The sequence below is a fragment of the Phaenicophaeus curvirostris genome, chromosome 6 (assembly GCF_032191515.1).
Source record: "Phaenicophaeus curvirostris isolate KB17595 chromosome 6, BPBGC_Pcur_1.0, whole genome shotgun sequence".
Taxonomy (NCBI): domain Eukaryota; kingdom Metazoa; phylum Chordata; class Aves; order Cuculiformes; family Cuculidae; genus Phaenicophaeus; species Phaenicophaeus curvirostris.
Window position 1 is genome coordinate 13,036,786 of NC_091397.1, and position 72,089 is coordinate 13,108,874.

The following is a 72,089-nucleotide window of genomic DNA, read 5'->3' on the forward strand; positions in this document are numbered from 1 at the left end:
TTAAAGCCACATACGCTTAGAAACTGTTTATGCTAGTCCTGAGAAAAAAACAGAAACAATTTCTAAGCTATCTTAACAGCCACGCATCATACTGAGAAATAATATCAACACACTGCCACTGCAAGAAACTCAGATATGTCTGATTATTCTGGAAGCATATCATATACGTACCAGACTTTGGATCCAAGCAGGTGCAAGTCTCATTATTTCTAAGCCACCAGCGTTATCCTCAGGTAAGTCTATCACAAAGGGTTTTGTGTCAGGATGTAAGTTCCTGAATTTTGTATTTTATGCATATATATCTTCAGTTATCGCAAATGTTGCTTTGTTAACTTTAGCACCACAACCCTTCTTCTTGTGAGAATTTAAAAGGTGGTTTTAAGAGCAGCTGACCTTCAAGAAGTTAGCTACTCATAGCAGTATCAAGAGAACCTTAACTGAACGCACTTTATTAATGTTTCTACACTCTCTTATACAAACATGGCAAATCAGGTTCTGACATTCATTCACTATGTCAAGATTGGAACTAACATTCTCACCCCGCCTACACTTCTATTTTAAGAGACGTACTAAACTTACTTGAAATACATTTATTAGAAATTATATGATGGGGGGTGAAAAAAAGCCCAGTGAAGGTTGCCAATAAATAGATTTGAAAGACACAGAAAAAAATAACTATCGGATTGGAATAGTACTTTTTGCAGTACTCAGAAATCTTTAGCTCCATATTGAATCACATCCTGTTACCACAAGCAAACAAAATGAAAGTTTTATTGAATTTGTTTACACATAAGGAGACACATTTCTTTTTTACTACGGGATATAGTAACATTTTTTGCACACAGTGCACAAACTAAGCTTTCTTCCTCCTAACACCTTACCCACATCCCTCTGAATATACTAAGAAGGTTGTCCTGACTTAATCAGGCGCCAGAATCTCACCATTTGACTGTACTGAGCTGAGTTGATCACAGGATGAATCCTAAAAGTCATGCCGTGTTTCCAGGTACTTTAATGTCATAAATCCATATTTAATTAGAAGCACATGAAATGCTCCAGAAGATAAGATCTCTGTTCTAGAAACAAAATAAAAACCTGGGCCTTTGGCTTTGTTCTCTGACTCAGGGCCATAATTTAATTAAAACTGCATATCATATGCTAAAAATCTCATTACAAGTCTTAATTGAGGAATTCAGATTCCTTGCATTACCTCAATCTGTGCCTTCTATTTTACTGTCATATTGCTCCATATTCTTATGCTCTCCCTCATCCCTATGCATCGTGCACTAATTCCTCTCTTGTTTCTCATTAACAAAGTGAATTCCTTTGAGATTTGGTGTTGTAACATTGAAGTTCGAACACTGGCACCTTATTATCTTAATGGATATCTTACTTGACAGCTCTGTGAATTTTTGGTCTCTTCTTCAACAGTATATATTTGTGGGAAAAAGCTGGCATTGAGGTTAAGTTCAGGGAACTCGGATAAACTCGAAATGGAAACCTAACTAAAATAACTGTGATTTCTTCCTGTTGCCCTAGAAATTGAACTAAGTTGAGGTATTAAAAAGAAAAATGGAATATCAGTGATGAAGCTGGAAAGATCATAACTTGTATCAAAACCAAGAGTATGATATCCTTATTTTATTATACAAGTTTGTTATTTCCTTTTATAGCAAAGTTATGGAAAATGATGACACTGAGGTAGATATTGCTTTTATCTCTGAGGACTTCTATGTTCATGCAGGGAGAAATCTCTTCCTGAATACATGAAATAGCTTTCATAATTTGACAGAGAATCTGTGCAGTGGAGACAATCACAAAAATGGGGTTTAAGTATTGCCATTAAAAATCTTGCCATTTAAAAAGAATTGTAAGATATACTAGCATTTCCAGTCCTTAGGATAGACAGTAATGGCGGCATTTCAGTCCTTTCTCATTTCAGATGGATCATCTGTAGAAAGCATGAAACAGCAGGTACTGGAGTCTGTAAGATATTTAAAGCAAGTACTGTGTGTTTTTAATGAGTATATGCATTTATATGCCTGCCACTGAGTGGGACATGGATATGACAGAAGATGGTTCATTGACAGAAGGCAAGAGGGAATCCTGTACAAATCTGCCTATACTATATAAACTGATATTAATTTATTTGGAAGAGTAAAATGAAATACTACTTTCCACGTTAAGGAAGACTACTCCTATATAAAGATGATGTTATCACATTCTTAATTTATTTGACATGTGCTGATCATTTGGCACTAATCTATAAGAAGTCAATTCACATGGATTTTCCACATAATTAGACATACTGTGACTCTCAGACACTGGACCCACATGTATCATTTGCATGAGACATCTTAATGTAAGTGTTTCACTGTATATTTTCTTATAATGGCTCTACTTCTGAAGTAGTATCCACAGCTTCTGTTCTCGAAAAGTTGCACTTTCTTTCCAACAGCTAAATTCTGCAAGAAAGAATTCATCTCTGCCCACTCCCTCTTCCCCCTCTGTTTTCAGGCAGACTCAAAAGTCCACTGACACGAATGAAAAACCATTCATTGACTCACAGGTCTTTATTTGTACAGCATCTTGTACAATCCCTAGTCTGTATGCTGCTGTGCTCCTCATACAGGGGACACCAGGTTAGGTGTTGAGGATACACAGCCATCAAAAGCAATCTGACAGATAAATCAGGAAACAGATGATCCCAGTTTGCTTTTGATACATTTACTCAGTTACATACACAGATCTTCACACGGAAATTATGCTGTAGTGAAATCTATGACAAGAATCAAAAAACCCACTCTTCTCTTTCTTACAGGAATTATCATACTAGGAGAGCTGATTTAAAGATTGGAGCAAGCAAGGTCAGAATCCCTCCCTGTTTGCTAAAATCAGGGCAGCATTTGAGCTGGAGAGAAAAGTGGGGAATTAAGGATATTTTTATCGGAATAACCTCTGTGAACGCAGCAACAAAGTTTGGAATTTTTTAGGCTTTTATGTGTTTAAAACTGAAAATAATCATCAATTATGATGGGATTTTTTTTTGTGAATGCTATTGTATTCAGGGACAAGAAAGAGGCAAGGGAGTATGAGAGGCATACTAGAAGCCTTGCATGCAGCTAAGCCAATTTACATTGTCATGGGGATAGGGCCTTGCTTCTATATGACAGTTTTCATCTGCTTGACATTTCACTTTCTGCTGATAATTATAACATTATTTGGAAATATAGAGTTGGGGTTTTTTTTCAGTAAAATCCATCATGTGGCAAATAAAAAGCATTTTTGTTCAGCACTAATTATAACACAAGAAGGCTCTCACCATGCTTCTGTTGCAATGGTTTCAATAATTCTGTTTTCAAAACAAATAGAAAAAAAAAATTCCCACCTTTTTATTTTTACACAGTATGTGTTTCTCATGGTTTGCCACTGCTGTCTGTGCATTTTAGGTTCGTATTGTTTCTGTGTTTTATTTTCAGTTTCATGGTATTTTCAATAAGTAACTTATCATGACTCTTTTTTTCTATGTTTTGGTCATGATGCTACTTTTTTGCTTGATATTCCCTCTCCACCTGTGCAAGAGGCATATTTGTCTACTCTGTAAGAGGGATTGAGATGGCTGGTATTGATCTGACATCTATTTCTTTCTGTGTGAGAAATCATCTCCTACTCTTAGAATTTGATTAAAAATCGTTGCTAGGGCACATGCCACACCTAACAGACAGACCACGGGTTTCTAGTAGGTATGAAATATGGGATACAATACTTTAAGAATGCTATTATTTTTTTGCACATAGTCACTGGAAATATCTAGCCTCTAGGATGGAGTTTAGCACATTGTAACTCTAAGGTTGTAGGTCTAGTGGAAAAATATTGCAGTGCACATACTCTGTTTCCAGCAAATGACTTGCAAGGATAGAAGTTTGAAGGGTTAAAGACGAAGTTTCATTTCTCTGTTTAGCTTTTCTGTGTGATCCTGGACATGCTGCCTAGACACTCCTAATGGTCAGCAGGAGCCTGTTTCCAACCAGGCATTAGCTTTGCTACATTGTAAAAGAAGGTCTCCTCTTGCTACAGGATGTGAACCTAAATATCTCTGAAATTCTGAGATACTGAGACAAAAACATCACTGAAAATGGAGAGAGGAAAAGGATGGGAAGGGAAGATGCAACACTCGTATTCCTTTCTATAGTAGTGATATTTGCCCTAACACTAAGTTTCCTGATTTTCTATTTTTTTTGCTATCATCAAATGGATGAATACAATCTAAGCAAAATAAGTCAAGATTACTTTCTTTTTTTTCTAAACGAAAAATATATTCTTAATTTGCACCTTGTGTTAGAAAAGCTTTTTCTGATGTTCTTATCTTGTTGCAATATAATCAAAGTGAAGGAATGAAAATGGACCAAATCATGCCAATGTTGACAACTGCAAGATCTGGCCTCCTACCTGCATTTTATAGAAAAATTGTTACATCTCAAACCAACATAGCTTTTATAGAAGGAAAGAGAAAACTGGATTTCAATTCCTGTTCCTCTCTCAGGAGATGCTTTTACTGATAACATCAGTGTTCTGCACTCACCGTGATTGATGTGACTTTATATTTTGTAGTGATTTTCTTACTTGCAATCCAGCATTCGCCCAATTGGTATTTCTGTATCATCTGAAGCTGTACTTAAGCTCCAGTGAACAGGTGGGAAGCAGAGCAGACACACAAACTCTCTGTAGAATTATTCATCAGTAAAAATCTCCAAGTAAAAATCTCCAAGTTTAAAGCAGACACTTGTGTTATTTATCATAGTAAATAAAGTAAGAAAGAATTAGGAAAAATGGGGCAATGCCTCAAATTTTCCTGCATATATCTATCTAAAATACTTCTTTCTGTGAACTCACTTTCACCACTTAATGTTTGTGTCTCTGTTATTTGTCTTTTCAGTGCCTGTTTCAGAATAAGAGCTTTTCTGTTGCCTTCACAGCTCATAACTTTTATTACCAGGATCAACCCTCTTTCCTCCTCACCACATCTTTAAGAAACTATATTTTTATGATGTGGTAAGTATTACTGAGCAAGTGTAAGTGAAGTCTTGCCAGAGATTTCATTACTGCTTCCTTATATTTACATCCTACATTTATAGCACTATGTTGGCTTTTAAATATATTCTTAAAGTTGCCTAGACATTTATGGACAGAAGATTAATATTACATCAAAATCCTTCAGAACATGCTCTCCTCTGTTTTGTTTTTGTACTTTCCTTGCTTGTATTTGTAAAATATGTGTACTTTAGATTTTCTATTTTGATTGAGAGAAATTTTTTCCTTTGTTTACAAATCTTTATGCAAGGAACTGAGCGAAGTCACAAGGTGTTTTTCTTTCCTTACTCTTTTGTCTAGTGTTACATACAGAAACTGTGATAAGGAACTACCATCTGATCTGATGCGAGTCATGTTCTACACTGAGCAGCTGATAAAATGAGCCAAGCACGTCATCAGAAGATGGGTGGTTTTGTGGTTAAGACAGCAGACTGAAACTCACCCCCTGAATTTAAATTTATAGCTCTTTTGCAGGCTTCCTTGGTTTCGTCTATATTGCAGAAAATGTTGTGTCATGAAGAAATCCTTGAGTTAAAGCCAAACCAAGGCTGAATGTCCACAATGAATAGTGCAGTGCTGTAGAGATATATTAGGTTGAGATTCCAAAGCAATACAGTTATATTGGCCTGAAGAGCTACTCAGCAATGTGTATTAACTGTGATACAGCACTGATGGAAATATCAGCTCCCAGTTCTGAAGCTAGCCTTGCTGTGGGTCTACCCAGCTCTGGTAGCTTTGAATATTCCTGGTTTTGGAAGACAGAGATGCTTTTAGTGACTATCAGGAACTGATTTATTCTCACTCTGCATCTATTGTGCTTTCTATTGCTATTCTAAGATATTATTATTTTGGATAATTTATGTAAATTTATTTCTCTGTGCCTGTTGAAGTTGCAGTAGATCTACCTAGAAATACCTGTTTTTTCATATATTAGAATAAGGCCTTGTGTTATAGTATCTAAATGTCATTATGAAAGAAATAATGTAATCAAAATGCTCAGAGGGTGTGGATGAGTAAAGTCTTCATGACACTGTGAAACATTCTGTGGTCCAAACAGCACTCATAGTCAGTAAAATGTCAGAAAACAGACAATAAAAAAGAAGAAAATATATGTATTTTTAAATAGATCCTTTCCCACTCATGCAATCCTTTCCCATTTGAGCCAGAAAAGGAAACAATATGATGAAAAATATAAACAATAAATTAACATTATAATTTAACTCATTTTTTTTACTTTGTTACTAGTAAATAGCCCCATGTTATGATAATACTGAAGTTAGTACAAGGATTTTTCATTTTCTTTTTCAGAGATTAAATAATCCTTTAATTATAACAGGCTGAGAAACACTGCTTGAGCTATGCTCTAGCTAAAAAAGGCACCACAGAATATCTTTCCAGAAAAAAATGAGCATAACTAAGGTATTTCCTTTGCAACCTATACTAATTTCCAGACAAGCCTTTTTACAACTTTTTAGCCATTTACAAGCTTAAGAGAAGTTGTGTAAAAGCTCATCTAAGCAACTTTCATAATCACCATAACAGTAATCATCATCATCGTCATCACTTAAAATACATATTGCATGATTTTATAAGAATATCATTATAAAAATTAAAAGTAAAATAATTTATAAAATGTAACAAGGAATCAATGAGATCTATATAGTTTATCTAGTTCACATTAGAGAAGCAACGCCTGTTCTTTACTAGCCTTTTTTTTCTTTCTAGCAATTTCACATTTGTGCATTACGGTGTAGGTTTAGATGCACCTTGAAGAACTTTTCAAACCTGCTTAGTAGCCAGCAATGCTAAAAGCCTCAGTGGAGCAGAAAGAGCTCTGCTAAATGCTTCTCATATACACCCAAGGACAGCCAGATTGGAAGGAGACATAACAGACTTACACAACTGAAACCCCAAGAGACCACTTTGCCACTTTAGAGTGTGAGAGTTTGTCATCATTCAACAAAGCCAGATGCTTCCATACAAACTAAAACTACCTCCTGCCCCTGTCCCTGTCCTTGCCCCATCCACTTCTCCCAGTGTGGCCAGAAGAGCCAAACTACGAGAACTTTACTGAAATCAGAGTAAGCCACTAGAAGCTCATACCCGATGTATCATTCAAGGCTTGTCTCCCCATCAGTGTAATACCTCATGAGAAGTTTTTCTGGGGCTCTGGTCTAGTATTAGCTCAGAAGGTACGGAAAATCCTGAGTCGCTCACATCATTACTTTCAGTACATGAGTATTTAGGTATTGCTTTCTCCCCTGCATGTGTCCCCTCTAAGCACATACTGAATCGAACCATTTCAACTTAGAAGTTCGGAGACCAGCCTTGATTCTACTCTCCCCTCCAAATGTGAACTTTATTCTCTAGGTTCTAGCTGGACTAGAGCTTTATCATGCAATGAAAGCAAGTCTCATCTTCTTTTCTAAAACAGACTGAAATAAACCCTGAAATGTATAAAACAACTCTATGTAGTTAAGGGAAAGCATATTTTTACCTACTAAGATTATAATTTTTAAAAAGGAAAATTGATTTCAGTGCATTAGGACAGTTGCTCAGAGATTTATGTTGTGATCTGATGGACATCTACACATAGACAATGTCATTATCATCCCAGATAAGCAAGGAATTTGGACTTTTCACAGCAGAAGAGCAAAGGTAATTGATTGCAGGTGTTTCAGGCAAGGAGTAGCACTGGGGCAGTTCAGCCTGCCTCAAACAACATTGCATCAGCAGGAGGATGCATGAGTCTGATCTGTTTGACAGGTACTGAATGCATAAAATTTTTGGAAAATAACTAGCTCGTAACTTTCTGGAAAATCTTCTATTAATATTCCTTCTATGACTTTGTACAGTTTATGACTTTTCCTTTCTCAATAAGAGTCTCCTGTATTTAGGAAGATGCAAATAAAGTTTTTTATTAAAACATTAAACAGATAAAGAAGTCCTGGTCATCTGTGACTTTGCTTAGGTAAAAATGTCTCACTTTTAAAAACAATCTGAAATATAATGAAATACCTCATTCAGTAAAAAGAAATATTTGTTTAAATTTATGAAGTTTTATTTCACCTTAAAAATCTTGAATAAATATTGCCCATTGCAACTAAAACTGAAAATTTTGCACTAGGAAATTACAGAAACAAATTAAAGAATTAACTTTGGACAGCAGTAGATGAAGAGCAAGGTTTGTTGCTGACTTATTTGGGATGGTTGACAGATGGAACTTGTTGAAGCAAATGGTTGGCAATGAATTAGTTCTAGGGCTGGGACAACTGCTCTTCTCACACAAAACTATTTCCTGAATTTGATTAAATTTCACAATTGTTTTTTTGGCAAGTGAATTAGCATAGAAAAAAAAAAAATAGTCATGAATCTATTCAGTCTTCCAGCCAGGTCTGAGAGGCTTATGCAATCCACTCCTCTGGGGGTTCTTTTGAATCCGACTGATTCAGAGCCCTGGATGAATTTATTCTTTTGTAGTCTCTGGCAATGTATGCAATTCAGCACCATTTCACTTTTATGGCAGAGTGTGACACAAAAGGTGGCTTGTCTGTCTAAACATAGCTTTGTATTTAGCATTATTGAGACTAGCTGAGTACTATGGATTGTGTGAAAGTGAAATATGAATGAACCTGGAAACAATGATTTTTGAATTAAGGAAAATGCTGCAAGGAAGCATGTAAACAAAAGTGAGATAGAAACCAAAAGCAACAGTGATAGGATGATGGCTACACTAGGTCCTGATGAATTCCTTCTAAAATCAAAAAAGAATATCTCTCACTTGAAGAGGACTCTAAGGACTGAAGGATAATGAAAGCAGAAGTGAATACAAGGAGTAGAGTCATGCTAATTCTTCATAAAGAACTTAAAAACTGGTAAAGATGCAACAACATGGCAGAAGCATTTGGAAAGGAGAGTGACACAATCTGACTTTGTGAGAGAACTATGCTTAGAGAGAATCTATTTAATTCATCACAATCTAAGGTGCCTGAAGTCACTCCATCACCTAGGGAATCTGCAGTCAGTTAGTAAGTTTTCACCATGTGACAAATGCAGACAATAAACACAGATAAAGGAAGAGGAGTCTACAGACTGGTAAAACTTCATTGTTGCATATTTCTATGTCATAGTGTATTCTGCTTGGATTTCAGCAAATTTGCACCTGTTATAGAGTGGTTATTAATTATTTGCAGCTATTTAACCATGGGAGGAGTAAACTATGGAAATGTCATTCAGAACCCTTTTAGCAGTGAGTACTACAATCTTCCTAAAGCCAGTTAAATACACTAATAAACTTTGATTATCTGTTATACAGGACACTAGTTATGTAAGTTTTATAGTGTTATAGATTGTGGGTATGCTTAGCACTTTCCATTGAAACCACAAAATAAATAACCCAGTATGAGATGGTCAGAGATGAGTTGACATACACAGTTGTATTAGCTCTGACTTTAGCAAGCTGACAGAAAGAAGCCTGGTTTTTACTATGATTCCCCACTGGCTAACCACTTAATGTTCTGATGCTGATGTAGGAAATCGTGGCAGAACTCAGAGACTTCCAGTCCTCAATACCCTGAGAGCTTTTACACTACCCCTGCTGAGGTCTGATGATGTGGCTACCAGATTCTCACCTGAAAAATTCGCTTTCAACAAACATCAAATCTGTTGGTCTTTAATTTTCAAGTTGCAATATAAGTTGAACTTTACTGAGAGACTTAGACAATGCATTTTATAATTACCTCAGTTGTTCTTGTGCAAGCCAATACAAAAAGAAAAAATTTTGTCCAAAGACCTCAAAATCTGATTATAGAAAGCTAATACCCAAGTTATTTAATTGATAAAGTGTCAAATCCTTGTTTATAATGGTTTTAGGGAATTTTCCCAATTTACTGAAATCAAACGAAGATGGAATATCCGTTTGAGTCTTTGATAGTACTGCCAGCATGAAAGTTTCTTAACTATAGCTGCCAAAAAAAAAATAACCACCATAGAAATGTGGATATTGAGTAAAGGAACTGAAAAAAAAAAATCCATGACTTACTGCCTGCATTAGATTAACAGCTCACTATTTGAGGAGGAAAGGGACAAGATGTTAAAAATGAATCATTGATGTAACTTCTATAATAACAATATATATACTTATGTAAACCATAACTTATGGTGGTTCTACTTTGCTGCATTCCCATATCCTGTGTATCTGTCATTCTCTCCTTTACTGATCATACAATGAAATAAGTTGTGTTACTGGCAATTTTCTTTATCTTTGATAGAAGCTTGCAATTAGAAACCCAATTTACAATAAGGTGTTTTAATTAATGTTTTAATAAAACTGAAGATCATTTCACAGTGAAAATAGTATATAAATTTATTGTTCTCCTCAAATAAGAAATACCAGAAATTCTGGATAGTTCAGCTTTGTAAAATATTTGAAAACAGAAAAAAGCACACTTTGTTGACTAAGAACTCATTGACCATTCCTAATGAAACAAAAATGTGCTCTCAACACTGCCAAATCAGTTGGGGCCAATGAAGTTGACCTTAGATGAATTTACTTGATCTATGCTTTCCTTCATCTTTCATCGATTCAACCTGGGCTGGTAGGAATAAGTATTGTTTCCAGCACTGCTGTAGAGGTTTTTCTAGGGCCTATACAGACTAACATATGCCTGTGTCACCACAGATGTTACTAGACAGAGAAAAAAGTAAATATTTTCTCATTTCACAGATAGTAAACTAAGGAATAAAAGGCTTTTTTCCTTTTAGCTTTTTTTTTCCCTTTTGCTGTTCTTATTCAGAAGAATACATTGGAACGAATTTAATACTAAGTCAAATGTAGGAACCAAACAAACCCTGGTCTCAACAAAACTAGGAATGTACTTCCAGAGATTTGATTACCTTAGCATTCCTTTTGACTTTTTAACTGACTACTGGTGACAGCAGACGAACTAAGTTGATAACAGATCTGGGCACTGAATCCCGTTTCCATCCATCATCCTAAAACCTGGTCTAGTGGGAAATGTCTGTGCCCATGGGGCAGGGGAGTTGGAACTAGATGGTCTTTAAGTTCACTCCCAACACAAGCCATTCTATGATTCTATGATTCTGTGATTCTATGATTCTGTGATTCTATGATTCTATGATTCTTTACCCAGAGATTATTGCCAAAACCCTCTCATCTCGGCTGTATAGCTGAGCTTTGGTCATACTGAAAAAGGGATGACTAATGAGGTCAAGAGCTTATTCTCACCCCTAGCACTTCTACAGAGCCTACAAGGTCAGGTAAGACAGAAGAGAGAGATGATGAGACTTACTATAAGGTGTCTGTAGACTTGATTTTACCTATGATCAGACTTTTTTCTGGACTGTCCTTGTGTGAAAATTGTAGCAAACCAAGCCAAACAGTGTTAGATGAATAGTGTCTGTAGCAGATACTAGAGAATGCACACAGTTTTCTGGATGATAAGACATTAATTCTGTGTACCTTAACTAAGTGGCTTGTGCTATAACCTTTGTCATTAAAACTGTATCAAAATCAGGGACAGAGCACATGATGTGTAACTAATTGCAGAACAAGGCCCTAACTCTTTCTTTTTATGTTCACTAAAGAAGACTATTATTGCTCTTTGTGTTTGAATTAAATGTTAAGCATTGTAAATTACTAATAGCAATATTTATAATATTTAACTCTGTTGTTTGACAGATAAATCTGTATTTCTTCTTTTTTCTTATTTTTTTCCTATTTTTTTTTCCCAGGGCAGCATGAGGGCTTGACGTCCTTACTGGGATTGGCTACATCATCCTTACTTCAGAATTAAGACCAAAACATCATTAAAACTAAAATTTTCTCAAAGTGAGACATATTACAAGTTCAGGTTGCAAAGCTGTGACAAATTTAATGTAAAGTCCATTTAAAATACCTGGGTTTGGTAAATTGGGTAATAAAAATTAGATCAATTAATACAGGATAAAAGTTTCCTTTGATGGCACAGATCTACTAGGAGAGAGAGGGCATTAACATTCTTGTCAAAATGGATTGTTGCAATGCACTTTGCTATACTATGTGGTAGGGAAGTGTTCCTCTGCTGGCATAACTTCCTTTTCGATGAGATGGTGATATGCAAATCTTTTGGGTTTAGTGGAACCAGCTTCCTTTGGATTGTGTTTCTTCTGCAGGGTGTGGAAGCAAGAAAGCCTGAGGCAGCAGTATTGGCTCTGGATCCAGCAGTGTAGTCTTAGGCCAGCAACTCAGAACAAAACACTCATTGATTTGAACTTGTTGCCATTAAAGCTTGCTGATTTGTTTAAGATGTTGCATAAACATTAGATCTCTTTTAAAGGACAGATTTGATCTATTTTTGCCCATAATTTGCTGAGTTCTGACTTAATCTACTCTAAGTTTTCTCTTTTCGCAGAGAAAAGACAGCAATCACAAGGACTGTCAAGTATTATTCATTTTGAATCTTACACTCAGCCTTATTTAAATGCCACTGGAAACAAAGGGAGGTTTTTCAGATGATTTCAGTATTATGGACTCATACTAGACTGGGAGATAATGAGTGGCATTCATTGCCAGTGAAGTTAAAAACACATGCGGGTTTTCATAAGCTGCTAGACTGAACTGATTTAAAGTTTGAGTTAGAGATTTTGGTATTAATTTAAAATCGAATCTAACCTCTCAGATTATTATTCTTCATATTTATGGAATTGATTTAGGATCTGTATTTAGAATCAAATATCTTCTTACTCTATCAAGTAGTCATTTTTACATTCTATAGTAACATTCCTCCTATCCCAGGAAACATTTGAACTAATGGCAAGACATCTGTGAGAAAAGTAATAGAAAGGAAAAATAATAATTAAACAAAGCTTATTTTAGAACTTCCAGTTAACACTTATCAGAAAATTTTTGGAGCTATGGATAGACACACACACATATATAAAAATATAGATGTTTGGAGGCATTTTTTTAAAAAATATAGGTAACTTTCTTTGTTAAACATGCAGATACTTCTTCCTAGCATTGCCACATATCTGGAAGATTAATTAATTTTGTCTTATGATCCATATTTTCCAAGTGACAAATGTTTTGTGTTTTTTCATCAGAACCTCATTGAAGGTTCTTGATTTTAAGTGAATGAAAGGCATATACTGTTTTAAAATAAAGTAGCATCCTAATCCTAATTCCGTTTGCACTTCAGACATTAACTGAGCTTCCTCTTAATTCTTCTACAACTCAAGTAGTTGGTAGGATAGAAAAATTAGTGAAACGAAGCATTTGCAGCAATATCAGTATTTGAGTTTTCTCCTTATGTGAGTAAATCTGAGCCACCTGGAAAGAACTGTGGAGATAACAGTTATCAATAGCAAAGGTGAACTAAGAGAGATGAGTGCAAAGACTTCATTGTCTTCAAAGTGAGCAGGAACAAATAAGTAAAAATATTTTTAAAGTAAAAGGACTATATTTCTCTTGCTTGTATTTAGAATTTGCACATTCAAACACTAATACTATATACATTGTAAGGGTTGCCACTCATAAAAAATGCTATGCTTTGCATTTACCATACATTTTTTTGAAATGTCCATTCCTTTGCCTACAGGTGTATTGTGTTTTGAGCTGATCCTGGCTGAAGGAAAAAAAAAGCAGAAAATAGAGTCACTTACCAGAGTCTGAGGCTGTATTCCCTAGCTCCATTGACCAGTATAAGGGTGTCTCCAGGCTATGGAACAAGTTTCTGGCTTTCTCCAGCCTCTGGGGATTACAACCATGATATTTATAATCCCTTGATTTGGTGATAAACCTGCTATCCATTACAATCCAACCCAACACAGTGAAATCCAATATAATGGATTTTCCTGGATCATGGAATCATAGAATCATAGAATGGTTTGAGTTGGAAGGGACCGTAAAGATCATCTTGTTCCAACCCCCCTGCCATGGCCAGGGACACCTCTCACTAGATTGGGCTTCCCAAGGCCGCATCCAACCTGGCCTTGAACACCTGCAGGGACGGAGAATCCACAACTTCCCCAGGCAGCCTATTCCAGTGCCTCACCACACTCATCGTGAAGAAACTCCTCCTTACTCTTAGTCTAAATCTGCCCCTTTCCAATTTATAGCCATTTCCCCTAGTCCTATCACTACCTGCCTTTATAAAAAGTCCCTCCCCAGCTCTTTTGTATGCTCCCTTCAGGTACCGGACAAATGCGAACATTCAGGATAAACTTCATGATAACAGGTTCCAGGGTTTTGCACATAAGCATTTTCCAACAAATCTAATTCATATATTTTTATGTTCATGATTCCATTTATACTAACCCCCATAAGAAACTGAATAGCATACTGACTAAACAAAATAAAAATTTTCCATGTGTTTACGTGGAATCTAATGAAGACTTGAAATTTTTGCCTTTCTTGAGAGACTTTTTAGAAAACTAAATATTCAGATCACTCTTCACAAACAATTGAGTTGCTAAGAGAAATGTTGACTTTCTAAAAGCTTTCAATTAGGTCTGCTTCTTGATCCATTTTAGCAGTTATATTGAACTAATAGCCTTGTTCTCCCTGGATTATGATTCTTATGGAGACTGTGATTCAAAGTATTTAGCAGAAGTTGAATGAAATCATTCACATCATCAAAGTGCGTATGTTTTTTCAAGCCTCATCCTCAAAACCAGATGCTATTACTTTGCCAGTAATACATAATAGCTAACTAGGTCCTAGCACAATGGAAAACAACTCTATGAAAAATCTATTAGCTTTTATACTCATAGACAAACAGTAGGAAATAAATTTTTAAAAGATAAAATAAGGTAAAAAACAAAAAAATGTTGTCCTTTAAATATTCTGGTATCTAAGAGGCTGCTTACTACAGCAAAGCCAATAAAATGAACCAGGTGGATTAGCTCAGTTCATTGCTTTTAATTAAATGTATCCTGAGCTATGCTCTAAATGAATTAGTAAGGAACATTTGCTGCTTCACATTTACACCCTTGCTAAGTAGCAGTTGGAGCAACTCTATTCTGACTAAATACTGAGAAAGAATAGTGTATAAGAAGCCAGGTGTGGGATTTGCAAAGCTGAAGAATTAATCTGAAGAGGGGAGATGATCCAGGTGAATTTTAACTTAGAAGTACAATATTTCAAAAGCATGTAATCCACAATGTAATCCAGAATCCTTCTTAAGAGCTGGCTTTCCTGCAGAAATATTATCCTGACCTTTCTCTAACTGTTGCTATGGAAAGAGATGCTTTCTGGCTTTTGGCAAAGGCCCAGTAATTGTATTTAAATGAGGTGGTGAACAACCATAACATGTGCAGTGTGCTATTATTTCTTTGTGGGAGGTTTATTACAGGCTTCTAGTATATAATCTGAATTAGATATCTGAGGAAAAATAATACTTAAATTTGGAAATTGTACTCTGTGTTTAAAATTCCCTGATTTTCCTGATAGTCTTTTGAAGTTCTTCTGAGGTTATAAACGTTATCTAAATTCCTTAATCAAACCATCCTTTCAACCAGCTGCAGCAGAATATCTCTTTTTTATGATTATGGGAACTCAGATGCAATTATTTTACAGAGATGAACTTGCTATAAACAACCCTATCACTTCTAGACTTTCAAATTTCATTATCTTAAACACAAACCAACATTGAAGCCGCTCTAGTCTGGCTCTGATGTGTTGTTTAGAATTAACATGGATGGGTGACGTTTTATTCAATTTCATTATATTAGTGAGTAAATTTAGCAAGTAAGTTAACACAGGTTGGGAAAAAAAATTCAAGATATTTGTGGTACTTAAATGCTAACAGACTGGTAGACACAGAAAAATGGATTCTACCACATCAACCTTGTCTGCAACAGGTTCTTGGAAATGCATAAATTTTAAACTAAGACAGTAGTAACTGAGTGGTTATAAGTACTTGTGATTTTCTCTCTCCTGCGTGGTTTATAAGAATAATAGTGTGATGTGAATTTGATTTACATTTACCTTTTTTAATCACCTTTTAAAAAAAAACATAAACCCCTGTTTTTATATATATATATACACATACATATTCAGAATGTTAAACAAAATGCACTTGGCTATTAATAAACTTAGAAACTGGAGTCAGTTACACAAACATTAATGGTTCTAGCATAGACTTCCCACCTGAGTGAAATCAATTTATGTTGATATTGTTTTCAATAGATGTTGGATAATTCCAGATAGTGTTTTCTCTAACATCCTCTATCTGTTCACAAAGAAACACTCACATGTCCACAAAATGACATAGAAAAACAATTCAACTTCTCACAAAGTTGCATGATCTGAACTTGTCACGTCTTATTCCTCTCTCCTGCCTTTTTGCTTGCAGTGACTTTTCAATAAAGGTTATCTATCTTGACTCTCACTTAAAAACCACTTTCCTGCTGTTTCCAGCTTCAGTGCCTTTGAAGGAGGCACTTGTCCTACAATCTGCTGTGAAGCAGCTGTGTAATTATGTTTAGTAAAAAGATAATATATACACCTGCTATTTTCCATTTTCCCTAAATGTGCTGTATTCAGTGATGTTTAACCACCCTCCATGGCAAGCCTAGTAAGAAGTGTATATATTTCGTATGTGCTGGGGCTGCTTAACACATATTTAAATTGAATGTGAATTTTACTGGTCTTCATAGTCAGGAAAAAATAATTTTGACAATTCTGCTCAGCTTCTGAAAGAGGAAGGTTTGGTCTGGTAATTGCAGGCAGGAGAAATACGATGGGCCAATGTTCACAAAGTCTCTAACACATATCTAATCTAATGTCATTACCAAGTCTGTCTATCTAATGGATCATGATAAAAGGCTTAGTAATGCACTATGTATGCAAAAGAGCATAAAACTGGTTTGCTGAGTAAAGTCAAAGCTTCACCTAACTCAGGATTTGTCCTATGACAGTTGCCAATTATAGACAGAAGATAGAAGAATCTGCAAGCAAATTGTTATACACTTCCCCAGAATGCTAAATGCTTGCAGCTTCAGGTCTTCCTGGGCCAAAAGTTCTATCTTTGTGTTTAACAGTGACTTGTTTACTCCCCCTGGTTCTTTGTGACTCTAATCTGTAAACTTCCCAGAAACACAGGCTTCTTCATCTCAACCCTACATGGTCTGGAAACTTGGCTTCTTTTTTCATTTTGAAACAGTACACTACCTTCATTTAAAGCACTTTAATGCTTGTCTTGGATGAGAAATAAAAAATAATTTCCTCTATCATACACTTTCTACATTGTGATTCTAAAGATCTTCAGCAATTTATTCATCACCTATTTTCCATGATAAAACAAACATACTGCCCTACTGAACTGCTTGAGATGTTCCATACCTTTGACAATACTTGTCATTCTCCTACTTCCACCTTCTAGTTAGTCACAGTGAGCTGCCTTACCACTAATAATTATGAGTGTTAAGCAAATGATAAGAAATTAAAAAAAAAGTCAAGAAACTAAAAAATATGGAAAATATCGGAAAAACACTCATCTTCTAAAACAAATTGCAGGCTATCGAATTTAAAAGTCAATATTTATCTGCTTCATTACTACTGAATAAACTTTACCCATATTAATGACAAACAAGGATTGCTGCTTGGTGTATTTCTTCTGATCTGGTTATCTGCACAGGTTTTCTATGATCATTTGCATAACTGTTTAAGCTAATGAGTACTATTTTGTAAGTAATCTATACCAACACAGAGTATGGGGTCACCTTCCAAAGGTACCTATATAGCAATAATTTTATACTCTACAGTAACTTGGTGACTCACAATTATCTGACACATACTGATTTGTCTTCAGACAAACACCAGTTTTGCTTCTGGCACTTCAAGATTCAAAGAGAGGCTAATGCGACTATTTTGTTTTTCACCAGATAAGGTATAGAGAAAAACCTTAAGAATATTCTTAAGTTGTATTTCACTGACTGCTGCAAGCTTTCTATGCATGAAGCATGCCATTGACATCACTCACTCACAGTGTATGGTGTGAAGCAATCAGAATAAGAAAAAATGGAGATAAAAGTAGGAAAGCAGCAAGGGAACTAGAATGAGTGAAGCAAAACATATCAGTCTGTGGAAGATGTCTGACTGCTTCCAATTGTACTGACATGATCTTCTGATTTATCCTCCAGGAAGGAAGGATTGCAATTACACTGTACCAACATGTAAGAAAATGGAAGGAAAAATACATCTTAAGCATAGCTAAAGATTTGTCACTTTTATAAGAATTCTCCTTTGGGGCCATCCTGAACCTGTGTTAGAATCAAAATAAAATTAAACCAAGCTTGTTTTATATGAGTCACAAGCATTAAAAGCACTAACTTTGTGTAGACTTAAAAGCCTAAATGCATATGGATGAATATACACTGCTTTAGGCTCAAATATTAGGAACACAAACACTAGCTGTAATTGGGAGGTTTGGGAGTGAATTAAATAAAAACTACTGCAGTGTTTACCACTATAAATGTCTGATTCTTGTCCATGTTAGTAAGGAGTGTATCAAGAAACAAATATAATTGCATAAATTTTATGCTAGTATTGGAGAAGTCATGCTCTCTGTGTTCTAAGTACCTAATAAATATTCTTCAGAAATCTTCTCTGACCTAGGAAATTATTGCTATTTTACTAAGAAGATAATAAAGTAGATGTAAGCTAAGTGATTCACATAAGTAATAATAGCATGTTAGTTGTGAGAGTTTGTAAAAATGTGCAAGGAGTCCCAGTGCTATAAGTGGCAGTCAGAATCTGCTGCCAGCAAAGTAAAAATATTCTGCTAAGACTGGCCTGTAATAATTTTTACAGAGAAATGTAATTCCTATCAATCCCATCAATCTCTAGTCAAAATGTGAAAAAGAAGTTTGAATGGGCTTTTAGAAGAAATGAAAATTTATATTTTGTTTAATCTTAAAAATTCATTCCACCTTTTCTAATTGAACCAGGAAAAACATCCAATTCAAAACTAGAGTGAAGGAAACTTCTTTGTTTAAAACATCTGCTGAAAACACCCTTAAAAATTTGAAATGGGCAAAACTTCTAACCAAAAGAATAATTTGTTTTCCATCCAGAAATTTTGAATATCTCTCTTTGTTAAAAAAAACAAACGAACAAAACCAGGAAGGGCTCCATGAAAATTTTCCAAGCATTTCTACCTTTTTACAATTTGCTAATTCAGTGCAATGCATTTCCTTTGAAGTTATCCAAATTATGTCTTTGTGCCTTCCAACAAGGATATTTGAAATACATCATTTTCAGCTCTTCTATGTGATCTGCTTCTGTGCACATTTTGTACCAGATCTCCACCAGTCCTCAGGTCTTTTGTCTACTCTGAAACAAAGACATCATGCAAGACTCCTTGCAAAATCTTACTGCATATCTTTTCTATTCATATGGTAGATCATCAGCTGCTGGTGAGTCCAGCCTCAAGGAAATCCCGTCTTGCCCAGGGGGGATGACAGTCATGATTGCTACTGCTCCTTTTGGCTGCACCATCCTTGTCACTGTCTGCAGCTTGATTTTCTGGACCACAACAATGAGGACATGGCCCTATGGTTACTTCTTTATTGTATTTGGGTTCCTCTGCTCAGGGCTTCAGCTCTCAGGCTTGATGAGGCTGCAGGTTTCCCAGTGACTGGTCAGTGAACACGGTTGTGTCAGTCAGCTTGAACCCACACTTAACAGAGTTATCTCTACCGTCATCCTATCAAAATGCCTCACAGAGCTGGATGGTTTGAGACTTTTAAAGACAAAACTACTTTGCCTTTTCTATGGCATTTTGCTTATTTATATCTTGTGAATTGGAACTAGTACGAAATACAAATAAGCCTGAAGATTTGAGGGGAAAAATGTGTCAGATACTGATGCTTTCAAGGGGAGTGTTACTGGATCTGAAACTGCTTCATATAAAAAACAGAATAATGGATGCAGAAATGAGCTATGGTTCTTTTGAAAAAGAAGACCCATAAGAAACTGGGTGTACAAAGAATGCATCTCAGAGGAAAACCTTACTGAAAACAGTTCTTGTTGCAGCTGTTAAGAATCTGTCATTATAATTACATTTTCTGTAGAATCTTGCATTGCCGTTAATAAGACACACCAAGATGTTTCTCAGGATGAGTTGTTTAAAGCACAGCTCCTATCTCTCAGTGTAGTGCAGTCAAAATAAAACCTTCCAAACAACCCTTTCAACTTTCACTGTCATCACCTGCCAATGTGGCTCTTTGAAAGAGTTTTTGTTTTAGTAGCTGCTTGAGATGAAAGAAGCGTCGTCATATCCACAGATAAAACTCCTGTGATGAATCTCTGTTGCCATTTGGGCAAGAAGGAGTGCTTTTCTTCCCAAGATTTTATTGATTGTTTGTGAACTCATTGATGAAACAGGCTGTGTGCCTCGCTGCAAAATGGTGCCAGCTCTGCATGCCGTCTGGTTTAACAATGAATCCAATACTAGATGTCCTGTTTATGACAGGAGCCTTATGAAAAACCATGCATTTAAAATAACAAATGGTACTTTCACATCATTCAACTGAGAAGACGTTACTCAAAGGAAACAAGAATTAAAGTTGTATGCTATTTGTTTTTGAAATCAAGGAAATACATTTTGTAAGTTCATCAATGAGAAGTCAAAAAAACAAATGAAGTTAAGCCAAAAATCTTGGGGAAAAGGTGATCCAGGTTACACAGTCCTTCCTGGAAAGACAATTGTGTATTCTTTGATCTGTTATCAAAGACAGGGAAATTAAAAACCTGAAACATCATAAGATGCTAGATGGAATTAATCAATAGGATTCCAAGCATTCCAAGTATCACCTTGTATTAGCAATGCTTAGCTATGTGCATTGGAGTACAGTTAATCTGGAAATATCATCCACATTCAGAGTTACCCACAGCTGCAAGCAGGAAAGTGCAGTGAATTGTGATCAGCCTTTGTCCTCATGTTTGCTGTGAGTGATGGAGGCAAGTTAGCGTAAGCATATACACTCAGATAATCAGTTACCTGACAGGGCTTTGGATGATGAAAAGTCTTTTCTCTGTCTCCAGAGAGCACAATGCTTATTTCAGACATTCCCTGGAAGACAAAGGGATGGAAGAAGAGCCTCTATATTACACTGGGATGACAGAAATCTACTAATAAAAATGTAAAGGTCAAAAGGCTCCTTCCTCCTCTGGTGTAAACTAGCATAACTTCAGCTAAGACACTTCCTTACACCTGCTGAAGATCTTGATTACTGAGATAGTTCTTCTGTCTTTTTTGTGTTGCTTGTCACACAGCACAAAGGCCATGCAGAAGCCACACAAGCAGACAGGTTCCAGATAAAAGCATTTGATCTTAGCACACCGAGAATAGTACTTGAGGTGTAATTAATAGGCAGTTTTCTGGCAGATTACAGGAAAAAAACCCCAAAAACCAACAACATACCAATACTGAAAACCCTGAAGCTCGACAACAACAAGGACCACTACATGGTTTACATAACACTTGAAGGGCACTAGTAGATAAACCATAGATCACGTTTTTGGCTTTGAGTAGTTTAGACCACTACCACTCCTAAGGATGGGTGCAGGGGGACCTGAAGTTGGAGCTAACACTTTCACAAAACATCTAGAAGAAATAAGATGACTTTCTCGCAAGTCTGAGTCTTTGATAATTGATTATATGTATAACCAAGTGAATCACACTTCTCACAAGTACGTACTTTCAGGATTTAAGTGGCTACAAAGCTTTCCTGAAGCTGTGTGTAGCATTTCTCAGACTTTCACTGACATCCACTCACATTTGTGTTTTGTTTCATATTTGTTTTTCTAAGGGTTGCAATGGAGAACAACACTAAAGAGACCAAATGAAAAAAAAAATAAAAGATAAAAAAAAAAGGTGGGCTTTCACTATTATGTGGATGATATTCAGACATTCAAATGAATTTTGTCAAATCCTGGCATGGTGTTTCTTGCTAAATGATCAGAATTCATTCTGGAATGGACAGAAAGTCAATTGACTTTGCTTAAAACTGTCTTCAACTGAATTGTTGTTGATTGGTACGCGACATAAGTACAGAAGGGTGATTTCCCCATACTTGCATTTCAATGGACTGTAACCCAAAACTTGCCTTGTTAAGGCTTGCTGCTGTGGTTTCAAGGTGGTTTTGTTTTGGTTTTGTTTATTTTCTTTTAACTATTATTCGAAGGCTATAACAAATGAAGTGCTCATTCACTGTGGATATTTGGAGATCATTACACTTACTTTCATTACAAGTAGGTTTGATTACTGCAGGGTTGTTTATGTTGGCTTTCCTGACAGTATCTGCCCTCCCCAGCAGCTTAGAATTCACCAGACTGACTAAAATTTCTGATTGTATCACTCTTGCACTGCTGTCCTTGCAGTGCCTTTTTTGTCTGACAGTTACCAGTTACCATGGAAATAATTGTGGTGTCACAAATTCAGTGTTATGATTTCAATAGATGATCATGTAAAGTGGAAGACATAGTCTATACGAGTATCTAACACAAACGGCAAAGGAGACAATAAAAACATATCCAAGTGGACAACACTGTCTGGTAACTGTCTGCCAGGCTTTTCTGACTAGTCCTTCAGGTAGATTTTTCAGATCATAATCCTTTTCTTCAACATTTCTTTTGATGGGAATTCCTTGTTCTCTGCCACGTTTTCTATTAACCCATAGGCAATTAGATATTCAGTGAAGTGACAGCAGCATTCCACAACAGCAGGTATCTAGGGCTAGACAAAGTGCACCAGACAGCATCTCATTTGTATTCTCTACCCCACTTATGGATGAAACGCTGCTCACATGAAGCACTGGTACATAGCCATGGCCCTTCACACAACACAGCCTAAGAATTCATGCGCATCAGACGTGGAGGGAGGTGACAAGGTGTTCTTCTGCCAACCACTGCACCTGGTACTACTTGTTGAATCAGAGATACATTTCTTTGTCTCTTTGTCCTTTTTTTTTTTTCTGTAATACTTATTGTAACTTATAGTCATGGAAAAGCTCTGCACAGACATCAGTTGTTATAAATGGAAAAACATCTTGTCTACAAAGAGGCTCAAAATACCTGTTGATGCTGTAAATCAGTTTGTGAAAAGTGCCATATTATGCAGCTAGACTTTGTCCAGGTTCAAGGTTTCTCACCCAACTTTAGCACATTAAGTTTCTGAGGGCATTTTCTGAAGTTTAGCCTTTTAGATATGCCAGGGTGACCAGAAGTCCCAGTTTAGCTGGGAAATATTAAGAACACCAGAAATTATCCATCCCTTTAAAAAACTCTGAAGATTTACTTTTTGCTCCACGTTTTCGCTAGGAGAAACAGGATTTCCCTTGTTTCTATCTGTTGAGACTATGAATAAATAATTCTAGCAAGTTGCATCAGGCAGAAACTTTGACTGTCTACTGGTTCTTATACAACTCAACAAATTATTATTTCACTTGCCTGGTTGTAGATGAGAGTTACCCCAGTTTCCTGACTATGAATGCTTCCTGCCTGAGATTGTCCTGATAGAATATTTGGAGACAAGCAAGATCCATAAACTTGCATGAAGGCATGAGGCATAAATTCTATTGTATTTACAGTAGACATATTATAGATTAATAGACAGGAAGTCTATTAAGGGATATGAAATAAGTCTCTCCATGCTTTATTTAATCATCTGTAGCATGAGGGTATTAATATCTCCCTATCTAATAAGCATAGTGTGAGGATAAATACAATTCACAGCTATAAGGTGCTTACACTGGTGTCCTAGGACAACACAGTACCTAGACATCAGGTAGTATAGATGGTGGGGGTGAGTTTCTTTCAGTTTTACTAAACTAATTAATTCCTAGTATTATGCCATTAACTCTAAGGCAACAAATTCTGTTATTGAATTTTAACTATTTCAAAGCAAAGTTTTGAGGGTCTCTCTTGTGCTGCCCACATCTCAAAACTATGGATTAAGTCGCACTTGACATGTCCAAGGGGTCCCCAGCATATACCAGGGTATTCTGCTTTCCTCATATTTGGGCCAGAGCCATTCTCTCCTGCTTTGTGGATCTGTTTGAAATAATAAACGTTCTGCTTGGGTGAATTTGCATGCAAGCATAGGTTTCATATGCACTAAGAGTGTTTTTCATTTCTGAGATAAATTCAATGAAAGAAAGGAAAATGTTTTGACTTATGCAAAGCTGTAAATGTTTTTGGAATTAATTTTTAAATCTAGCTACAACTGACTTACACTGGTATGAATTGTTCTAGACTTTGTCTACATAGAAATGTTAAACTAGTTTAAAAAAAGTGACTAAGTAACATTAGAATTCTAATCCCAGCACTAATCTTTGGTATAATCACTAGAAAATTGATAAGGGATACATAAAGATTTACAGAGCATCACAATCAATGTAGATAAAATTGAGTGGGGCATTTTTGGTAGAAAATAGGCCTTGTCAGACAAACCAGATATTGGATTTTCTTATGGTACTCTAAGTGTGGTTTTCAAAGATAAGTATTGGTGCAATAGCTAAGTTATAATGCAAAACAAGATTTTGAAGTGCTGGTCAGGATAGAAATGGATGAAATTTAGGGCCTTAGTGCTGTAAATCAAAGCACAGGTATTTCTACATCTTGCATGAAAAGGAGTTAAACTCTTACCAGTAGGAATCCCAAACTCCACACTTTGATTCTGGGAATGTTAGAGAAAAATCTGTTTAAAAGTAAACACCTGAAACTCAAAAGGAAAGATGGATAAAGAGAGATCTCTAATAGGCTTCTGAGGGCAAATACCATAATTCTGCTCTTCAAGGATGCAAAAATCCTTATTGCACTGAGTCAGGACAGGAATTCCTCTTGCCTTGCAAAAGTCTTCTTGGGCCCCTGACAACAGGGAAAACAAGGGAGGAAGAAAACATTGCTTGGTTTTGGTTCTTCTGTGAGGCACGTTATGTATTTCAGGCCATGGCAAAGGACATTCGAGACAGTTTCATGATCAAAGCCAGGTGGGATAATGCTGGAGGACTGTGTGGGGCAAAGTGAGCCACAGTGAGGGAGGCTCTCATCCATACTGTCTTTGGTGAGCATACTCTGGAGAGAATTATCACCAGTGCCATACCTGGATATGGGAGAAAGTTAAAAACGACTAAAGAGTGAACTGAAATATAGGCAGTGCAGAAAGATGATGGGAGGTCCATGAATCATACTTACTACCACTTTTCATACAGTATTAAAGATATATAATATCAGTATATATAACATCTATATCTACCTATAGATAGACATATATAGTAAAAAAATACAAAGAAACTCAAGTAGTACCTGAACAGATGCAGAACCAATGATATTTCTATCTTTCTTCTATCTTCATGACAACAATAGCTGCTTAGACTCCATCCAAGAAGCTGTCCCCAAGACACTATTTTGATCTGAATTATTCAAAGAGTATTCAAAGAGTGGTCTTTAAAGAGTATTCAAAGAGTTTTGTATTCAAAGAGTAGTTGTCAATGGCTCAAAGTCCAGATGGAGATCCATGACTAATAGTGTCCCTACGGGGTTCTTACTGAGACCGGTGCTGTTTAATATCTTCACCAATGATATTGACAGTGAGATCAAGTGCACCCTCAGCAGATGACACCAAGCTGAGTGGTGTAGTTGCCACATCAGAAGGACAGGATGCCACCTAAAGGGACCTGGACAGGCTGGAGAAGTGGGGCTGTGAGAACCTCGTGAGGTTCAACAAGGCCGATTGCAGGGTCCTACACCTCAGTCTGGGCAATCCCCAATTTTAGTACACGATGGGGAATGACATGGTTGAGAGCAGCCCTGCAGAGAAGGACTTGGGGGTGCTGGTCAATGAGAAGCTCGACATGAGCCGGTGGTGTGCACTCGCAGCCCAGAAGGCCAACTGCATGCTGGGCTGCATCAAAAGAAGCATGGCCAGAAGGTCGAGAGAGGTGATTCTGCCCCTCTATTCCTCTCTTGTGAGACCTCATCTGGAGTATTGTGTCCAGTTCTGGAATCCTCAATGTAAGGATATTGAACTGTTGGAACGGGTCCAGAGGAGGCTACAAAGATGATTAGAGGGCTGGAGTACCTTCCCTATGAGGACAGGCTGAGAGAGTTGGGCTTGTTCAGCCTGGAGAAGAGAAGGCTCTGAGGAGATCTCATAGCAACCTTCCAGTACCCAAAAGTAGCTTACAAGAAAGCTGGAAAGGGACTATTCTTAAAGGCTTGTGGTGATAGGATGAGGGAGAACAGGTATAAACTGTTGAGGGGCAGATTTAGGTTTGATGTGAGAAGGAGTTTCTTCACCATGAGAGTGGTGAGGCACTGGCACAGGTTGCCAAGGGAAGTTGTGGATGCCCCATCCCTGGAGGTGTTCAAATCCAGGGCCTTGGGCAGCCTGATCTAGTGAGGTGTCTCTGGCAATGGCAGGAGGGTTGGAACTAGATGATCTTTAAGGTCCCTTTCAACCCTAACTGTTCTATGATTCTATGATTCTATGATTCTATCCTTTGAATTCTGTACAGTCCAAGAAAGTTAATTACTGTCTGAACAGAAACCACTAGGGTTGGGGTTTTTTGTCAATTTAGGCAAAATATTGCTTACTCTTTGCATATCAAATGGCACAAAGTGGGCAAGGAGCATGTTACTGGTGATCTTGGAAGATTTAGAAAAGTAGACTGCTGTTCTGAGCTGCAGGTTATAAATGACACATCAGGTATCTGATCAGTTCACTGAACGTCTATCTCCTTCATGTCTCTCAGACATTTGATGTAGTCCTGTATGACATTCTGATAATAAAATCATCACTAAACAAAAATGAGTGAAGATCTCTTAAATGGATTAAAACTAACAGTTTGGCAAGTGACAGCTTGCCAAAACTACAGCTTTTGTGGGGGGGAGATGCTTTTGATTAGTTATTTTTATGCTTTTATGTTATCTCTGATTTTTCATGTATTTAATTAATTTCCATTAGAATATTCTGTTTTGAGGCATTTTGGGGGTTGTTGTTAATAAAAGTAGAGTAAATATTTTTTAATATAATAATAATCCATGTAGGTATAAAACTATCTAAGCTTTGAAACTATAACATTTTTATTCACCTAGTTTTCATCTCCTTTTTTTTCTTTTTCTGCCCATGCCCACACCTCTCCCCCCCAGCATCTCAGTCTATTTCAGGAAAAGAAAAATAAACATGAAATACTGAAAAATTTGTAATGTGGAAATATCATTTGCCATCCAGCTCTAATTAAAAACTTTCTTTAATTAAATCTTACTTAATTGACATATTTCAAAAAAATGGAATAATGAATCATCATAGTATGGAGCTCATCCCAGTGCAATCTGTTCTTGACCAAATGCTACACAACATCCTTATCTGTAGTCTTGAGAGACTATAGTCATTGCTAGCAAAATTTACAGATGACAGGAATGGGTGATATAGTAAATAATGAGGATGATTAATTTCTATTAACAAATCTGGTAATTCCTTGAGCAGTTGTTTTCATTTGAAACACATGAAAATATACATCTTTGTGAAAGAAGTAGACAGGTCATTAATGCAAACTAGTGGGCACTGAAAAACTCCAGAATGCTGTAGTATCAAAGCAGCTTAACATGAGGTCTCTGTGTGATGCTGTAGCTAACAGAGCAAAACAGCTTTGGTGCAGGCATAAAGACAGACTATCAAATAGGCATGTGACATTTACACATCTTCATTAAGAAAATGTAGGAAAGATAATGTAAACTTAGGTGGTTCAGAAAGGAGCCATGAAGATGCCGTGAGTTCTGGAAAGCTGATGAATTTGCTAATCATTTATCCAAGAACTGCTAAGTTAATTATTGATGCATCTACAAATCAAGGGATATGAGGCTGTGGCTGTTTCTTAGAATAGCAGAAATAGGTGGAACGAGATTTCACTTTTGAAATTTGAAGTCAGAAAAGTCTGGGCTAGAAAAAAAGACACATTTTTTTAACACTGAATGCAAATAGCAACTGGACTACTGAACAACTGGATATTTCCTGAAGTATAGTGGCTTTTGCAGCTTTCAAAGTCTTTAACCCAAGGCCATATGCTTGCTAAAAGGTGTACTTGACTGCAGAGAGATTCACACAAGTGTTAATGTGATGCCTAAAAAATTTTAGGATGTGCTTTCAGAATGCAATAAAATGTCTGGAGAGCCTCTGTGCCCCAGGCACGCTGGGATCCATCAGGTGCCTCCTGCCTGACCCCATTTTGTCCTTTTCATCCTTTTTTGTGTCATCAATATTGATTGTTTGGCTGTGGGATGAGGCAGATAAGCTCACTGATGTGGTTGGAAAATAACCTAAAACCAACAAAAACCAACACCAGTTACTGAAATAGAATGGTAAGAGCGGTGAGCAATCTGAGACACACGTACCTACACAAGCCTTTCTAAACTTGCTCCTTTCCTGGCTTAAACAGCTCAAAGTAAGAGGCTGGCTCCTCTTACCCCTGCCATGTTGGACAAATTGTCCCAAGGAAAGGTTTTAAGGCAATAAAAGGAACAGGACAGTGCTGTCCAGACAACAGCTATAAGAGGATTTACTACTTTCTATCAGACAGTGTGGAGCCCAGAGGGTAACTGCTCCATGAACAGACTTACATAGAATACTTTCTCCCTAGAGTGATATCCTTCTACTGTCTCTGGACTGGGACCTTTTTTCAAATGCAGCAATTTTTCTTATATATATTGTTTTGCTGAGGGCAGGGAGGAGAGAGAAGTATTTTTGCTTTCCCAACCCAAGAAAAGATGATAGCCTCTGCTAAACAAGCACTTACAAAGTCAGCCTAGCCAAAGTGACTGTACGTCAGCCACAGATGCAAATCTTTAACTCACTAGGGAATGCTTTTGCTAGAAACCTTAAATGAATATGGTATTTATACAGCTAAGTGAAATTTTTTAACCCTTTCTCATGAAGTTAGGAAGAAAAATTGATAGCTATGATATTATTCTGAATTTTATCCTAAATTGACTGGATCCAAGCTAATATTCCTATTTTGAATGACTATGTACTGCAGCTATGAGGGATAAAGCAGAGGTCTGCAACCTCTTTTCTAACACAAGAACTGGGTGCTGTCAGGTGAACTGACAGGTGGCAGGTTCAAAACAATGAGAGTGGCTCCTTATACAAAGTTTACTAAAGATATGGCACTCTCTCCTGCAGGTTATGAATGTCAAAGGATAACATGGATACAGGTAGACACATTTGTGGAATAAGTATCCAATGAAGGCAATTTAATACTAAGAAATAATTTCCGGTTCAGGAAGGCCCTAAGGAGCAAACTGCATGTTAGATGATTACTAACATATTCCCAAGACATCTTCTTGGAAAATCATCCATTTGCCTCATTCCTATGCTCTTCTGTAGTCTTCCCCTACTACCCACTGCCAGAAACGGAACAATGTGTTTGGCAAAACCTTACATTGACTCACTCTTAATTAAGCTCATCTGTTAAAAACTGTGATTCATTGGAAATACATTCAGCATCTTACCCTGACTACTATCATTTGAGGAGGTGGTTCTTGATATCGGCCTATCATTTCTGACTGTCATCTTTAATCGGACATTCCATCATAGTTGGTTTGCAGCCACTCTCAGCTATTCAAAATCTTGACATTCAAATACAAATTTCTTGAGATTACTTGTATCCAAAAGCTTCCAAAAATATACATGGAATATAGTACAAGAATTTTCTTCCCAAAGGAATGGCTCTAACATTTTGGCTAGATTTCCCTAGATCTTGTGATACCCTGCAGTTTGCCTTACAAGTTTAGCACACCTGTCATATGACAGTATTGCACAACTGAACTGGAAAGAGAAAAATACTGGCTCATTCATGTGGTCTGGAATTAAATCCATCAGTGTTATTCAAAGTGATAAGTAGAGCTTACATGTACAGTAAATCAGCCAGCACAGCATGATAAATTACGCTTTCTTCTCTGTCAAAGGAATTTGAATCACAATTGAAATATTTTTCCATGCTCAAAGTCTGGATGCGGAAGATAGATATAGAAGCTAAAAACTCCCCAGGCCTCGGATTACACCCTGAATTAAGTGACAGTGTGGTTTTAAATGTATTAAGGGTTTTGTCTACTTGGAAATCTTTTCCTCTAAAATAAGGTATTTCTTGATAACTTGGAGCACAGATCTGCTTATTTAAGAATGCATTAAACTGAACAAGAAAACACAAACAAAAAAAAAAAGAACCCAAGCCAAACAGGCATTTCTGGAATACGAGTAGCTACAAAGAGACGCATTCCGACAAGAAAGCTATTCTGGTCATATTTCTCATGCAGACAGACCTTTAATTGATTCACTGTAAAACCATGTGTGGAAATTCTCATTCTGATTTAAGTTTGATTAGTTTAATCTGTTTCCTTAAATTGACAGGTGTAAATGATATAACTAATTTTAACCTGGATTCCGGAACAATTTAACATTTCGTTTTACTTGGCTTTAACATTAATTTTAAGGCTTGTCTATATTTGGAGTTATAAAGGTTTAATTTGAGATATCAGTATATTTAGGCAAAATGGTGTGAAAGAGTATGCAGGAAGTTGATATTCTCATCTGCCCAAGTATCACATGATTGTAGCTACATTTAAATTGAAGAAGAAAAGAGTATTTTTTACGGAATGGAAGAGAGTCCATGTAAGTATCATTATTTTAAATAGAGCTGTGCAAGTATGTGTGTGGACTCTCAATAATACTTGCTCATCTCTTTATCTGTGGATAAAATACATGAAGGTCTTCACTCAGATGACTGCTTTTTCTTGGATTTAAGTGATACATATTAAAAAAAAAAGATATTTCATCAAGTCTAGTGTAGGACAGAAGTGGTTAGCAGGGCATGGACTGCTGAGGGCAAAAACTTCAAACGCTCCGTTTCACTGGAGGAGGTGAATGAGTAATGAACAATTATGCATCCTGTACATTTTCCCTGAGCAGAGTAAAATTCAGATCTACAGTTATGACAACAACATGTCAGCAGCACCTGAACCCTTCCACCCAGTTCTCACTCCACTTTACATCAGTACAAAAGGTAGTCCATGCCACTCAGTGTATCAGATGCTCTCCTCGCTACACACGGTAACATTTTTAACAAAGAAATCCTAATGTCTCATGTTATTTATGGGTCATCATGATAATTGCTATTTTCCTGCTGAACTGTTTCAAATGTACTCTATGAAACCCACATAGTCAAAATATTGCTGCATGCCCCTGACTCCAATGCAGACATGCAGGCTGATGCTCTAATATTCTGCTTGTTCCTCTCCTGTGTGAGGATGTTACAAATGAACCTTCCCTCCTGATAAGAAAAAAGATACTAGCAATTACAATGGGTTTTGAGTAGGGGAGTGAGGAATATAAATGAGCAGAAAGGTGCCAAGATATCAAGACTAAACCATCTGGCTTAGTGATAATTGTAAAGTGAATTTTTAATATGGTGGGTTGGGGTTTTTTTGGTCCTGATTTGAATAGGATCTGTTTTCATGTCCTGTGTAGCACAAACCTCTTTCAAAAAGGTCAAATCAGACTAAACAAAACATTATTAAGAGAATCTCTACGTGTCTTCTTTAAAGTTGCTTTATCGGGAATACTTATACAATCCAATTGCTACTTAAAAAATGGGAAAAAAGAGAGGAAAAAAAGAGACAAAGCAGGAAGAAAGGACATTACTTTCTTTTCACACTTGGGTCTTTGCTTTTGTTTTGTAATGAATTCCTGCATTTCTGCTGTAGCACTCAGGAGGATGCTGGAAGGTTACTTCCCATAATGAACACAATCTGATATGTGAAGGGCACATCTGCAAACACTGCTGTGAATCTGAAAGGTGAAAGTCAAGTGAGAGGCATGAGGAATGGTGAATGAAAGGAAGGAGACGGAGGTGGGAAAGACAAGGCTTGCTAAGTGGAAAAAAGGCAGAGGCTGCTTAGAAGGTAGTGGTACAGTGGGTTTCCCTGTGAAAGATGAGTTCTATTGTTACACAGGAGGTTTTTATTAAAGCTATGCAGACACTTGGTGTAAGAGCTTCTGTCCTCTTCTTGCTTTCCCTTAGAGCTGTGCATCCTGCTTCCCTGAAGAATTTCTTCCAGCTCTGTATTGCAGCCAGTTCAATTAAAATCCTGCTGAATGTTATTTATTTTTGAGAATGCCACAATTATCAACAGGAAATCACAGAAAAAATGTGTCATTAATCGCTGTGGTCTTGAATCTTGGACATAGACTGTATAACAAAATCAATGTAAAGACATTTGAGCACAGAGTTTTAGTTTTTTTCCCCTTCTCTGATATTGACTATGACACTAGAAAATAACTTTTAAGATTAGGTTGGCATAGTGTCTTTGAAAAACTAACAGGATAGTTGGATTTTTTTTTTTACTTCAATGTTCAGATGAAGAAAATACTTTTTTTGGTTTGTTTTTTTCTTGGGTAGGAGGGTGATTTTATACATCTTTCTGTCTAGTCTTATTCTTACATTGCCACAAGGCATGAAAATATCAGTATATTTCTTCTATATCTGAATTTCTTCATTACATTTGTGCTCTACAAATATTTTAGCATGCAGTATTTCCTGGAAGGAAATGTAAACTGCTAGTTTCAACTCATAAATGTTACCATCTACAATATGCTTCCAGCAGTTACACTTACTTATCCAAAGATCAGAGTCAGTATCTTGTAATACTTCATTTAGAAAGAGGAACAATGCAGCATGACTCTCCTTTATTTATTTCCGCTACTCAATGTGGTCAAAAACCTGTCCACAGCCCATATATATGTGAGGAATTATTTGCCAGAAGTATTTAGCAAAAAATTAAGATAATATATCTGACTCATAAACTGCTAACGGAAAACCCACCAGGAAAAGGATAATGTAACTGTGCCCCTATTAAAAGCTTAACTTCACTATAGAGTCTTTGCATATGAGGTGATCTTTGACATTAGAAATGGCATGTAGCGACAAACTATAGCCACTCTATAACTTCGATTAAGATTTTTTTTAAAAAAATGTCATTGTCTTTTTTTTTTCTCTCTCTGCAATTTCAATGAAGATATCATTTAAGGAAATGCTTGTTTTTCCTTAAAAAGTTAGTTAAATCTTGATGCTTCAAAAGAAAACAGCACTCGGGCATCATAAGCACAATGTTATATTAGCAGTAATATTCACATTACCCGGCATAATATTGAGTCAGATGTTTAGTTTGATCCAGATTTTTAGGACTCATACTTATTTCACTAAATGAAATGTCTAAAATGGTGACTGAGATCAGTAAATAGGAGGTCTGCCCTTAAAGGCAAATGTCATGATAAGGTAAACTATCTGAAAGAGGAGAAATGAATTAGAATATTTTTAGTCAAAGAGACGAACAGAACCTATTTTCTTGATATGGAAAGACAAATACAATAGAACATATTACTGTAGCTTAATGGTTTACTCTGGGTTAGAGAGTTCAAACTAATGTGTTTTATTTCAGCACTGTTCAGATGGGCTAAAACAACACATTGTCCGTTGCCAGGGCTTGCCGATTGAGTGACAATTTGCTATACAGTGATACCACAATCAGTTGCTGTCATTAGCTACAAGTGCCTTCTGTCTTTTAGTGTTTGTGTTGAGGAAAATAGTAAAAATGTTCATTGACTAAAATTAAATCAGTTTTATTCTATAAAAGAAATTTGCCACTAGGCAGTTTGACAGCTTTTAAGATGTTGATGTACTTCCGTCTACTAAAATATCAAAATAAGTTTTATGACGTGTGCAGAACTTATTCTGAATTTTTTCCACAAAAGCAAACTATACCCAAAGACAGCTTTGAGAAATCCACTTACATTGAGACTCACGACATGAGTTCAGCAGTATAAAAGTGAGCGGTTTGTCTAAGCTCAATACCTAACCTCCATCTCTAGTAGATGGAGAGCAAATTAATCTTCCTGAAACAGAAGCACCCTCAATTATCTTAAGAAATCAATATGATGTGCAAAAGCATATCACAATACATGACGTTGCTAACAATATTCTAATGCTGACACAAAGGGGTTAGCATTCAATAGAATAAAATAATTGTTTGAATCCTTGTCTGAATAATGAATATTGCTGAGTTTTGAGATTTCAGGACATTTCATGAGGATGAAGCTTCTGCCTATATAGACTTTCAATAGCTTAGTTGCAATAAATTATCTTAAAGCTGGAATTGAATATTTTTCTTTCTCTAAAGGTTAGTGATTTGTAGTTGAGTCACAACAGAATTGGTTCCAAATTGCCAATAAATTTAAAAAAACCAATATATTATGAATACTTTTTTGTGATTATACTGTTGTAATATTGAAGAGACTAGCTGTGTCTTAAGTTGGGCTTGGTTGCTTTTTTAGAATTGCTATTTTCCAGGAATGAAAACCTAATTTCTAAAATGCAGACAAACAATGTAGTCCTTCCTCTTTCACTCTCACCCTGCTTTTTGATGCTGCCTTTATCTAAGGATCTTCTTTGTCGGGCCTTGTGTCAAATCATGGCCTGACACTACACCATGACTTCCATTAACCTAATGCCTAACAACAGTACTGTAAATCTGAAAATAGACTCTAGCAGTAGCTATTGCTTACTGTTACACAGCTATCACCAGTAAAATTTTTCCATAAGATATGCAGCAATGGAATTCAGTACATTTCTGAGTTTTTACTATATTCGGCTTGCCCAAAACATAATCCAGAATTTGAATGCATGGACCAGGAGTGTTCATGGTAAATTCAGTAAATAAAATCTTTTTGTATACATGATTTACACCATATAGATCTCAATGTGTTTTTTTAAAGGAGATTAGCAAAGAATTGATGTGGAGAAACAGAGGGAAAATCTGTCAAGTGCTCACTTATGCTTAATTTTTCCAATAGCCCCAGGAGGACACCTAGAATAGCAATTTCAGTTGTCTCTCAGCACAACAAGAACGTCACTGCGAGTATATCATATCAAACTTGAGTATGAAAAATTGCTTTTCTTCGAAGTCTTTAACTCGGGGCTAAGCACACAAAAAAGGTCTCCATAGGAGAGAATAATTCAGGTGTCTTCACCTAAAACATACCTCCTCTGACAATGAGCTCAGCTTTGGAAGTGTCCAGTTACTAAGTGCTCTCTGGGGCTCAGCCTCACATCAGTGGATTCAGCTGGAATCTTCCAATTTATAACAGGGTTGGGGAAACTCTCAGGATAAAGAAATAACTGTTAAAACACAGAAGGGCCCAACTCTGCTGTTAGTAGTGGGTTTCTCTTATTACAAGCAGCATCCCCTTCCCAAACTGAGAAAGTACCCTACTTACTCAAGCTTGCCAGTGACCCATGAACTAATCTGTTACTTATTTTATATTAAATGCCCTTACAGATGACTTTATTTTGTAATACTTTAAATATACTTCGTGAAATGTGAATTTAATTTAGATCCCTGCACAATACAATAACTGACAAATAAAAATGATTTAATTTATAGAAAATATATTCTCTTTACAGCTGAAGGAGAACATCACCTGATCCTGTAATCATTTTTATATTTAAGGTAAGGAAGGCAGGCAGAAAAAGAATATTAAAATAAATATTCTTGCATTAAGACAGAAATATTTCCACCTACATCTGTTAACTGTGGAAATGGCATCTAGATGCTACAAAATAGCTTTTTCTCATAAGTATATCGACGTTGCTGGCAACAGATATACCTCACCTCCCCTTCATCTCAGCTTAACATTATTCGCTTATGCATGCGTAGCTTGTGGAAGTGTGAAAAAAATAACTTCTCTTGTAGGAGCTTAAGGTGGATAAATCTTTGATGTACACTGGTAAGCTATTCTAATCTTTGCAGGCGCTGTATGAGATATCAACTCTTTAATATTCATTCCTCTTGGAAAGCTGCACAATTGATCTCGTGAAGATCTAAGTAAATCTAGGATTTACCGCTAGCATAAATTGATACACATCTTTTTAAAGATACTTATAATAATCATAATGCCTCCATAATAGGCATTATGTAATGTTAGAAAGTATCATATTTATGACCAAATATTTTTAAATTAGTGTGCAGAATATTTCTGCATTCTTCCTATTTAGAGTACACCATCGAGCCAAAGAACAAGGCACAGATTCTAAATCGACGAAAATTGACAGACTTCCAGAACTTTGATACTATCATTTTTTTCCATTTGAAACGTTATTAGATTTTAAAATAACCATTAAATACATTGTATTTTGCTTATCATTGAACTACACAGACAAAGACTTTGAATTTCTAATGCATCTCATCATTTTTTAAGTTTCTTCTGCATTTTTCTCATAAGATATAAGAAATGCATTTAGTATCGTTCACCTTTACTGCTGAAGTGTTCGTATAAGAATGATACTGAAAGAGTGTGAAAACTTTATTTTGGTCACAGCTACCAAAACATTATGAAAACATAACTAACAAGATTTTTTTTCTGATAAAATTTTGCTTTCTCAAAACTGGAATAGCACACTCCTTGATGATGTAATACATCATCACAAAAGGTTACAAACTGAGTAGTGAAATATGACTTAATATGCTGCTTTTTTCAACTACTGCGTGCAGATGACTTTGCCCATTTAATGGAGTGTAACAACATTTTCATTACAAGTGAAACAAGCCTTTAGCCCTTGTATATCAAAACCATTGGTGCCTCTTTTGATCAAATGTTGTGTATAGTGTGCGTTACAGGAAAACAAAATGTCTGGATAGGAACTGCTTCTTTGACACACTGATACACTGCCTAGCACAATGAGGTCTTTGATTCAGAAATGGATACAACTATAATAGGTAAGTAATGAAAGATAATAAACAGTAGGAATTGCAATTGTTGGTGTTTGTACTATTAATGCAGAAACTGCCTCAAAGATATTCAGCCCTCTCACTTGTATCCTCTTGTACCAATTGATCCTCTGCCATTCTTTCTTCATCAATTAGGCGAGGATATGTAGCAAATTAGGATGAATTCCAGCTCTGCCCACGTTATTTTACTGGTTCCTCCCATTCTCATTCAGTGTTTTCTACACTCTTGATGAGGGAGTTGGAATTCATGCATCTGGCCCAGTAGCCTGGATAAATACAACAGCAGCCCTCAAAGGCATATTCTGAATGAGAAAGATTGACATATAAAAAAAAATCCAAAACCAAAACAAACCCAAAAACCCCATGATGGTATAATGAACTCGGTTTATGCAGTGGCTGTACAAGCACAAATGTCAGGGACTTTTTTTTCCTTCTGACTTTGCTTTTCTTACATTCACAAACCTTTCTGGCAGGATGGGTAATTTCCTAAAAAATTTCAGTGGCCCAGAGCCAATGGTATCCTCAACCAAATCACGCCCTGCTGGTCCCTTTCACATCACAACTTTGAGGCATTCTGGTTCATTATCATTTGCAGTTTCTCCATGAAACATACAGTATTATTGCCAGTCAAGCCAGACTGTATATCTTTTGATGTCATTTGCATTCCTGGCTTGCTCTAGCTGGTGTTATTGAGATCACTGAAGAACATCATTTCCTTATTTAAATAGGATTTGCATTTCTCAGACTTCTTTAACAACCTCTCTTTTGAACATTCCTTTCTGAAGATTTGCCCTGATGTTCCTCCGAAGCCAGTCTACAAAAGAGCATTGTGGGCTCCAAATGTCCTTCGTGCTGTTAGCCTAGTGGAGGGCATTGTGACATGTGGGGTAAATAAAAGTTAAAAGAGATAACAAGGACCTTAATACAGGAAAGCATGAATACCTCTAGAGCAGCTCTGCTGTAAAATCTCAATGACATTCCTGGGTTTCCGTCACACTAGGGAAGCTGCAGAATATTTCTGATGTTATTGGTTCAAAATACAGCAGTGGTAAGTTGAGGCAAACATACAGACAAACCAAGACGAATTTATTTGTGCTTTTGCACAATCTCTCAAGGTGTTTGGACTCAAGATCTGTGCTCTTGGATTTCTCCTGAATTGAGTTTCTTTTCTGTACAGGGGTGACTGGTATAGCTGGGAAACAGAACACTTTGAAATCAATGTGAGAAAGTGAGTGAAACTTCACACAAATGATTAATAATTAAACGTGGTTTCAGAACACCAGGTGCTGAGATGAAGATACACAGTCAGATTGAAACTGCTGCTTCCTTTAGTAGATCTACCTAGATAAACATATATATGGTTATATATAAGCTGGAGTCCTGGGTCAAAATATTTTGAATTCTGCATGAATTCTGTTCATAGAGGAGTTGAATCAATCCACAGAAAGTAGGTCACCCCTGTAGCTGAAAGTGCCAGGAGCTCCATGCTTAGCTCAGGTCTTGCCTAATTGCCCCAGCCAGGATGTATAACTGTGTCTGATCTACCACATATGTTGTTATCTTTTCAAGTCTTATTGTCCCCATAGAGATAATCTGGGGAATGATGTCCGTAACTCTTAGGCAATTCCTTGTTTCCAGGACTACATGACCCACTTTGGTCTTATGAGTTAGTAGGTGGTGGAAGAAGAGATGAGATACTAATTTTATAGCTTCTCTGACGACCTCAGAAATTAAACTATTGTCCCGTATTATCATATATCTTTGTAATTCCTTTGTACTTCTGAACCCCACGTCACAAACTAGCACACTATTAAGTGTTCAGCAATTTCCATACTATAAATCCTGCTAAGGATGAAAGATTCTCTTCTGAGTATTACTGTCCAATTTCTGTAACATCAGGATTAGCTTATTTAGGTAAGCTACTAAATCTGTAGCTGTTTAACCAAAAATAAACCTCAGAGTTTTGGGAAAAATCTCTGAGTAAGAGCTATTTCCAGAAATGTAGGATTACTCGCTTTTTGTAGAAATGCTGTCTTTGAATGGCAGTGAACAGTACTTGGACCAGATACAAATCATATGCAGCACTGAGCATCAGTGATGATTTATTATAGGGAATTTCTTTAAACATAGTATTTGATTCCTACTTAAAGAGCAAGATCTTGAGGTTTATCAGGAAGAAATACTTGTTCTATTAAAAAGGACAAAAGCAAAAAAGATTATTTTGAAAATAAAATATTGAACCAAGAAAACTTCAAAAACACGTGAGTTCATACGACGAAGCATAGCAAAACTCCATCCTGAATATTCTGAGTATACTGACAATCCAAGAAAAAAACCCTAAAAGTGATTGAGACTATAACATTTTCAGTAAAAAACTATTTCCATTAAAATAAGTATTTCTTGGAGATGTTCCTATCTGACAGAAATGTAAACAAACTCAAAACAAACAAAAGCTTGTAAAATACTTAAAATATCATTTCATCAGCCCTAATCACAAGTTGCATAAATACCACAAAAAAACCTGCACTGTGTGGTTTATACATGTTGTCAGAAATCCACCTAACTCTGTAGAGAAACTGGCCCCTACAAGATGCTAAATATCAATTTGCCAATTTATCAGTCTCAAGTTGATATTATGCACATTCTACCTGCATTTCCAAAAATAAAGGGGTTATGCACATTCTTCTTTAAAAGGGCACATGGAGATTCTTAATGAAAAGCTGCTGAGAATCTAAAGCAGTTAAAGGCAACTGTGACTGGAAGAAACCAATTTGTAACCATTGATTTCACAGCAGGCTGTCATCTCTCTGCCTCTATTAATTTGCTTGTTTTCTGGTTCAGTAAAAACTCTTTTCTACTATTATCATTTAATGGCATGATAATCTTTATAAGCGTCCTAGATTCTTCTGGAATATATTTAAGAAAAGTGAATGTATAGGGGCTGGTGGCATACTCCTTAATTAAGATTCCCAGGCACCTGGGTGGGCGCGTGTTTGGAATCCAAACCCATTCACACTTCCTACTCACAAACAAGGCTCTGGTTGGAGGTAAGAAGCTGATGATAATGTTTCCTAACACCCCACATTTTAATACAAAAAAAAAAAAACAACAAAAAGATTCCAACAAGCTGGAAGTATTTTAACATGGATTTAAAATCTCAGATGTGTGTCAGCAACTCTCAGAGTGATAATGAACAGTTAAGCTGCTACAATTTCACAGTCTGGAGCAAAATGCAGGGTTTCTTGAAGTCATGATTTAATGCTGTAGTAGCAAGGAGTTGAGGGGATGCAGCTGGACTTCTCACAGCAGTTCCCATATAACCTTCAAGGAAATTCACTTCTGGAATTGAGGGCCAACAAAACCACACAATCACAAGCCTAGAAATCCCACGTGCAATGGATTTTCTAGGGGAAAAGCACTGTTTTCCAGAGGTTAAGTAAAAATGATGTGACAGAGATGTACTCTAATTAACAAGGATATCACAGTTTCTACTTCTTTATCTTCTATTCAGGATAAACTCTCTGCCCCATCCCTGGAGGTGTTCAAGGCAGGGCTGGATGGGGCCTTGGGCAGCCTGATCTAGTGGGATGTCCCTGCCCATGGCAGGGGGACTGGAACTAGATGATCTTTAAGGTTCATTACAACCATACCTATTCTATGATTCCATGCGAGGTCAAAGGAGAAAAATCAAAAAGAAGCAGAAAAGAAAACATCACAAATGCCCAGCAAAAGTAACATTAGTGGCAAAATGTATGGTAAACTTCCATGAATACAGGAAAACATAAAAAAAAACCCCTCCATTTTCTTATCCCTTATTCTCTGACATATTAAAATCAAAATTTACTGTAAAGAAATTTCTGTTGCAGTGGGGAGGGATTAATCTAGATTAGTCACTACTGGTTGTTGTTATCATGTCTAGCTACAGGGTGTTAGAAGTTGTTTATGTCCATACTCTTACAGAATAAAGGAGGTACATTCAATCATGAACATGGCCTTTGCTCAGGCTGGAGGTTTGTTTCAGCAGTGTTAGCTACCTTCTACCTTCTTTCCCAAAGGAAGTCCTTAAGTGAGCAAGCAGGAATATATATAGAAGCTTTCCTCACACTTGTTCATGTACTTCCTAAATTAGCAACATAGATCTGAGGAAGAAAGTTAACAATGCTACAAATTATTTCTTAATATTTTTAATCCATCTTCACAAGCCTATAAGCTTGTGAGAACATTCTATCGTGCCTTGCTCACATCTACAGAAATCACTGTTTGTGAAATCAAACAGATCACTTTGGCTGATTACACAGTAAATCAGTGGCACAGCATTACTTGCATACCATTCATTGCATACTTCAAAATGTCAACCTCATTTTCTCTACGAGACAAACAACATAACAGTCTCCAAAAATGTCGAGTTTGGCTTGTTTTTCATCCTTCTGCCTTTGCAGTGATTGGACAAACAACCTGGTCACACACAAACTCCTCCCTCCAAATGCCCTGAAAGTGTCAGCAGTTTTCCCAGAAATAATGTTAAAAGCTGCATGGTGTTATTGATCTACATAGAGAATGCCAAAAGCCATCAATATTAATTAAAATAAACCCTACTCATGATACACAAAATCAGCCATACAAGCTCCCAATAAGTTTTCAAACCTTCATGTCAATCTTTGATCCACCGATTCCTTTAGTGTTTTGATTCTTTTAGTATTTGAATATGGACCTGTTTGTAGAAAGCTGCCTACACAGCTCATAGGCCCATTTAAGTCAACTTTTACAGCAACAAATATTATCACTGAATGTTCAACCTGTGAAAGCAATCAAGAAAAATGAAATAAAAAACCTAAGCAGGTTTCTGCTGTAGTTACAAGATTACAAATGCCATTTTTTCTAGCTATAATTCAATTTACATTTGGCCTTAGGGAGAAAATCAACGTGACAAAATTACAACTGGCTGTACTGCAAAAAATGTTAAAGATATGTTCTGGATACACATCACCCCATTCATAGAAGAAAAGAGAGAAAACAGTGAAAGAAACAGAACAGTAGTAAAAAGCTTTTGGGAAACACTGTTGCTTGAACTCTAATATTTGCTCACTTAGGCCAGATGCTGCAGGGAAGTTTTGGAGAGTCTCCCCCTCCCAGAAAGGATTTTGCAGCTAAAATAACCTGAATCAGACAAGCAAACACTTGAAGCTTTATTGTAGTGCCTTTCCTTACCAACTAAGACACCAACCAGAACTTCAATACCAGTCACAATAATTTGTCCCCAAACAGTCTGACATTACAGGTAAGTAAAATCATCTGGACTGCCTGTTACTGTACAATGAGCCATAAAAAGAACCTGAGCACCAGCATTAGTGCTGAGGATTTCATGTCACAAGTAATATCAGAATCTACATCAGTGAAAAGTAGTTCTTCAGTCCTCTCTATACTAAGAACTAATATCTTTCCCTCCACTGTTTACTTAGATACCTGTGCTGGTACTGTCACTTTGTTAGCACAATAATAGGAAATGACTAAACATTTTTTACATATACAACTCATTCCCTGTAAAAAGAGAAGATCAAAACTCGGAAAGCCTCGACACGTGTTCTTCTAACTACCCTATTCCTTCTGAGCAGTGGGAGAACCGCAACTTTCTAACAGCTCATCAGTTGTTTTGCTCCCTCATTTACCTTTTAGACACTAAATCTATTATTGGAAAAATGCATTGGCCTAGGGTAAGCTTATTCTTGTTATCAACATTTCTCCTATTCTAAAAGGGCTTTAAATGGTGACTAATAACATTTGTCTAAATCATTTTTGCAATTAACTGTGCAAGCCTATCTAGTCAAAAGATACGGAAATAATTAAAGTGGACATTTACATTCTTTTCCATTTTTCTTCTTTCCCGTTATCTTCATAAAGACATTCCAAGGCTGCAAATACAATTTTCCTGAAAAAAATTCAGAGGTAAGAAACATTCTCAGAAAGCACGCTGGGAATATTTCACAGGCTATAAGACTCCTTTCAGTTATGCTATAGCACTTTGTGCACCTTGAGGCTGTTCTTTACTGTAAATAGGAATAAGATCCAAAGTCTCTTATACAGTCAATTATTAATCACTATTCAACACTTTATTTGTTTGCATTGCCTAAGCGTCTGAGTCACAGGTCAAGTTCCCACTCTAAAATATTCTGTACAGACATGAGGATTTAAGCATATGACTTTGGGTGCCTGCCAAGTGGCTGGTGATTCTTATAAACTAGAAACAGATAAAAATTTTGCAAGAATAATGGAATTACTTGTTGCTGTTCACTCAGCCACATTTGAACTACACAAACTGTGCAAGAGTGAAGATTAATTGCTGGCTGAAACACTCAAGAGCAGATAGCTTGGCCCTGTACTCAAGGATGCCCAGACGTCAAGAAGCCACTCACGCAGGTGCCCTTTGCACTACCGGCTGAGCAGTAGGAAGGAAGACCCCACCTGAGGACTTACAGGCAAAGTCTGTTTGGGAGGTCTTTGTTTCACTCTTTCCCATTGTGCAGCTGCGATGCAAAGACTATGTCCTAGGTTAATAGAGAGCCAGTTATCATCACCAAAGTTGATGGTTGCTCTTCACATAAGGTATTGGATGGAAACTTGGCTTTAATATTTATGCTAAAGCCTGGATCAGCTGCAGGGTATTTCAGTCCTACAAGGAGAATAAATGTGTATATTATAGAATCGTAGAACCATAGAATAGTTAGGGTTGGAAGGGACCTTAAAGATCATCTAGTTTCAAACCCCCTCCCATGGGCAGGGACATCCCACTACATCAGGCTACCCAAGACCCCATCCAGCCTGGTCTTAAACAGCTCCAGGGATGGGGCATCCACAACTTCCCTTGGCAACCTGTGCCAGTGCCTCACCACTCTCATGGTGAAGAAATTCCTTCTCACATCAAGCCTAAATCTGCCCCTCAACAGTTTATACCTGTTCTCCCTCATCCTATCACCACACGCTTTTATGAATAGTCCCTTTCCAGCTTTCTTGTAGGCTCCTTTTGGGTACTGGAAAGTTGCTATAAGATCTCCTTGGAGCCTTCTCTTCTCCAGGCTGAACAAGCCCAACTCTCTCAGCCTGTCCTTGTATGGAAGGTGTTCCAGCCCTCTGATCATCTTTGTAGCCTCCTCTGGACCCGTTCCAACAGTTCCATATCCTTCTTACATTGAGGATTCCAGAACTGGACACAGTACCCCAGATGAGGTCTCACAAGAGAGGAATAGAGGGGCAGAATAGAGGGCCCTGCTGGCCATGCTTCCTTTGATGCAGCCCAGCATGCAGTTGGCCTTCTGGGCTGCGAGCGCACACTGCCAGCTCACGTCAAGATTCTCATTGACCAGCACCCCCAAGTCCTTCTCTGCAGAGCTACTCTCAATCACGTCATTCCCCCTGATGTACTGAAACTGGGGATTGCCCAGACTAAGGTGTAGGACCTTGCACTCAGCCTTGTTGAACCTCAAGAAATTCTCAGAGGCTCACTTCTCCAGCCTGTCCAGGTTCTTCTGGATGATATCCCATCCTTCCAGTGTTGCAACTATACCACTCAGCTTGGTGTCATCTGCAAACTTGCTAAGAGTGCTCTCGATCTCACTGTCAATATCATTGATGAAGATATTAAACAGCACTGGTCCCAGTAAGAACCCCTGAGGGACACTATTAGTCATGGATCTCCGTCTGGACTTTGAGCCATTGACTACTACTCTCTGAATACAACCCTCCAACCAGTTTCTTATCCACCCTTCCATCCATTCATCAAAACCATATCTCTAATTTAGAGAGGAGGATGTTGTGGGGGACTGTGTCAAGGTCTTTACGGAAGTCTAGACAGATCACATCCATTGGTTTACCTGTGTCCACTGCTGCAGTTACCCCATCATAGAAAGCCAACAAGTTGGTCGTACAGGATTTGCCCCGGTGAAGCTGTGCTGGCTGCCATTACTCACCTCCATGTCCTCCATGTGCTTTAGCATATCTTCTAGAAGGATCTGTTCCATGATCTTCCCAGGCACAGAGGTGAGGCTAACAGGTTGGTGTTCTCAGGGTTTATACGAGGTCGCCATTCCCAACCACCAGTGGTGGTACATTCTCTTGGACTTTTCTCTTTTGATTGACATACCTGTGGAAGCCCTTCTTGTTAGTCTTTACTTCCCTTGCCAAGTTCAGCTCCACCTGCTTCTTGGCTTTCCTGACTTCCTCCTCACATATCCGGCCAGTGTCCCTATACACATCCCAGGTTATCCATCCCTGCTTACACTGCCTGGACAGTTCCATCTTCTTCAGTTTAACCAGCAGGTCTCAACTCAACCACACCGGTCGCTTCCTTTCTTTGCCTGATTTTCTACATACGCAGACTGAGCACTCTTGAGCTTTATGGAAAGTGTCCTTGAATATTTTCCAGCTCTGTTCTGCTCCCTTGTCTCAGAGGACCACATCCCAGGAGATCCTATTCTGAAAGGTTATTTGAAAACTATGGCACCACCCTTCCCAGACATTCACCTGCATGGCTGAGATGAGAAAGAGGCCTCTAGCAGGGGTTTCAGTGAATGAACCGACTTCAACTCCATCAGGCAACAGTCCAGACTACCTTTCTCTCTACTTATTATGGAAAGGAGCCTAGGGAGATTAACCTTACTGGGCTAACATTAACTTTCATGTATCTCTCCCTAAAGCTTTACAACAGCAAAGCTAAGACATATTTTCCTTCTCTATTAGCTGGGACAAAGAATTACAAGTTCCTCTTCCTTCTTACTCTTTTGTTACTTACAGCCCTTAGGAGAAGGGAAAGATATGTGCGCAAGCACATCTCTAGTCAAAAAGTGGTTTGATTTCTCAGCCACTAACACACTTCTTGAAAGAGCTGTCTTCCATAGGTCATGATTTTGGGTACTGATGAATTTAAAATAAAATAATAATAATAATAAAAAAATCTTCTCACAGATTTGTTCTGGAGGTGTGAAGATCTTGGCATGCTTAGCTAGGACAGTTCTACTATTTATCTCCTTGACATTGATTTGCACAAATACATGAAAAATCAAAGAAAAGAACCCCAACATATCTCCTTTTTGTCCTATTAGAAAAGATCATCTTCTCAATCCAATCAATGTCTGCAGCAAATCCATAAAAAGTAACAATATATAAAACATGTCATAGATTTGGCTCCAACAGTTTAATTAATTTAGTCCATTTGGGACTAGATGACAAGGCTTTTTCTTCAGAAATCTTCATTGATTCCTTTTAAATAGTGCTGACACAAGTGGAAGTAATTCAAATTAATGGCAGAAAAAGTTCTACTTTCAGTCGAGATTCCTTAAACACTTGAGACTATAATCAGTATTAATCCACCCAGATTTAACACTTGTATTAAGTATAAACAGAGTTTAGATGTGGTTTTAGTGAGAAATCAAAATTATGAGGAAGAACTTCCATTCTTTCCTTCTGCTCTTAATGCTCACGTGACCAGTTGTCTGACCTGTTCTCTGTTTAATGATAGAAACCGCACAACTTTCTCAAAGGTTGAACAGGAATCTGTGAAGAGCAGATCAAAACTTAGAGGATACAAAAATAATCTAAATTATTTATTATAAACTGCTCTCTGCCTGGAATTGAGAAGAATAAATAATTTCAGAGAAAATAAGAATCTCTCCTACTTTGATTATGGAGCTAATTAATACTTATTTGCATTATGGCAACAAATCACAGAATGTGTTGGGTTGGAAGGGGCCTTAAAGATCATCTAGTTTCACCTCCCTGCCGTGGGCAGGGACACCTTCCACTAGATCAGGCTGCTCAAACCTTATCCAGCATTGACTTGAATACTTTCAGAGATGGGGCATCCACAATTTATTGGGGCAACAAGTTCCAGTGCCTCATCACTCTCAGAGAGAATAATTTCTTCCCTAAATTATTATCAATCTACTTTCTTTCAATTTTAAACCATTACCCTTTGTCCTATCGCTACATGCACTTGTAAAAAGCACCTCTACAACTTTCTTGTAGATCTCCTTCAGGTGCTGGAAGGCTGCTATAATACCTCCATGGAGCCTTCTCTTCTCCAGGGTGAACAACCCCAATTCTCTCAGGCTATCTTCATATGAGAGGGGCTCCAACCATCTGGTCATCTCTGTGACTGTCTGTACAACAGGTCCACATTCTTCTTTTGATGGGAGTCCCAGACTGAAGGGTGGGTTTATTAGTACACAGACAAAAAATGGATTTGCCCCAAGTCTTAGGTTCTGTCCATAGATACACCAAATTATATTTTTTTGTTGACACAGAATTATTTCATTCATTTTCCAATGGTGAAAATGAAAACAGCTCCTCAGCTGAGGTTTGTCACAGTAGGTGAAAGAAAGACCAACTTTCACTAGTTTATACCACCATTCCTCACCAGCACCTAACAATCAAAGCTAAATGCCTTAGAATGATGCTCCTGCCCAGGCTGGCAGAACTAAAGTCATTAGCAGATTTGATACTTAACAGACCACACTTAAGCACCAGAGTGGACCCTTCATTGAGATGAGCAGGACAGGTCAGTGCTTCCTTGGAACTCTGGCTTTCCTTTATGCAGACCCAGGAGGATTGTATCCCTGCTGAGCATGTTTGAGGAGTTATCATCACAGTTACGTCGACTGCAATGGCAGAGATATGGAAGAGACGTCAAAAAAACCAACCCACTGTACAGTTTTACAGATAGCTTGATATATTGTAGTTGTCTTAGAAATCCTATATCTTCATTATTTGATGCTTTCTTTAATGTTCAAAAACACTGTCAGGAGCTGAACTTGATCTAGGGGAGAAATTGGTGTAGCTGACCTCTTAAGGCCCCGAAATACTATTTCTGACTCAGAGAAACGGGGAAAACTGAATTCTGCCCTTGGAAGGAAAGATTAAGTTGTGGAGAAATTTACATAAGAGTGAAAGTATTTAAAGCTTTGCAGAAGGATTTATATTTGCTATGAGCTCCAGCATAAAAGTGATACTGTTAAGTGAAAACCTTTGTACATCTAAACAGCTCTCTCAACATTCGGAGAAATACCATTTACAGACAAGAGATAGTCTTTCAAATCAGAGCAAAGGTCACTTCCACAGTGAGTTTGAATGAAGATTTAGACTTCGCTTTGGATTTTTATTTGTTATTGTACCTCCCTGTTTCTCTAGTTTTGTGGGGGATAATTTCTTTACAAGGATATTGCATTAAGAAAACATACTTGAGGAGGTGAAGGCAGCCCAATGATTGTGCACAGAGCAATAGGAAACACTCAGAATTTGAAGTGAGTCAAAGAAATCTCAGCTGTGCACCAAGGAAAATAATATATTGCTGAGATATATGCACTTGCTCACGCCAGGTAGCACAATCATCCTTCATTACACACTCAGGCCCAAGTTTGCAAAGTCAGTAGCAATTCCAGTTGCCTGCATTTCTGTCACTTTTGGGTTGACCTAGATTTGAAGTAGAGGGAAATGAAGAGTGGGTATCCAGACCTTAGAGTAAACATCCTGGGATCAAGCTTTTGCAAGTCTGGCACAGAGCTATTTGGGGTTGAACAACACAAAGCTGATGCACTGAAGAACACTGCCACCAGATAATTAAAGTTACATTTTTTTAGCTGGCCTAGAAGTTGATCTTAGACTGACTTCTACTGTTGTGATAAAAAAATAAAACTAAAGCCTGCACAAGAACAGATGACCCAACAGGTTACCTCAGTTAAGCTGCACCAGTATCTGAGGCAACAGCACAAGTGAAAATAAGTTGGCTACCAAATTCATGTGTCACCTTTGCCTTCTTAGTTCAACTTACTTTTTCTCATTTATTAACTCATATAGCCATGTTTATTGGGAAAGCTTTCAATGTGACACTGGAGCAAGGCCAAATCTACTCCATAATAAGATACCTTCCTCCATGAAGTTCTTGTCAGATAAATCACATTGTCCTCAGTTCAAAACTGTAAGAGATGAATCTGTCTTATTGTTTGGCATAATTCAAAATGCAGACATGCCCTCAAATTATGCTAAAGCTTTAAGGCTTTCCACAAAATATTCATAGCATAATCTGAATATTCAAATACTGGTACACCTCTTTTGCAGCCTTGCTGCACAGGAAATGTTAGGATCAGGGAACGTAGCCAACAATGCCAGCCATCTCACACTCTCTTAAAGGGCTGCAGCAAGTCATGAGAATTCATGAGGAAAGCTGTTTAAAAAAAAAAACCTGTTCTCTCTCTCTCTCTCATGGGAAAATTTTTATTTTCGTGCCTCACCATGCAGTATTTAAATAATTGTCTCCCCTCACACCAAATCAAGGTACTGCTCATGAGATCTGTGACATTTCCTTTAACAAAACCACTGATTTTTTTCCAGGATCGTCAGTGTTTTCGATCCTTAAAAAAATTAAAAATTACTTCAGTGGAATACATTTTTTTTTCATAAAAGATGTTTGGTAGTGCCAAGAAAGAAGAGAAGAAAGGCTGACCCTTCCCTTCCCCTTCTTTAGCCACTGCCAGGATCTGGGAGCTTCGCACTTTCCCATACTTCTTTAAAAGAAAGGATAAAAATAGCCCTAATGAGTAGCTGTATAACTACAAACAGCAAACATTTCAGTCAGAAAGAAACATCACTCTTAAGCTTTCAGTTGTTTTTATATATAACAGCAATTTAAAAACATATAGTGTAAAAATGATGAAAGCTACCTTGACAGGAGTGCTTTAAAGTCTGCAAGATTTATGGAAATATAAAATAAATATTTAGTACTTTGATTTTACATGCAAGAAGGAGTCAAATGCATGCCATTACCAACATCTTTCCTCCTTCCTTCACTACTGTCTTCAAGGCAGAGAAACACACCTCACCATTGTACGAATTCTGTTATTCCTTTGTGCCCTGGAGACACTTATATGAATCATTATTTAAGAATAAATAAATAAGATCTGGCACATTAATTGCATGGCATAGAAAAGTTCAAATGGAATTGAAAGCCTGTTCTCATCACCAAGTACATTGCATAGTAGGTGACGGTTTCAAATATTAAATAACACTGGAGACAAGGGAAAAAATATTCCCTGTGAATACGTATGGAGTTAATTGAAGCTGCCCTATTGTTCTACTGCTGTAATCCAAAACACCTGCAAAGGCTTCCTTCCTTTTCTGACATACACAACCGTTTGTGGGGGGAGAATAAAATGAAGAGGGAAAAACAAGGAAGTAAAATGAAGGAAAGGGAGGGAAGAGGAGTATAAGAGAAGAATCTTGTTTTTCTTCCATTATCTAAAAAGAGTTAATCAAAGTAAAATGTGTGTTGCAATATTGAAGGGGGGAGGGGAAACGAGCTTAAGAGATTAAGTGCATAAATGGAATGGAATTTAGCCACATGCCATTACAGACAGTAATAGAGATTTTTTTTCCTCCCCCAAACAAATATCACAAATAGAACCAAACAGTAAGGGATAATTTGGGGTGGTAGTTCTGAAGTCCTCTATTCAATGTCAAGAGAATGCATGAACAGTGATGCATGCTATCTGGCTGAGAAAAGGGAATTCTAAAGTAGGCTCCGTTCTTCATGGCCAGACAATTTCTTTTTTGTGTTCTGCCAGAACTCTAATTGTAAAGCCCTTTCAATTGCACCAATCAGCCATGTCTTTCAAGTTGGCTCCCCCCATTCTATTATTCAGCTGACAAGCAGTTATAAAAAGAGAGATTTTTTTTTTTCCACATAGGCAGAAGCTAGACGAAGATAAGTGACGCCAGCTACATTTAAATTTTAAAACCAGATTCTTTCATAAAATTGTAGGTTGCTGCCATTCACTTCTTATTTTATCAACTGGAAATTGGAAACACTTTCTCCCCTTAAACAATAATAAAAATAGATAGTGAAATAACACTGAGTAGGAGTAGTGACAGAACAAAATGCAAGGCGGGGGACAGAATTTACCCAGCCCAGAATAAAAGGGCTGTAGAATATTTTATGCCTATGACCACCCCATTTTAAAGAACTAGATATCACATGTTTTTGTGATTGATAAAAAGCTGAGCTTTCTCAAACTGATATCGTAGCCAACTAATGGCACATAACTCACATCTGAAAAAAAAAAAGCAATAGAAGAGAAAAAAAAAACGTTGGGTGGAACATGTTTATCATGGTTGGGTGGAGTCATATCATACCTTTTTTATTACAAAGGTGCCTGAATTTTCTGAAGCCAGATCCTTCTCTTATCCTGATTTGGTAAATGATTCATTTGATTTCAGTGGGATTGGACAGACTCCAGCAAAGAGCAAATAAGCAAGCAGAAGCTGCCAGTGTGATTTACAACTTTTTGTGTACAATATTATTCCGCACGGTATTCCTGGATTATGGGCTGTCCAGAGGGTTTTGCAAGAGATAGCTCCATGGGAATAAAACAAGGAGTAATATTATGGGAGACATCATCTCCTGTTTTCAACCTTCCGAGGTGAGATCAGCTGCTTCAGACAACCTTTGGGTGTTTGAAATTAGGAGGTTGGCCTTTCTGCAAATGCAACAGAAAACTTATTGGGTTTTCTGCATATATTTAATGGAGAATCTAAAAAGTTTAATGAGAATGACTAAAGACTTTCCATAATTAAGAAGTAGCATTAAAGTACATAGGAAAGTCTGTATAAAAACAAAACTCATAATGGAGATGAAGTTGTTATGAATCAACTAGTAAAAACCATACCCTAAGCAAAGAAAATCTCTGGACAAACAGCCTCAATATTTTCTTTGATTTCTTTTTAAAAATGAAACAGTGCAAGGAGAGGGAAAAAGTAAAAAGTTCAAGGACCTTCACATTACAGTACGCTACACAAATAGTTCACTCGCAGTATTCTCCAGACATAATTGTGAATATATTCTTTTTTCTAATAAGAGTATGCAAAACTAGTATGTATCTCCTCAAAGAAGAAAAACAAATCTATAACAGCCAAATTCTTTAAAAACCCAAAGAAACATTTTACATTGCTGCATTTCCAGAATTAGCTTGCTGAACGATGGTAAAGCCAAAAAGAAATTAATAATTCATACAAGACTGTAAAGTAGGTCAGTGGAGATTCAAGAGCATAAAGTTCCTAGTGTGTCCTTTAACCATTAGATGTTAATTTTTTGACAGAGCTGTCACTATGCAAATAACCAGAATAGTCTTACTTGCTACTTTTTATTAAAAATTGGTTTCAGATGTCTTCCTCCAATTCTCTCCCTTCATTTTATCCAAGCAGACTACGTGTCTATCACATAAGCTGTTATCGGACCAGACAGAGAAACAGAAAATTGTATTCTATGTGTAAAGAACTCAAGTCAGATACATTGCAAATTTAGAAAACAGCCAGACATGATTGATTGACTGGTTATTCATCTGAACCCACTAGGAAATGCAACATCACTTTATCAGCATGCTCTCATTTCAGGAGTGCTATGGCTTTTGGTTTGAGAGCTATTTTTCCTGAAGAATTTTAGCTTATTTATTTTTTTCTTTTTGGCAGAATTTTCTCATACTGAGGTAGAGCCCCAGTAGGAATTAGCGTGCAGTCCTTCATGGCTCTATTTTGCTTCTCAGCATTTCCCAGAGGGCTGTTTAGTTGATTTCTAGTTAGATTTCCATACCATTTTTAGATGCTTATGTCAACTTTGCATCTCTATTTGTCAGTGAAGGGTCCAGGTATCTGGACTTGTGGATTTCATTAAGTGAAGAAGCATCTGAAAAGTAGTTGGTTCAGCATGTCAGTCTCGCCTCTCCCTTCTAGAACTAGAGATCCAACTGTCAGAATCTGTAATGACACAAAACAGGAGCTCATAAAGAGCAAAAAGCATGCAGGAGAGTGTCTTTTGTTTCCGAGGTTTTAATTCACTCGCCCGTTGCACTCAACACTGCAGCATCAGCTCAATGCCTGACATTTTCCAAGACTGTGAAGCATCTTTCTTTGCACATGTGGTTTTATGTGTGATGGTTTGACACTCAGTACGTGCTTCACCACATCATGGAAGGTCCTTAACGGGGCTGCTGAAATATAAAAGTAGCACAAAAGGTGGAATCTTGTCAGTACAGCAATTTGGATACACAAAGTATCTATGCTTATTGACAGATGAGCACATAAATTTGTGTTTGAGAATGAAAAGCTACCAGGGAGAGTGAAGAAAATTTGTCTCTAAGAAAAATAGACCAGAAATCAGAGTATGAAGTTCAGAAGTTTGAAAACTGTTTGAATAATTTGTTTTATAGGATATTAAAATCAATTTTTTTCCCCTAGCTGTGGCTTTCTAGAATCATCTCGTTAACAAACAGACAGCGAGTAAGGAAACAGCACTGTCACAATTTTTGAGTCTTGTGTCCTAGCTGATCCTATACCTATTTCTGACTGGCAGGTGAGTGTCTCTGGAGGAGGATTCTTACCATTTTTGCGTGAAAGCCCTGCCCCCGCAGTAGCTTTACACCACCCTAGAGCCAGCAGAGCCAAGTGACCACATTCCAGAGTCAGGGAAACACGCTGCCCCTCACTGTTAATAAACTTATACCTCATCTGAGAGGTTTCCTTCATGGTTTGGGAACAACAGCCACAACAGCTCCCAGACCAGCAGTTCCCAGAAGCATTTTCACTTGTTAGTGGAAAAAGAAGGAATTCATAGGAGTGGGCAGGAGACCAAATCTGACAGATTTTGACTGCATTTCACTAATGCTCTCAGACTGAAAGGGAGGTATAATATAGTTGGAAGGGGACCAGAGATCTTAAGAGAATAAGATACCAGTCATCCGTTAATAGCAGATAAGGAATAAATCATCCACAAGAGAAGTGATCAGTGCAATTTTGATTTGTTGTCTGAATGATATAGAAATATTACCTCAGATAAATTTCATCATATAGGTACTTTTGTTATCTTTAAAAACATGCAATGCTTTCTACAGTCCTCCTTATAACCCACCATTGGCTGCAGTAACAACTTAAGGAAATCATGAGCTTCGTGAAAAAGTATTTCTATTAACTACTTATGAATGCCATTAGGTAACAGTCGTACTTAAAAAAAAAAAAAAAAGCTAAAGGAGTAAAAGGTCAAGATCTGCCTTTTTACACTTACTTTGTATACATTATATCATTTCCTCATCCATTTCCTCTGACAGGTTTTTAAACCTCTCCCTTGACAGGCAAATTGGTATTTTCATACAATCTCAACAAAATGAGAGTTACATGATAGCCTTCCTAATGTTGACTAACGAGCATTTTAACCATACTAATGCGTTTCAAGCAAGCCCACGTGACTATTTTATAGTCCAGAAGCTTTAAGACAAGGCCACGGTTAGCATTATTTGCTATGCCCTGGGCCTGTTTTCTTCTTCACAGCCTATAAATACTGTGACTGTCAAACTGTGGCAGTGTGGTAGCATGATATCAGAATTTCTTTACAATAAGCAACTGAATGTTATTTGAAAGTGGGGCATTTTTCATTACCAGAGTTGTAGACACCACCACTCATCTTAAAATGGCACAAAGTAGTTGTGACCAAGTTGTATTTTGTCAGAATTCAAGAAAAAAGGTAATAAAGTTTTACAGGGACGGTATATTGTGCCTAAAACATCCTAGCAAAATGTTATTTTTAAGTTATGAATTTGCCACAAATACTCAATGACATTTCTCTGTTATGTCTACAATTTTTATCCCAAAACTGTACTAGCTGGTTATACTTGTCGCTAGTATTAATGTAACTATCTTTGTCTACACACAGTGCTATTAAGTGTTTATAAACATGGAAAAGGAGCCAATGGAAGCCTCTACCATCTAGGTCACTGCTGCAGAGTTAAGCTAATACTGTGAACTTCAGAAATTCCCAGCCTCAGAGTGGCACAGGGCATGTTTTAATGAGCACCCATGGTAATAACAGTCTGATCTATGCAAACAAATAATGCTTAATAAAACAAATTACATCATGCATGAGAAACAGCTGTGGAAGCAAATACTCTGTGGTAACTTGTGCAATAAGGAAGGTTTAAGAAAGAAAAATTAGGCAGAAAACATTCAGTAAATCTCAATTATTTCTTCCTTTTTCTATAGCATAACTCAAACATGTAATTCTGAAATAATTTTGCAATAGCATCTACTATATTTCTGTTTGTGGATGACATTTAGAAACAAAAAAATATTTAACCTTTACTGTGCCAGAGTAACACAGTACTGAGTATCCTCTTTGTTTGCAGGTATGCATGGATATGTATGAGCAGTGGATGCTATGATTATGAATGTTTTCAGTTGATCTATTATATTTTCTTTCAATAAAATTAAGGGCTAAACAGACAGACACATATAAACACTATGAAAAGAAAAATTGCACAGGAATATGAATCTGTACCAACACTCATTAAATGCAATGAAAGGGAGAGTGCAGTCTGTTCAGCAGACCCAGAACTCAGCTTGACAGGGCGGCCAAGATTGTACAGTGTGAGGATCCCCAGGAAAATTGGGGCTTGGCTTTCAGCTCTATAGCACTACATGTGGATGCTTTCGAGCAGTGAGTGCCAGCAGGTCCTCTAACTCCCTGGGGTGAAGAATACATTGCAATCTGGAAGAACTAGGATAAGCATTAAACACACACTGTGTAGAACAAAACACAACTGACACCCAGGAAGACACAGGGTGGCTTCAGAGCCCAGGGATTGTTTTTATTTTAGTGACAACATTAATACTTGGTGAAAAAAGTTTTAGTATCTCAGATTTTGATTTTTGAAGTCTTTGAAATGTTGGGAGTAAAAATCAATCTTAATTTAAAAAAAACCAAACAACAAAAAATCCAACACAAATAACTAAAGAAGCAATACATCAAATTGAATATCACATTATTCCACCACGAAGTGGAGTGAATTAACTGCAAACCTCTTCATATGAAGGAAAGAAATAGTTATGAGCATCCAAGCTATTTTAGCTACCTTCTCAACAGTACCAATAACATTGATTGTATTGACTAGACTTACAGTGACTACCTCAGATAAATATTACTCTCTCCATCTTTAAGTCTTGACAAGCAGAGTTGTCATTTGCTTACAGTTGCAGTCCAAGTCATACAATAATATAGAATCAGTAAGGTTTAAAAAGACCTCCAAGATCATCCAGTTCAGCCGTCAGCCCAACACAATCACGCCTATTAGACCATGTTAAAAAGTGCCACATCTACGTGTTTTTTGAACACCTCCAGGGAAATAGGCTCCACCACATCCCTAGGCAGTCTGTTCCAATGCTTGACCACTCCTTCGGTAAAGAATTTTTTTCTAATATACAATCTAAACCTCCTCTGATACAACTTGAAACCATTTCTCACACCCTATCTCTTGTTACTTTCAAGAAGATCAGAACCCACACCACATGCTGCCAGGGACTTGGTATAAGGAAGGGTTATTTGTGGGAAAAAAAAAAAAAAAAAGAGTCAAAAAGTGTTTTAAAGAAAGTAACTTCCTGCTCAGATATACATAGTATTTGACTTGACAAGGAGTTCTATTTCAAAATTATTTTTAAAAGAAAATTAAGTTTCTGTCAAAATGTATTGATATTCTAAGGGTGTGAAATAGTACCTGCTCAGTTGAAACAAACATTTTGGTTTGTTGAAGTGAATAAAGATGTGTAGAGTATTTGACTTTGGATTCCGTCAATTCTTGGTGACAAGCTGCTCTGTGGAAGCTGCTGTTTGGACGCCTCATGCCTGCAGTCTCTCCTACAGCCTGACCTTTGCTGATCTGTTTCCTATGGCAAGCCTCACAACTGTTCTCCTGGGGACCATCAGGAGACAGATTTCCATTGACTCCTTTTTTTTCAAGATTCGTCCTCTCATTTTTCTGTGCTGCAGTCTAAGAAAGCTGTTGTCTTGATTGCATAATTGTTTACGTCATGATGAACAAAGTCATCTTTCTTTTTCCTGCTTTCTAGAAATAAGAACTAATATTTCTTCTTCTCAATATATTTTAGTTTACCTTTGAATTTACTGCCCTGTCTCTCTCTGTAATCTTGATTTGAGCTTGTTGTTTCTCCAAACAGCTAATCAACCAGGAAACAAGGGAAAAAGAAAGCAGATATTGCTGATCTCACAGACATTGATGACCCTCTGCTCTGTATTCAAGCACTCCTGTGATCGCAACAAAAGACTCTCAGTCCCAGTAACTCACAGTGATTCCTAAGGGCTGAGATGATCCATGCATGCGCCTAGAAAAGGGTTTCATCATCAAGAATTTTCAGTATGGCATCTTTTGAAGACTCTCCATGTCCTGCTACTCATTCATTCTTTTTCCTTTAGGTCTGTGTGGGAAGCAGAATGAAGACCTGGATCTCGCATAACATAATGTATGCAGTCATTCCTTTTGGCATAATTTTTCTACTTTGGAGAAACAAAACATTAATTTCTTTCTCACATTTTTGCAGTGATATGGTGCAATAGGCATGGCTCATTCCTTCCTCCTCTGGACAAGCTGTACCTTGCTTGGCAACACAAAGGCAAAGAGAAGTCTGTTCTTGAATTAAGAAATTAGAAATGCAGTAATTTAATCAAGCATCTCATTCAGGAAGAATGATTCAACAACTAAAGCAATTCTGGAAATGAAAGTTCTGAAGATATTTCACAGAGCAACTACCAGTGACTGGTAGAGTCTTGGAAAACTGCTGTTGCATTCAAGCAGGGGCTGCCATTTGTTGTTTTTTCCTCTCTTTCTTACAGTACACAGAAGTACTCTATAGCTGCATCACTGTTGTACGGACATTTGTAAAGCACAGAAAAAATTAAATTAAGAGGAGGCTTGCCTTAAGATTGTTTGGTAAATGAGATACCAAGGTAGAACACAAAAATTCATGTTTTCTTTAATTGTGGCTTGAATAATATGTACACACTTAATAAAACTATTCATCCTCAATTGTCTGCCAAATTTCCTTAGTACAGCACAAAACTCCTACGCCTCAATTCCTCAACACGTAGTGGGATGCAACAAGAAAAACCCCAAAATAGTTATATCATAAAGTGCAGTTTAGCAGTGCTTAAATGAGAGGGTAGAAGCTGTATTAAAAGTGAGCATTAGTATGTACTGGATTATGCATCCCTGTATGGAATAAGGTAAACTAGGATCAACAAAACTTTGGTTTAAGTACTGCACAAAGTTTAAGGTTTCTGGTATAAATGACTTCAAGGCCAATACTTAGGCATTAACCAAGTGACTGAACAGCTGACAAAGAGCTATGGGCAAAAAGGGAATAACTTGTGTTTTCCATAACTAAGAAAAACTTCTCATGCCACACAAGGCAAAAGAGAATGTATTATGAGTCCTTGAGGGCTAACCTTTATAAAACCTCTGGAAAAAAAAAAATAGGACAAATGTTGCCTTTCTTGGGAACAGAAAAATTTACCGTTATTCCCCAACTTTGCTTATGAAAGTCTCATGAGTCCGACATGTTGTGGTTTCTTTTTAGCCTTGTATTGGGGATCACTAGTATAACCAAATCAACATCTGACTGGGAGAAATTTAGCATCCACTGCTGTAAAACATCACGTTACTAGAGCTAATTAAAAAGCAATATTCTTGGAGAAAAATAATTGTTTTTTTCTCCAAATGTCTTTTTAAAGCATTTAAAAACTAAACCCACACCTTCCTTTTAAATATCTCTTTCAAGGAGTCCTTCTTTCTTAATTTGTTTACCAGAAATTAAAAAAAATACTTTGATAGTGAACAAAGAATAAATAAAAAAGGATATTTCTCACAAGTTTGTGTAGTTGCAAAAAAACCTTTCATTTAAATTAGTACTTCAAGTAATTGAATTCTATGATTCAGACTATGGATGAGCAATAAACAAACAATACACAAATAATCTCAATAACTTCCATATAACTTCACTTTCCTGTGAAGATTATCATTGGAATGTAGATAAATTAAATGCATGTTTGATAAGCACAAAAAGAAGAGTTTAGAAATTCAATGTTTAGGATCTGAAGAACTAACATAGGGACACTTTCTGAAGATACACATTACCAGAGCTCTTCCACACTGGCACTTCTTTCTTGAATCTAAGCAGCATTAAGATGAAATCACTACTCAGTTCTGGAAAAAACAGAGATATGACCTTACCTTTTGTCATATTGATGGGAGAAAAATGCAGTCGCTTATTCTTGATGGAGGGCTTAATTTAAACCTTTACTTTTTAATTTGTCCTTTCTCATATGCAAGGAAGAAGAAAAAAAAAATGCCTTTGCTCCCCAAAATTCATTGAGATTTCAAGGTAAGGCTCTCTCAGGCTTTGTGTAGGAAAATAAAAGGATTTTATAAAACTTCCCCGCAAAGTTGAGTACTTTGGACATCATTAGCTCTCCATGCTAAAACAAAATCCTAGCTTTTACTTCTGAAATAAAGGCAGATCTGAGGTAAAGGGAAAGTATAAGACTTGCTAGTGTCTTGCGCCTGTTTGATTTTTCACCAACAACTTTTTCATTATTGCTTTTCTCAAAACACCTCCAATTTCATTATTTACTTTTAATAAGGCACATATATAGGTCTTAATAGATCAGGCCAGAATATCACTGAATACAACAAACATTCTGATTTTATGTATTTTGCATTTTGAGATAAAATTTTAGTGTTGACTTACAGCTATTGTATATTCTTGTTAATACAAATACTTTTCCATTGATATTTTCCCTTAGCAAGGAGGCATATTAAAAATTTTGAAAATAAAAACAGGAATATTTGTCTAAATATTACTGGCATTCAATTCCATTTCACCCCAGTTGAAGGAACATTTCCAGCAGTTCTGCAGTACCTTTTGATAACTGAATGGAAGTTCATAGTTCTCCTCAGATGAAGGAGTAATGCCACTGTGTTAATGACTTCCCCCACTGCCAGAAAATTTCTTCAGGGGCCTGCTTGCTATGAACTTGTGCCATGACTATGCAAACATCCTAAATCCATCCAGTTATTTCAAAGGACAAGCATTTAAACAAAGCTGCATCTACTCCATTGGTTATCATCACCATTGTCCTTAGTCACTTTTGCCAAAGAACTTTGTTGTTGTTCACATTAAAAATGTACTGTTTTTAAAAGCAATACTCCCTGGTATGTTATGCTGCAGTTCAGCTTCATTTTTCAGTGTCTCTTAATAATTCCCATGATTTTTATGTCTGTGACTAGGGCAATGCCATGAAGAACACTGGCAAAGGCAGAATATCCAACTAAAGTCAGAGTTACAATGTTTAAGGTGAAAAAAAAGCAGAAAGAGAATTTCCATCCTGGATTCTATAAGTACAAGTGGTCAAGTACTATAGTGGTTAAACACATGTAATGTATCAAGTAATACCATACTGGAGAACAGTAAATGGGGCACATATCTAAAAAACACATAGAGAAATTAGTTAAACAACTCTGAAACAAGGAGAAAAACTGTACACTAGGAAAACAGTTTGAAAAGCAAGTTACAAACCAAGACAAACTGAAAGCAGAGTAAACCACAATATGGGCTTACCAAGAACTAACCTGATTGTTTTCTGATGCTGCCAGCATAGGGAAAACTTTTCACCATTCTGTCTGGCTAAGCAATGCCTCACTCTGCCTAGCACTGGCACTGAAACTCCTCCGATCAATTCACAGTGCGCTTCAGCTCAGGCACATAACTGCTTTTCTTGTGGGTGAGGAAAAAAAAAAAGCTTTCTAAAAGTTTAGCAAACTGAGTCAGCTGTTTTTTCAGCCAGGTGTATCAGACCTAAATTAAGCAGCAAAAGTTTACAATTGCAAAATGAAAGCAAAGCAGGATGCTACCATTCCATAGCAACAAACCTGAGATAAGACAACTGATTTCATAGGGGGGGAAATGCAGAATGGGTCTAATCTTGTGGGCTTCAATAAAATATCTAATATGCAAAATTAGGTCAAAGCACATTAGCTATTTTTATAGCACAGTGAGAGAGAAGACAGAAATGGTAGCAATTTAGCTTGCTAGGCTGGTTTCAAAAGCACAAACAGGTAGGTGAAAGAGGTATCTTTTCATTACTGTAAGCACAGCTCTTCAGGCTGTTCTTAACAATAGTAGTTGTTACTTTGCCCAAGGCAAGTCTCCAGATGTCAAGGTGGGGAGCTGCTCGTAAAGACAGTTGGCAAGCTGAGAAGATGTGCAGCAATTCTCTTGGCCAGGATGATGTTCCTACAGCTGCTACAGGAGTTGAGAAAAGGATTACATGTTCAGGGAGTCCCTGAGAGAGCCTATTAGTCTTTAAATTTATATACTAAAAGAAGGGGCTTGAGTAGCTTACAGTTCCTTTTCTACAGTGTTATGCCTATGCACCCTGAAACATCTTTATAATCCGATTTGAGCCCTTTACCTCAAGGTAACTCAATCTTAATAAACTTGAAGTACACCACTGCATCTGTTCTATTGATTATTTCATTTATTTTCTTTACCTCCTATAGCCTACCATACATGTCTATTGTGCAACATTTGATGTTTAACTCCTATATTGCTAAAAAATTGAGGACAGAGGGTACAAACAAAGTCACAGAAAAAGAAAAAAAAAAATCAGTGATACCAAGATGCCCCACTTCAATATAACTGCAGTATGATCAGCTTTTCAAGAGCAAGTTCAGTATAACTGTGACTACAGACCTTCCAAAACACTGGAGTATGTTATCTTATGGGATTCTATACTGCAGAATAAGAAAATTCTCGCTCTCAGATGACGACCTAGGTCTAGGAAGAGATAGTAGTGAGGATTTCTACATTTGCTGTGTCGATGCTGTGTTTGGCACCAGCAGCACCACTTCAAAGTACACAGTCCAGTTACCCTGAGAGCACAAACACATGCTCCACCAGGAGTTCATCTTTATTTTTTCCAGTGCTCCTCCAGAGGTGGAGGCCAAGGCTTTGTAGAAGCCCTTTCCCTTTGTTTGCACTGACATAGTCTTACAAACGCGTGCATCCAAAGATATTTCTCTTGAAGAAAGTAACTGTATAAATACCTCTGTAGAACTCACACTGAGCAGCAACACAGGAGGTGTGAAGTGACACAGAAAGGGCAGTGGATGAATCTGAAATAAAACTGTCAGCACCTGAATGGAGAGCCGATTACAAAGCAGAAAAAACTCCTGCTTAACACAGCTAAATAACTTCATTTCAAAACAAGTTGCGTATAAAATGCAGTGAACTTGAGAGCAAACTGGCCACTATTAACACCTTACCTATGAAGTCTTTACTTTACGTGTGGTTTATATTAGGAAGAGAACTGCAGTGCCTTGCCAAGCAGAGACCTGAAGACAACAGAAGGATACAAGAAGCTAAGTATCCAGAAGACTCGTGATTACATGAATTAAATGCTAGCTCCTTACCTGAAGAAGGTCAGCAAAATTATAACAGCAGAGTACCCTAAAGACTTTAGCTTTCTGGTTCCCAAAATACAGGATTGCAACATGAAGCCAGGGTTGACACAAGCCTTGAAAAAAATTTCTGTTGTGGTACTTGAATCACAGAGTGGATTCACAAGCCCAACAGTGCCACTGTCAAAAATGGCAAAGGCACAAAAGGAAGGATCAGCAGGTGAAATATTTAAGAAAACCTGTCTACACAGAACACTAAGAATTGATTTTTTTCTTACCAAGAACTCAAATTCTCAAATAAACGACGTTTGAGCTGCAACCTACGCCAAAAAAAAGCTGCATACACAGCCTGATTCAAAAGTCTCAGATTAGACAGACACTGACCATTAGCCCAACAAAGCATAACAGTTAATAAGACAGAGGCTTTAATTACAGATTATATAGCTGAACAATTTTTCAGAGCTTCAAAGGCCTACATTAACATGAGCTGCTCCATATATTAGCCAGCATGCTACAGCTTTTCATTCTGAATTTAATTATTTTTACTTCCAAAGTAAGTAATAAACTCATGAAAAAAAATAAAATCAGTAATTTGGTTTTGTTCACAATTTTTAAATGAGAAATATGCTCATTCATGACTAACACTGTTATTTCCATGTTATTTCTAGGAGTTCAGACACCAGTCCTCAATTTCAGTCAAGCAAAGGTTATCATGCAGGACGTAGTATTAATTCAGAGCTTAAGTTCTGTGTACAATGTTTGAGAAGATCTCAGATATTCATCTCTGAAGGTCTATCTTTAAATGTAATAAAATCTTTTCTAACCAGCCAAGTACCATGCATATTCAAAAGTCTCAGTTTGAACATTGCACGTAACTGATGTTACAGAAATCTGTTTCCACTGGCATGACATCAGAGATTGTCAGATTGGGAAATTAAGAGGATAAGCTTCACACTTGCCAGTTTTTGTTGTTAATCCATGTGGAAAATTTTTCTTAAGAAATACCAGCAGCACCACCCCTTTCCCCAATCCCATTATAATCTCTAGGAAGAAAAAGAAAGTCTGTTGGCCCACATCTGTCTACTACGTAAGAATAAGCATCTATTGTTAAAGCTTTTTTATTTTTCATTGTGTATAATCCTGTTTCTTATATTATGCTTTAGGGTCACAAGATTTTGGAAACACGCATACTGCCAGTTGTATATAGCAGTATATGATTGTAGGATTTCTGCCCCGTCCTCCCATTAAGGGGGTGAAAATCAAGGGAAGTCACGTGTTCTTCTCACAGGAAGTTTCTTTTGAGTCAGTCTAGTGACACTCTCATCTCTATTTCTTCTGTATTTATGATTAATGTAGCAACCAAGCATTTCCATTAAAGTAACCAAAAAAACCCAGAGAAGCTGAACACTCTGTCCCTGTAATTCCACGAGTAGCACCTGTGATATCAAGACTGCCATTGAAGATCCATGTGCCAAACAGTACATGTACTGTGGCTCATAATGATCTGGGCTGCACAACTGACGGCTGTAACCAGTTCAGCAAATAATGAGGGCTCCCTTCCTACTGTTACCACCTACAGAAATGACAGCTGTGAAGGCTATGGTGCCGTGGTCCCCAACCTCACAGCTCACCCTCCCGAGGAGCCCAGCTGCTTTCTTCTTCTCTTCCTCATTGTCTCCCACTAACCTCACAGGCACAGAAGGAACTAGGAGATTTTTTTCTGACCTGCTAGCAGCCCAGGGAAGCAAAGAGCAGGCAGAAACAAGCCTCATCAAGGCAAGGATGAGGGGAGATGCATTGTTATACTCAGATTCTCCCATTTCTCAGGAGGGAAAGAGGGGCCAGGTAAAGTAGTTTAACTAAGGGATATATGAAGTTATGAACAGATTTATTCTTAGAAATAAGATCTTCTCTAGGAAGTACCTTTTTACTCCCTAGCAGAAACCAAATGCTATAACCGCTTCTATCAATATCCATGTAGCCACTTTCTGAAACCCCAAAATCTTGCAGTGTTCCACAGCTTGGCTACAAGCAGCTTTGCAAACCAGAGAGACGGAGAGAGTTGTGTCTACAGAAATGGGCTAATGCAGCCCAACCAGACATGGGTGGAGGACAGAAAGCCTGCAAAGTAGAAAACCCTCAGCAGAACTCCCTATATGACCTTGTCACAATTGCATATCAATGCTATAGCAAGTATTTTCTCACAGCAGCTGAGCTCTCATGACTCCTGTATGAACAAGAGATAGCTTAGTTTTTTGCCTTCCAGCCCAATCTGGTAGTCACGCTTGGAGAGCCATGCTGCTAGGCTGGATGAACAAAGACAGACAAATAATTTAATACAGACCATTTCAGCCACTGAGCTGAGAGGCAATAAATAAGTGGACCCTGAAAACAGTATTGATTTTTCTGTACACTAAGTACAATTGATGAAAAAAACCTAGCTATATTTAAGTTTGTTTTAAATAATGTACTGCATACATTACTATAAAATACTTGCTTGTAACTGTAATATTTATTTGAAGTCCATCTATTAGGCTTCTATAAAACACTCGGGACAGAGTTATCTTGAAGCCTATCAGAACTCAAACATTGTCTTCTGTTCTGCCATAAAACATTTTTTTTTTTAAATCATTGTATGGATTATCCCCCAGATTGCATTGAAAAATTAAAAATCCAAAGGATACAAAGCTACCTACAGTAATTCTTGCACCTACTAGACTGTGCAGCCAACCCTATATACAGTACAGCAGCTGCATAAGGAAACACAGCGATATTGCCCAGCAGGAGCACCAGACAAGGAAAGTACCTTACCCAAATATTGCTGAAAATGGAAGGAAAGGAAACAACAAAATAAAACAACAAAAAATCTCCAAACCCACAAACATTTGCTATTCCCTGTAACGCGACTGAAGACTGATCTCTACCCCCAGACTACGACAACTACTTTAAATAACAATCCTTCAAACTAGATAAAATTTCATAAAACCAGTCAAAAGCCTCACTCAGTTTGAAAACAAAAATAAAATATTCTACCATTCACATCAAACACAAGCAAGAACAAATTCAAAGGACAAAAGATACAACTCTACTTTTGCTTAGGCAAAACCATCTGCAATATCCATTCCCCCCACTAGCCCCTAAGCTCTACAATTTGCTGTCAGTTGTTATTTAAGTTTTTCAGCTGCAGCTTATGCCTGGCAACTGATTCTTCACACCTGCATGCTGCTTCCCATGTTATTAAGAGACCACACTATTTTTCACTGACTACTTACTATACAAGGATAAAACTATCAGAATATGGCCTAAAGCAAACAGAGTAATTGAGTACTTATTCCTCATCTTGTTTACTAATGCTTATTGTGGTGATTTCTCTTATATACTCATGAAATATTAAGCAGTGATAATATACACATTGTACTAACCAGTACATAAAGACAAAAAATTGAAAACATCTTTACCAGGAAAAAAACCAGAAACAACAACAAAGACAGCTGAAAAATCTTTTCCTGGTTGACACACTATCAGTGCCAAATTTCAAAGCATCAAGAATTTCTTAAATTCCCAGCTGTTACAGCAGAAAAGCACATGAGACTAGCAGAAGACTAATAAATGTTAAAATAAAAGAACATAAAAGAGAGAATACAAAGTCAGAATATGATGTATGCCAAATACCGACAAAATTAGAGTAATAATTTGGATAGGTTATAGGCCAGAGATAACAGCCTGATAAATTCCCAGAAAACCAGATTACTGAGAAAGCTACTTGGAATCAAAAAGCAGCATAAATCAAAACTGGATGAATGACATTTGAATAATATTATTTGACTGATTAAATTAGCTTTTAGTTAGTGGAATCGCGTGGTAAGAAAAAGATATAAAATAACTGTAACATATTTGTACAGCCGTAAACAAAGCAACTGATGAACCTGATGTTTATTCCTTTATTTGATTTGTTTATTATTGTTATAATGTTAACTTTTTAAAAATACTATTATTTAAGAAATTGTTAAGAAATTGTTCCAGTTTTTATGGTACATGTACTTATGCCTAAGTCAATACTGAAATAATTTGGCTAAGAAAATTCAGTTGAATATTGAATTAATCTATTCTAAAACTGCTTTGCATGAAATACTAGTATAGTTACGGATGTATTTCTTAGCAGCCAGATTTGCAAAATGTGTGGCTTTTAAATGAATTTTAGTGAATATGAATAATCAGTAAATTTGGCTCTGATAAATGTAAATATTTGCATCTGAAAACATTTTCATTTTTTCATATTTAAAAATTATCACATGGTTTATGAATTCAACCAATGCTAACCACATATTTCATATCCTGAATATGAATATGAAATAACTGTAGCTGTTCTTTGAACCTACAGAAGCATGTGAATTATTTGCAAATTATTTTTAACGAATAAACATATTAAAACTAACTGTAGAGTGTTCTGAGATAGTTCACAAACATAAAAGAGAAGCTTAATTTGTAACTATCAGTTATGTCCTCCAAATTTTTCTGCCTGTTTTAGTTAACATGAAACAATAACAGTGGTAAGAATGAGATTTGTATTAAAATATTGTTTTCTTCCTCTGTAGATCAGACTGATATCAAAATGCTATAGCTTTCCTTTCCCTTCTGTTCCAGCTCTGTTATGGTAGCAAAAGGTCAGAATAATGCTGACAGTTAATGACTTGTTTGGTATAAAACTTAGTCATAACTTGAGCATCTCTCAGTCTTACCTAGATAGGATAGGTATCTCAGACAGCCAACTGACTGTAGTGTAGTGGTAGACAGCCTAACAAGGAATCTTACTCTTCACTGTTAGGAAAAAGGACTATAGTAGGAGATTTCCCTAAAATTGTCACAGGAGGTACAAGATTCTGTATGACATAGCTCATCTGTGCCGATACTTCTATGCTTGTCATCACTGTATGTTACGTTCTTCACTGTAATTAGTGTTTATACATATGTGCGTGAAGGATCAGTACTGTGGCTTCTTTTAGTAATAATTTCTCAGGTTCTTAAAGAGTTTTGATTTCATAGTAGATACTGCAAGACAGGGTGTTTCAGCCTGGAGGAATTTTAGGTCTTCAGGTCAGACTTGTGGGGTCTGGTAAAGATTGGAGGTCACACAAACAGTCCTCCCATGGGCAACAAGGAGAGTCAGTGTCAGTCAGCTTCTCCTTCCTGGACAAGAAGAGAGACTGTCCTACTGGCAGCACTTGTCCAGGTAGGCAGGCCGGACAAGGCAGGAGATGAGGCCACACCTGCTCTCCCTATGCAACCACTCTGGGCTGCTGACCAGGTCTGATCTATCTACTTACCTGTCTCTCTGCAAACGTATAATTAATAAAGAGGAGGTAAGTGGATGATGGTTATGACCATGAAACAGCTTTGGAGTTACACCACTGTGTGGTTTCTACTTGAAAGCAGTTCTCAACACAACAGTATTTGTGCTGCTAAGGAACAGATCACCATGGACATTTATCCTTTTAGGAGAAGGGTAATGGGAACAAAGCTGAAGAACAACTGCTTATCTAGCTGATTCACAGTACGCAGCTGTCACAAACTGAGTCACTATTTGCTGCAAAGTGTGAAGGCTCTACAGATTGTATAGTAGGAGTTACAGTACAATAATTCTGAATATAATAGTATTTTTCCTTTACAGGAAGCATCTTTGTCAACTAGCTATTAATGTTTAAATAGGGTAATCAGAAAAAAAACCCTTCATAGTTGCTCTCCATTCATCTGGGTATTTCTTCATGAAATAGTTCTTTTGGAATCTCATTAAGTCACATGAAAAACTGCACAAAGTTGTTATAGCAACTGGAATTTTAAAAGTAAATTAATTTTGCCACAAGGTGTTATTAAGACCAAGTAAGGATGGACTTGAATAATAATAGCTCCTCATTGTTTGCAGAGGATATTTTATCTCAATCACAGAATCACTAAGTTGGAAAAGACCCACAGGATCATCGAGTCCAACCATTCCCATGAATCATCAAACCATGCCCCTCAGCACCTCATCCACCCATCTTTTAAACACCTCCAGGGAAGGTGACTCAACCACCTCCCTGGGCAGCCTGTTCCAGTGCCCAATGACTCTTTCCGTGACTGGGCTTTCCTTTCACCGGGTTTTGCTTAAGCCAACAGTTTTTTCATTAGTACATCAGCAATATTTAGAATAAATGGCAAAGAAATTGTTTCAGTTTTGCTACAAATTCTTAAATTAAGGTTTCTAACTAGCAGCATTATCTGTTAATAGCAGGGATTCTGTACTTGATGCTAATTTGTAGTCCGCCCAGTAAAAATAGACAAGATCAGTTCTCCAAACTGGCATAAGTCTAGAGCAACCCTGCTGGTTTTACTGTTCATGTAAATGTATAAATGAGAAAAAACCCAAATAAGCTCCTAATATTTAAAGGAGGATTTTGTCCTATAGCATAAAAAAGCAGTCCAGTCCTTAAACTATTCCAGAGTGTTGTCTGTCATATACACCTATTGATATTGGACTTGCTCCTCCCTTACTTACATAGTGTAATACTTTCTCCAGCAATACTCTTTTAGGAAGTACTGGAATAAAATGAGGATAGAAATGTAATCACAGTTAATAGAGCACATAACATAACAGGCCTTTTGTAAATTTTAATGTTGTAGGACATCAGAGTCTGATGAGAGACAGCAGCTCTCTTCAGAAATAAATGATAGCTCTGACTGGAGCATTTCTGTCTCAGTGGACGTGCCACCAGAGAAGAAGCAGCTTGCCTTTCAGATCCAGGCTGCTTTCTCAGTTCTGCTGAGTGGACTCAAAAATGTTCTTCCTGGCAAAAAGAAGGTGAGGTTTCACACTCACTGCATAGCAATCCTGTTTTGATGCACTCATGCTCCTTGACACTTATTTCTGCTATTTTGTGAAGATAGATCATACCTGCAATGGGATCATAAAATAGATTCTCTGAAATTTAAAATATATATATTTTTGAATTTTTTTTTTGATAAGTGGGACTGATATTTTGATTAGATTGCTAATTAGATTTGGGCTCTGGAAGAAGGGACAGGCCTCTTGGGTGGACTACAGGAGGGAAGTGAGATTGTGTAGGGAAAAAATCAGAAGGGCTAAGGCTCAGCTAGAAATTGGATTGGCCAAGTCAGTGAAAGATAACAAAAAATCTTTCTACAAATATATAAATAATAAAAGGCGGACTAGGGAGACCATACAGTCCCTATTGGACACAGAAGGAACAACAGTGACAGGGGATGAGGAAAAGGCTGAGGTACTTAATGCCTTCTTTGCCTCAGTCTTTAGTTGTAAGGAGGGTCGTTCCGTCTGTGTACAAACCCAGGAGCTAGAGGAGCATAATGAGGCTCCCGTGATCCAAGAGGAGATGGTCAGAGCCTTGCTAGCCCAACTAGACAGCCACAAGTCTATGGGGCCGGACGGGATTCACCCTAGGGTACTGAAGGAGCTGGCGGATGTGCTGGCCAAACCCCTTTCCATTATCTTCCAACAGTCCTGGAAGACTGGGGAAGTCCCACTGGACTGGAGGCTGGCTGATGTCGTGCCCATCTACAAAAAGGGTCGCAGGGAGGACCCAGGAAACTACAGGCCTGTCAGTCTGACCTCAGTGCCAGGGAAAGTCATGGAGCAGGTGATCTTGAGTGCTATCATGAAGCACATGCAAGAGAACCGGGTGATCAGGCCCAGTCAACATGGGTTCACAAAAGGCAGGTCTTGCCAGACTAACCTGATTGCCTTCTATGACAAAGTGACTCAGCTGCTGGATGAGGGAAAGGCTGTGGATGTGGTCTTCCTGGACTTCAGCAAAGCCTTTGACACAGTTTCTCACAGCATTCTGCTTGAGAAACTGTCAGCCTCTGGCCTGGACAGGCGCACACTCTCCTGGGTGGAAAACTGGTTGGATGGCCGGGCCCAGAGAGTGGTGGGAAATGGTGTGAAATCCAGCTGGAGGCCAGTGACAAGTGGGGGTCCCCAGGGCTCGGTCCTGGGTCCAGCCCTGTTCAATGTCTTCATCAATGATCTGGATGAAGGCATCAAGTGCACCCTTAGCAAGTTTGCGAACGACACTAAGCTGGGTGGAAGTGTCGATCTGCTGGAGGGTAGGGAGGCTCTGCAAAGGGATCTGAACAGGCTGGACTGCTGGGCAGAGTCCAATGGCATGAGGTTTAACAAGGCCAAATGCCGGGTCCTGCACTTGGGGCACAACAACCCTATGCAGTGCTACAGACTAGGAGAAGTCTGTCTAGAAAGCTGCCTGGAGGAGAGGGACCTGGGGGTGTTGGTTGACAGCCGACTGAATATGAGCCAGCAGTGTGCCCAGGTGGCCAAGAAGGCCAATGGCATCTTGGCTTGTATCAGAAACGGCGTGACCAGCAGGTCCAGGGAGGTTATCCTCCCTCTGTACTCGGCACTGGTGAGACCGCTCCTCGAATCCTGTGTTCAGTTCTGGGCCCCTCACCATAAGAAGGATGTTGAGGCTCTGGAACGAGTCCAGAGAAGAGCAACAAAGCTGGTGAAGGGGCTGAAGAACAGGCCTTAGGAGTGGCTGAGAGAGCTGGGGTTGTTTAGCCTGGAGAAGAGGAGGCTGAGGGGTGACCTCATTGATCTCTACAACTACCTGAAAGGACGTTGTAGAGAGGAGAGTGCTGGCCTCTTCTTCCAAGTGACAGGGGACAGGACAAGAGGGAATGGCCTCAAGCTCCACCAGGGGAGATTTAGGCTAGACGTTAGGAAAAAATTCTTTACAGAAAGGGTCATTGGGCACTGGAACAGGCTGCCCAGGGAGGTGGTTGAGTCACCTTCCCTGGAGGTGTTTAAGGCACGGGTGGATGAGGTGCTGAGGGATATGGTTTAGTGTTTGATGGGAACGGTTGGACTCGATGATCCGGTGGGTCTCTTCCAACTTGGTTATTCTGTGATTCTGTGATTCTGTGATTCTGTATAAGAGCTAAAGGGATATTACAGGAAGAACTGACCAGCCCTCAAAGGCCACAGAAATGTCTTAAGTCGAGAGCCTCATCTCTCTGTGAATAAATTAGAGAAGCAGACATCTCCAAAAAGCAATTATGAATGCTACATTATACAACTAATACTTCCATCAAGTGCTGGGATTTATCCTTTAAAACACCAATTTCCTTTCAATAAACATATAAAGACATTGCCAAAACTGCTAGAGAGCAAAATTCCTCTCAACCTCTCTGCTTATTGATTCCTCTTTGAGGTATATATCACTCTTGGGAATGTTACAAATATTTTAGACATTGTAAGGTGCTGAGATAACAGACATCTACATTGACATTTAAGATTAGGCCTGCAGATCTGCATCAGCCCATCTATTTGAAAGACCAGATTTAGCTCCACAGAGTGACAAAGATCTTTCAGGCACAGGAATCCACATTCAGTTATGAAATATGTTTTCCATCTTGATTGTAAATGGCTGAGGTAGAAAATGGAGAGAATGTTTCAAATTAGTGAAGATACAGGTTCTCACATAATGAGAAAAGGAGTGTCGCTGCACCTTCTCCACCCTGGGACACTCCAATATGGGTTTGCGCTAGCTTCCTCAGGTGTACTGTATGTAAATTTAGCCTCTTAGGTTTTAATTCTTTTCCTTCTCCACAGGCTGAGTAATTTAGCTTCTGAGGTTTCTTATTTTTGTCTTCTAAAACACTGGAGACCAGCCACAGCTGGAAATAGGCTATCAGTTTATGTCCTGGTGTTCTTACTGACATTAGATCCCCTCAGATCTAGAGACTAAAGCAATCTCCAATTTAAGCTGAAGAAAAGAATATGTCCCTGAGGTCAGCTA